This window comes from Lolium rigidum, chromosome 3 (genome assembly GCF_022539505.1).
Source record: "Lolium rigidum isolate FL_2022 chromosome 3, APGP_CSIRO_Lrig_0.1, whole genome shotgun sequence".
NCBI classification, from domain to species: domain Eukaryota; kingdom Viridiplantae; phylum Streptophyta; class Magnoliopsida; order Poales; family Poaceae; genus Lolium; species Lolium rigidum.
Genome location: NC_061510.1, coordinates 211,631,137 through 211,702,740, shown reverse-complemented (window position 1 = coordinate 211,702,740; position 71,604 = coordinate 211,631,137). Strand labels below are relative to the sequence as shown.

Sequence of the window (71,604 nt, the reverse complement as noted above, 5' to 3'; positions counted from 1 at the left end):
TTATATGCCTTAACTCTTGAACCATAACCAAGAAACACACACTTAACAGCCCTGGACTCTAGCTTTCCATTATCAACATGAGCATAAGCAGTGCAACCGAAAACTCTCAACTATGAATAATCAGCAGGTGAACCAGACCATACCTCAATAAGAGTTTTCTTATCAAGTGGAATGCAAGGTGACATGTTTATCAAGTAACAAGCGGTGGATGCTGCTTCAGCCCAAAAACGTCTATGCATACCAGCATTGGACAACATGCCGCGAGCCTTGGAGATGATGGTTCTATTCATCCTCTCCGCCACACCATTCTGCTGAGGAGTATATGGGATGGTGTGGTGCCTGACAATGCTCGTCGCTGCAATAATCATTGAAAACAGTAGAACAAAACTCCATGTCATTGTCAGTACGAAGCAATTTAACTTTCTTTTCTGTTTGCTTCTGTACCATAACTTTCCACTTTCTAAAAGCATCAAACACACTTTTCTGGAGTAATCATCTATGATATTAAGCATGTAATTTGCACCACCAAGAGAAGTGTTGCGGGAAGGTCCCCACACATCAGCATGCACATAATCTAGAATCCCTTTAGTGGTATGAACGGAAGCATTGAATTTAACTCTTTTATGCTTACCAAAAATGCAATGCTCACGTAACTCAAACTTACTCAAATTGCAACCATCTAGCAGGTCTCTCCTCAGTGCAATTCTCGTCATGCCATGTTCACTCATATGTCCAAGACGCATATGCCACGTGATTAGTTTTACCAGGTTCATCAGGAATAACAGCAACAACAATACCAGACAAAGTGCTAGCTCTAAGAACATATAATTTTGCAGAATTCATATCACCAATCATGTGAACGAGAGAACCTTTTGATACCTTCAGAACTCCGCAAGAACCAGAGTGTTTCTACCCATCAACATCAAGGGTACTGAGAGAGATCAGATTTATGGCCATGCCAGGTATGTGTCTCACATCTGTCAGAGTGCGTGTCATGCCATCATGCATCTTGATCTGAACGGAGCCAATGTCCACGATCTCACGTGGGTTGTTATCTCCCATACGCACAACATCTTCACTCTGCACAAACTCATAAGAACTGAACCAGTCTTTGTTACAGCAAATATGAAATGAACATGCAGAATCAAGGATCCACTCATCATTACCAGAAACACAACTAGCAAAACACAACTAGACAATCGCAATCAGAATTATCACTAGAAACAACAGCCCCTCAGATTTGTTTTTCGGTTGGTAAGTACCGTTTCTTTTCTCTTTGTTCTGCAACTTCCATCAATCATCAATATTGTGGCTAGTTTTTTTACAGTACCTGCAGAACTTACCATCTCGTCCTTTGGATTTTGAGCGACCTCTGTCGGTCTTGCTCTTATCTCTGTTGTAGTTGTTGTAGTTGTTGTTTCTGTTCTCGGTCCTGCCTCGGACCTGCAGTGCTTCTGCCTTAGATGACGAACCCTCTGCCTGCACCATAGATTTCATCTTTTCCCTTCTGCTGGAGGGCCTCATAAACTTCGGCAAGGGTTAGTTCATCGCGGCTGTATAACAAGGTGTCGCAAAAATTTGCAAAAGAATTAGGCAACGAGACTAACAGTATAAGAGCGAGATCCTCATCGTCATAATTTACCTTCATGGACAGCAAATCAGAAACGATCTCTCTAAAGATCGATAGGTGATTCATCATTGACGCACCTTCTTGCAGCTTGTGCGAGATCTTTGGACATGCAGATCGATTCCAGTTTCAACCACAGCGCCGCTGCGGATTTCTCAGCCAGCACTTCCTGCAAGATATTGTTGGATAGATGAAGCTGGATTAATGAAAAAGCCTTACGGTCTTTCCTCTTTTATCGTCGGTCCAGGTCTTGGCATCTTTCTTGCCAAATCCATCAAGAGGTTCATCCAGATCAGAAGATTGGGTAAGGATCGCCCTCATCTTCACTTGCCACAGAGAAAATCTCGTGGTATAATCCAGCTGCAGTAGATCGAACTTCAAGGGAGACATGTCGCAAAACCCTAGATTGAAACACGTGCTCTGATACCACTTATTATAAAAGCGACACGCAAATAATGAAGAACGATAAAGGTAAATGCAGCGGAGACACGAGATTTAACGTGGAAAACCCTTCCAACACATAAGGGGAAAAAACCACGGGCGCCAGCCAGCAAAAATTCACTATATCGGGGAGTGTTTACAAACGCCATGGGTTATCTTATAATCTGATAAACCCTAGCCGGCGGCTTACAAGATGTATATATCGGCCCAAGCCTACGGCGACGGGCCTCGCTCCGCTCGTCAGAAGTTAGCCTCCCTTTTGTATATGAATTTGGATCACAATACAACAGAGAAGGTATACAAGCCCTCACAAAATTTTGCTTTCCTAGCCTTCCTATAATAGCAATCCAGAACTGGCAATGGGTATGTGGGATCCAAATGTCAGTGGGTACACTTTCTTTCTTTGTTTTTTCCTCCCTTATCTCTTTCCCTCTTCATCCACTTGCACGCACACGGGCAACACGGCTGGCCACTACCCACGCCCGCCCCCCGCACACCGGCCGCGCGCGCCGCCCACGAGGCTTGCCCATGCCGCCCGCCGCCGCATGCGCCCACCCATGACTGTCACGCCATGCCCGTCGCCTCCCACGCCACATGCCCAATCCCCAACCACATGCGGGGTGGCAAAGGGTCGTCGGCTGGGCACAAGGGTGCACGGCGGAGCTCTCCCGCAACACAAATGGCCTCGTATGGGCCTCCTCCGGTCCGAATCGACGGCACGCATGCGGCCTCCTCCGGTCTAATTTGGCGGTGAGGAACTCGTTCCGGCGAGGAAATAGGGGCGGGTGGCGGAGGAGCTGGAGGAAGGTGGCACAACAACTCCTGGGCGGGGCGAAGGAGGAGCTGGAGGAAGGTGGCATGACAGCTCACGAGCGGGCAAGGCGGCGGGGCAGCGGACGACAGGAATGGCGCACATGGGAAGTTACCGCGCATGTGTGGTTTGCCCTTCGCGTGAGTGGAGAGGAAATTACACGAAATGGACACAGGCTTCACAAATATGCGAAGTGGAGCCTCGCAAATATGCGAAGTGGAGCCTCGCAAATATGCGAAGTGGAGGGGAAATTTTGGCAATCTTTGTATAAATTGTTTTTGGGAGTGGGGGGCGGGCACTTATACAAATGCTGCTGGAGCTGCACTTTGCTATGGATTGCTAAAAAAGCAGTTTTTACGAATTTGAGGGAATTATAGGAAGACTATTGGAGATGCTCTTAGAGATGTATAGTCCCTTTTAACTATACTAGTAAGATTGCACGTGCAACGCACGACTAACAAAAAAATATAGCCATATAAGAAAAAATTGGGAGTATTTCCTCAAGACATCCTAAAAGGAAATGTGGTCTGCATGGCAAGACATATAGAAGAATCACAATAATTTAAACGAAAAATGTTTTATCTAGAGTGTGTCCTATTTGATATAAAAAAAAAATCTACCCATTTATGATGGGATGAAACGAACAAAAAGTAACACACAAATAAAAATAAATCAATCTAGCTACAACAAGCCAACTACTTAATCAAATGCATTGTACATTACAATATTTGCGCAAATAATTGCACGTGGATCCAGATTTTACAGACCTAGCTATTTTCAGCAATGATTTTTGTGCTCTAGTTATTTTCAGCAATCGAGGATTATATTTTCAGCTCTTTTGGATACCTCTCAATTTATTAGGTGTGCAAGGTCTGGTCTGGTCTGATGAACAAGGAAGAAACGATTATCATAGTACGTCTCTAAACTAATACTCCAGGAAGTGACCAAAAATAAATCCCAGTTAATGTGCTTCGCAATAATATCTCCACACTATGTCAGACTAAATTATACTGTGTCGTACATAAAAGAGCTGCATACTTGCAAATCAAACTTTATTATTTAATTTAAAAGTTGCATTGTTCACTTCTTTGTCAAGCATGACTTTGTGACGACATAAGCACCTACTCACGAAAGTACAATATGTGCCTAAATATATGTGAAAGCACCTAAGGAAATGCACTCCCATGCTTCAAGCTTAATCTGATGAAAAATGGCGAAACACTAAGAAGTTATCAGTGGATACCAATATTTGTCGAAGAATTATTAGGAGAAACCGCTCAGCATCCTTTAGAAATCTTTGAATAAATAGATACATCACAAACCACCTTGGCAAACCTGACCACCACCGCACTGATTGCCCAGCCGCAACATCCGCTCTGAAACTATACATGTACATGTCCTCAAGTGCGTATACTCTTTTTAAAATGCAAAGGAACTGCACTAATTTGAGTGTGAAGCTGAACCGCTGGCAGCAAAAGAACTTACGACAAGACATAAAAACTCGTGATTAAATCTAAAGCTAGTCAACAACCACGTCCATGTGCACTGCTACATGATCTTGCACAGTATTTGACAATTACAGATGTAAACTCACTTGTAATGAGGCTTCTCACCAATGATAGCATGGGGCGAAGAGAGGTCATCAATGTAGCTTATGAGACTATTCTTCAGTAGCAAGGCAACCGTTTACAGTATGATTTTCCCAATGCCATCTTCATACAACAATAAGGCCCTGATATTCAGCGAAAGCTTCAGCCTGAAAGCACACTGCAAGTGGCCCAGTTCTACCAGCAGACAACTATGGATAGTTGATATACAATTTTGAATTATGTAATATGTATATACCTGTACCATAATAACAAGAGATCAAACAAGAAAAATAGAACCGAACCAACTGAGCAAATTAGCCGAGTGGGCAGTTTGAACCAAGAATGCTAAATCAGAGCAAATCCATATGTATGGTCAACATAGGTACAACCCAATTTGGTAACATGCATCAACTATGAAAAAAAGATCTATTAGAATAAATGCATTAGGAATTATGGACAGAATTAGGGCCATGCCCCTTCTGTTCTTATGAGAGATACCAGAAGTCATGCGGCATGGGCAGGGTGGCGACGGGCGCGCTGGTGACAGGCGGCGTCGACGGGAGCACTGATGATGGGCCGCGAGCGATGGCTGAGCTGGTGATGGGCGGCGTCAACGGCAACGCTAGGGACGGTCGACGGAGACAACCGAGATGGTGACGGGCGGCCGTGACCGTATCATCGTAGTTATCCTCCATGGGCCTGTGAATCTCCTTAGGTTGGTATTGTCGAGGAGATCAAAGGTGGCGGTGTGGGCTTGGGCAGCGGGAACGTGGCCTTTGTGCAGCATGGCCAAGTTGGGAGGTGGCGCACACCCTTTGGACGGCTCGGCACGCCCCTGGCGCTCGTGAGGGTAGGTTGGTGGCAAAGAGAAAGAGGGGGAATGGAAACCGCCCGCTGGGATCATGGGAGATAAAATTTCCTCGCCTAATTAAAGAGATGACAATGGTCAGGCTGACGGACAATTGTCGGGCCTGTTTTACTGGGTGATACTCGGGACGTTGGATAATGGTTAGAGCGCTCGGATTGGTTGGATCACCCCACTCTGGGTCTTTTAATATTGCTACAGATTATTTTCCAGATAAATACACAATTGGAACACAAGTATTCTATAATTCAAGATAAAACGAAACTAAAGAGAGCACCTCTGCTATCCAGCGTGTTGGTGTTGGTGGGTAGTGCCCCTGGATTTCGGTGTGGCTACGGCATTGCCGTTAGTGGCATTCAGTGGCAAGGTATCAACGGTAGTTCTGATCAAGAGAAAAACAAATGTCTCAGTTGCAGTGATCAAAATAGAATTACCAAATAAGGGGACTTCACACCACAAGCTGATAAACTATAGGTTCAGGCTATTGGTCTGTCAAATAGAGTGACTAATGGCAATGAATCTCCCAGTTGCTATCAGTTTAACCGAGCAAAGATAATCCTCAAGAAACAGAAAGTTAAGCTAACAAACCATGCATTGCAAATTTGGTCCAAATGTCACAAAAATAAATGGAGCTACCAAAGCTCTCCTCTTCAAAAAAATAATACAACAACTCAATTAGACAAATGTTTGTTTGCTAAAACTTGCACATCAACACATTCATAAATACCCAAAACCTCAACATTTATACAATCCCCTGATATTTTGCACATTCATAAACACATCATAAATACCCACTCAATATTACTTATGAATGTGTTAGTTTTGATTACCTGATTGTCACTCACGTACTCACGCTGGATTCTACACGAATTTGATAGAACATCTGCAGGAAAGTCACAAAATTACAGTCAAAACCACCGTTAATTTCTGTAGTTGTTTGCCAAAATGTCGATAAGGCTATCACCATATGCTGTACATGGAGAGCTTCTAAATTTCAAATACAACATCTAATCCTCAATTCAATCAGAATATATGTATCTAATTCACAAAAGAACTGACGTGCTTCAGTTGCACATGAGACAACGCATAAGTGAGATGACTTTTCTTAAGATGCAGAGGGCGTAATGATGGTGAACTGGGGCACATGTCCCGTGAGCCAGAAGCAGAGAGGGGCGGTAGGCAATACCACCGGAGCCGTACGGCGGGACTGTTATTTCCGGAAATCGGTCTCGCAACGCGTGGTGGTGAAGGCCGAGAACGGCTGCTGCGCGTCCTGTGCGGATCTTGGTACTGAGCTGGCGGCGGCATCATCGGTGTGCGGATCGTTGGCGTCGGGCGCGGGGATTGCGGCCGTGGCTAACGGAGATTGTGGCAGCGGCGTCTGATGCCGGTGTAGGAAATGCAGGGCATCCTCGCGTGTGGGCGGCAGGGCGTCCTTGTGTGCTGGTGGCCTCCAGTGGAGGCTCTCGCGTCGCTCTTGTGGACGGCGGTGTGTGGTACTGTGGTTGCAGCCATCGATGGGCATCGCGGGAGGTCTGCGCGTCGGCGGGCGCAGCTGGAGTGCTGGGGAGGGAGGGCTGCGGCGGCGATGGCTACCTGATGTGGATGGGGATTTCGGGGTGCGACGGTTCGATCGATTAATTAGCGAGGAAATTAGCGCGTGGGTGGTTGTTGTCCGCTCCCGTCAAACACCGAGAGGACGTGAGCCGTTGGATATTTGGATTGTACGGCTGAGATGCGTTGGATCAGACCCTCTGGGTCTTTTATTAGTATATATATATATATATACTAGCAAAAGTGCCCGTGCGTTACGACGGGTTTAAAGTATACCCTAATTTTTGTTGTATCCTTATTTTGTAGTATGTGTTAATTTTTCTCCTAATTATCAGTTTTTAGATGCCCGAGTATAATAGTCCCAACAAAAGTAGCAAAAGAAGAACTCACCAAATAGTTAAATTACATGAAAACACACTACATTAATTAAATCTTGTTAAATTTCTAAAGAGTTTGATTACATGAAAAAATCCAATTCAATTTTCAACAAACTAAAACATAAAAAGGAGATCAATATTGCATAATGATTACATGTTTTAGCCTACACTACGAGATGATTAGGCATTGTAGCCTCACCGGCTAAAACAAATTTGCAAAGATTGAAAGAGCACTGAAGCTGAAGCTATAGCGTATAGGCAATCTACACAAAGGTATCTAGACCTCTTTTAGTGCAGCTCCACCGACGTTTGGTCATCACAGAAAGAAACTTGTCAAAAACTTAAGATTCTACTTTATTTGATTATTAAAATGTAATTCGCAAGACCCTATGATCTTGTGGGAAAAAACCTTATCAAAGCTAGGCAACCTTATGAAAGTGGAACACAATAGCACGGAACAGCGACCACACCATCTCTATATTTTTGTCAGGTGCACACAAATTCAATGCAGCAATCCCAAATTGATGTGACAATGGGAGGAGAGTTCCTCGTGGGGTGAGGTTGGTGCTCGTCAACGTTTTCTTGCCCTGATACATGCAAGCTGGTCGGCTCATGCATAATTAGATGTTGATTAGCTCCGGAGTAATTTGATCTGTTCCACTAATTAGCCGCCGTCTGCTCGCCTATTGATGTCCTGCATCGATCTCTCTCCGTTATCGTCGTCCTCTCCGGTGCCGGCCTTCAACTAATACTGGGTTATTGGATTGAACATCTAATCCTCCTACATCTAAACCTCCTACAGCGCGGTGTGGCCTCCGGTTCTCTGGCCGACACGCACACTCTGAGAAAGCTTATGTGGAGATTTAACCAGCTGTATTTTTTTTTTGAAAGCATTTAACCAGCTGTATTACCTGTGTGTACTGCTAGTACCGAACATACGCAGTGTTGGACATACACGCTGGGGCATTTCGACAAACAGCTAGCGGGCATGAAAGCCCAAGAATGGGACAGCGCTGCTGCTCTGCTTGCTCTCCCCGCGCATGCCACGGCGTGATCGCGGGTCGTGCGGACACGGATGGCCTGGATCTTGGCGATCACGGCGTCGTGGAGGGCGCAAGGCAGGACGGCGGAGGTTCCAGATGGACCAGGGGTGTAGCGCTCGGCGTCTAGCGGCAGCGGGACGAGAGCGTGGGTGTGGCGCTCGGCATCCAGCGGCGGCGGGAGGAGCATGACGGCTGTGCCCGGCGGCCTGGAAGCTGCAACGGAAACGGGGAGATCAAAGGGGCTGCCGCCTCCGCCTCTATCTCCTCCTCCTAATGCCGGAGAACGGAGGGTCGTGCCGCAGCCCTTCCTGCTCTACACGCCGCCGGCCCACAACCTCAGCCACCGGCGCCTCGCCCGTTTCCTTCTCTGAAGCGCCGCTCGAGCCTGAGCTCTTTCCTGAGCGCCCCCTCCTCGTCTGGCTCGTGCTCACCGTCGACCTCACCATCCGCCGACTCAAGTTCTGCGACCGCCCTCTTCCCGTCGCCCGACCGCCCTCTTCCCGTCACCCGACCGCCTCGTCTCCTCCCCAAACTCTGCTCATCAACGAGCGCGCCCGTCTCCTGCACCAACTCGTCGCTGCTCGCGTGGTGCTTGGACGCCCTGTCGTCCCGCTGTTCCTCGCGCCCGTAGGCCGAGCGCCGCCAGCACCGCTCCCCGCGGCCGGCCTCTGCTTCGTCCTCACGCGCCCCCGTGAACTTCGCCGCCGCCTTGTCCTGGACGCGGTGGAGAACGGTGGAGGTTGAAAATAAAAGAACCAAACGAACCGGTACCACGGTGGCACTTTGCTGTAATATGGGATTTGGTGGGAGGGTAAAACCGTCCAACGAAAAGTTGGACGAAAATTCTGGCAAAAATCTTAGAGCATCTCCGAATAGTCGTAAGCCAATGGCTACGCATTAAAAAAGCCGTCGATATACTAATAGCTAGCGCGTATTTTGCGCGCTCCGTGACAGACGCTGTAAAGTAGGTCGCGCTGTAAATAATTTAGTGCGCGCGCCAGTTTGCGCTATCCAAAGCGGCATATCTAGTGCGCCAGCTACCGCGCGCTGTAATCTTTCAGCCCGATCTTTTCCACCGCGCGAAGAAAAACGACTCTGAAACGTCTCTCCCCTTCCCCTGCTCCACCCTCGACCCGATCTGCGCTCGCGGCCTCCGGCGGGAAGAAGCGGCTGAAATTGAGGAGAGGGACGGCCGCGCCGAGCGGCGGGGAGTGGACGGCCACGGGCCCGGACCGGCGCCGGCAAGGCGATGCACACACCGTCCTCGCTCCTCCGCTCCCCGACCGTATCGAACTCGCTCCTCCTTCCGGGCCGTCTTGCTCGAGGACCCGGAGCCCGACCACAAGAAGGCGCGAGGCCATCGCGGCACGTGAAGGCCAAGGACCTCCACCACCCGCACGGCCTCCGCCCCGCCGCGACCCACCCGGCCCTCGTCCCGCTCGCCCTCCCGCTCGCGCTTACTCCTCGCTCCTTGTCCTCCGCGACCACCGGCGCCGGCGTCTACAACTTCTTCCGCAAGGGGAAATATGAGGGCGAGTGCTACGCGGGGGAGTGGTCGGGCGGGCAGAGCAACGGCGTCGGCCGTCGGGGCCGGACGTGCTCCGACGGTCCGACGGGAGCTCCTACGTCGGGGAGTTCAAGCGCGGAGTCAAGCACGGACTCGTCGGCTACTACGAGCACCGAAATTTTCTGCACCGATTCATCGCACTCGCTCACTGTTCCATTCCAATGTTCATAATAGACTACTCCGATCCGAAATCTGTTTTAGGAATGTACTAGTTCTGAAATTTATTTGATTTTTTTCAGATTTATTTGTGGTATGTTTGATCTTGTTTGTTGTATGTACGTTGAAAAAACTTGTTTGTGGAGCTCTATTTTACAGCCTCTGGCGAAGTGTTGTTTTTGGCTTCTTAATTGTGCTGTAAAATAGAGCCTCTGCTGAAGCTCGCGCCAACGCCGCGCGCTATATCTGGATCGAGCGCGCTGTAAACGACTTTTACAGCGCCGAATTTTAGAGCCTCTGTTGGAGATGCTCTTAGCTCCTTTATTATTAGGTATAGATATATATATATATATATATATATAGTGGTGATGGTGATATCCCTGACGTCGTTCTACAGGTGTAAAAAGTGTTCTGATGTCGTATAAACCAAAGATGATGGTGTGTAACGTGCGAGGTCTCAATGACCGCGCACGGCGTAGGTGTGTTACGAGTGTGGTGGACACTACGGGTGCGTAGATTGTATGCCTTCAGGAGTCTAAACTATCGGTTGTAACTCCTGGTACCGTAATGAAAACGGTAGGGGCAGATTTTGACGCTTAATTCCGCTTGCCGGCGATTGATACACTGGGTGGGGTGATCGTGGCATGGATTAGCATGATGGTGCAGCTCTATAGTTCTCATGTTGGTACTAAGAGTGTCACGGCGAAGATGAACCCTTGAGAGGGGGGCACCTGGTGGTGGTGGACCTGCGTTTATGGCCCACATGATGACGCTGACAAGGTCGCCTTCCTTGCCGAGCTCCACGATATTCATGTGGCTCACCCCGGACCATGGGACCTCTGCGGGGATTTCAACATGATCTACCACGACAAGGAAAAGAACAACGTTAACCTAAACCGACAGATGATGGGTAGCTTTCGACGCTTCCTAAATGACTGCGAGCATAAGGAGATTTACCTACACGAGAGTTGCTCCACGTGGTCGGACGAGTGGGAGACCCCCACTCTCCTCAAGCCCGAAAGAGTGTTCGTCACGGTTGCATGGGAAGAACTCCACATCAGCTGCTCGTTGACCGTACCACATAGTCGGTGAGTCACAAGCGGTTTCAGTTTGAACGTTTTGGCTGAAACTGGATGGTTTCAACAAGGTGGTGCATTTCACATGGGGTGAGATTGACGGTGACCTAGACCCCTTCCGGCTGCTCAAGTATGATGGTGCAGGTGACCTACTTTGGTGGCCAGGTGGTCTTCGGCAGGAACTGGAAGGAGCGAAGTCGTGGAGTTCAAGCTCTAGGCATTCTTCATCAAGATGATCATCTTTAGGACCGACTCCTCCACCGCCAGGCTCTACACCTGCCCCGATCATGGCTAGGCGGCGACACTCCTTTATTTCCATGCCTGTTAATGATGTTCATAGTTAGTTTTAGTGGTGAACCTTTGATGTTAAGACAATGACCGTGCCTTTTGATCAACGAGTTCTACGGACTTCTATGCCCCTGGAACGTCCTTGCTTTTGATCAAGGAGTTCTACAGGCTTCTGTGCCCCTCGTTCCTTGCTTTTGATCATTGCATTATTTCTTGGCATGACAATTCTTATATGTAGGTAGCTCTTCTTTTTTGTTGATCATGGTTGTCATGTGTGCTTACTCTAATGTGCTATGTGCTATGTGGTTAGTAACGGCTAGATAGGGGTAATAGCACCATTTGAAGAGGGAGGTAACAACATCACTTGTTAGGACACAACCAAACGGCTGATACTTCCCTCATGTGTCAACATATTGGCCATTGTTGCCTACCAATCGATGGACCGAAACTGCACATAAACTTTGTTGGGATGCAAACATAATGCACAACATAGCCCAAGTTCCATTTCTCCTCATACGGCATCCGATGGGCCAAATGGGGAACAGGGAAACTCTATTGCGAGCAACCAATCACGTCCTTGGTGACCGGGCTAGGATGTTTTGCAACTCGGGTGACCACAATACACATTGATGGCAAGTTGATAGATCATGGGTGATTTTTACTATATACAAAAATAAATATAAAGAGATATTTGAATAAACACTGTAAATTTTGTAATAGCATGTATACTTGTGTTTACATGATTATTTGCTTAGTTTTCTCTCTGCAATTTTCAGAACTTTGAGCAGAGCAGGGTTAAGTGGAGTATTGTCGCCCAGCATTGGAAAGTTAACATTTTTACGTCAACTGTACGCTCGAGATCTACTCTTACAAATGTGTTACATTTAAAGATTATTCCTTACTTAGATATAGTTTACTTTCACATTTTGTTGATTGTTACATATTTTGTTTCAGGGTTTTTGATGGTAACCTTATAAATGGTGAAATCCCCCAGGAGATAGGCAACCTACAATGGTTAACGAGTCTGCAACTTGGAAATAATACCTTAAATGGCTCGATACCTGAATCATTTGGCAATCTTTCAGAACTTCAAATTATGTAAGTCAATCTATATCTCTTATTATCACACACATCACGGTTGATCAACAAACAACCCTGAACAATGTGATAACTTTCAACAGGGATCTAAGCCAAAATCGCTTAAGTGGCAACATTCCAATCTCTTTGTCAAATCTGTAGAAAATATTAGAACTCTAGAATTGTATGTTATATTGCCATGCCCATTTAAGGGTATCCATAGAGGTACAAAGAGGAGGAGACTTGGAGTACAAGATGGTACCAAATCCTAACCCTAGAATTGTATGTTGTATTTCCATGACCCTTTGGGGGTATATATAGAGGTGCAAAGACGAGGAAGACTTGGAGTACAAGATGGTAACAAATCCTAGTCTATCTCTATCCTAATATACACGTATAGTCTAACATCCCCCCTCAGCCGTAGCGGGAGTGAAGCGGATGCTTGCAACTGGATTTAAAGTCTTGCGCTTCCTTCCTCTTCTTCTCTGTAGAGAAGTATTGGAGATTGCACAACACCAATAGGGCCGGCTGCTCATATATATATAGGCGGACACATGTACAATTACAGGTACAACCCTGATAAACACGGGGACCTATACCTAGTACAATATGTTACTCAACACCCCCCCGCAGTCGAAGGGTCGGCACCGACACATAGACTGGAGCGAAACTCCGGAAAAGTCGTGGACGGCAATCCCTTTGTCATGATATCGGCAAACTGCTGAGACGTCGGTACGTGAAGAACTCGAACGCGACCGAGGGCAACTTGCTCACGAACAAAGTGGATGTCCAACTCGATGTGCTTGGTGCGCCGATGATGAACGGGGTTGGCGGAGAGGTAGACAGCCGACACGTTGCCGCAGAAGACCACCGTAGCCTTGTCAACGGGACAAGAGAGCTCGGACAGAAGCTGACGAAGCCACGTGCACTCGGCCACGGCGTTAGCCACATCGCGATACTCAGCCTCAGCACTGGAGTGAGACACGGTGGGCTGCCTCTTGGAGGACCAAGAGACGAGCGACGAGCCGAGGTAGACGCAGTAGCCGCTCGTGGAGCGCCGCGTGTCCGGGCATCCCGTCCAGTCCGCGTCCGAGTAGGCAACGAGGTCGGTCGACGTCGAGGGCGAAGCATGCAGCGACAGGTCGTAGCCCATGGTACCACAGACGTAGCGTAGAATCCGCTTCACCGCGGCCCAGTGAGCATCCCGAGGAACATGCATATGCAAGCACACCTGCTGCACAGCGTACTAGAGCTCTGGACGTGTCAACGTCAACTACTGTAGGGCAGCGACGATGGAGCGGTAGTACGGCGCGTCGGACGCCAGCGACCCATCACTGGCGGAGAGCTTGGCCTTCGTGTCGACAGGGGTAGGTGCAGGATTGCAGTTAAGCATTCTTGCACGCTCGAGAAGCTCGTGGGCATACTTCCGCTGATGAAGGAAGAACCCTTCCTCACGCCGGATAACATCGATGCCGAGGAAGTAATGGAGCGGGCCCAGGTCCTTCAATGCGAACTCAGTGCGAAGACTGTCGGTGAGCTGTCGAAGAAGACCAGCGGTGGAGGCCGTCAAGATGATGTCGTCGACGTACAGCAGCAGGTAGGCCATGTCGTTGCCGGTCCGGTAGACGAACAGCGACGCATCGGAACGCGTGGAGCGGAAGCCAAGCGGATGCAGGAAGCCGGCGATGCGCTGGTACCAGGCGCGGGGCGCCTGCTTCAGTCCATACAAGGACCGAGAGAGCAAGCACACATCATCAGGGCGCTCGGTGTCGACGAAGCCGATGGGCTGCGTATACCTGCTCCTGCAGATGACCATGAAGGAAGGCGTTGGGTACGTCCATCTGATGCACCGGCCATGCGCGAGAGGCGGTGAGGTGCAACACCGTGCGGATCGTGCCCGGTTTGACGACCGGGGCAAACGTATCCGTGAAGTCGACGCCAGCGCGTTGCCGAAAACCGCGCACGACCCGACGCGCCATGTAGCGCTCGAGAGTGCCATCGGAGCCGAGCTTGTACTTGAAGACCCATTTGCCGGTGATGACGCTGGCGCGAGAGGGCCGGGGAACCAGCTCCCAGGTCCAGTTGTGCTGCAGCGCATCGTACTCCTCCTGCATGGTGGCGCGCCAATGCGGGTCGCGCAAGGCGGCGCGAGCCGAGGTGGGCACCGGTGAGAGGGCGGAGGAGGACGCATCAGCGGTCGTCGGGCCAGTCGCAGAGCCGGTCGGACCGGCCTGCTGGCCGGATGGGCCGGTCGTGGAGCTGGTCGGACCGGCATGCTGGCCGGACGGGCCGGCCATGGAGCCGGTTTGACCGGACGGCCGACCGGGCGAGGGGGCGGAGGCCCCTGGATACCACGCCGGTTGGCACCGGTCTGGCAGCCGGTTGGGACCGGGCTGGCCGGTCTCCTGGCCGGTTTGACCGGGTTCTGGGCCGGGTCAGCGGCTGGGAGGCACTCCGCCATCGGGCGGCAGGACGCTGTTGCCGGTGGCCCAGAAGGCAGACGCGACGGACGGGGACGCCGTGCAGACGTACTGGTCGGCGGGGTAGCGTGTAGACGGCCGCCGCACGCCCGCACGTGTGCGGGTGAGCATGGGCTCAGGGCCGCAGCGACGGGCGGCGAGGCGGGCGACGAGGCAGCCGATGTAGAGACGGCCGAAGGAGACGCCGCGGGCGATGGGGACGCCGGAGGCGCCTCGGGCGTCGCAGGCGACGGGGGCGACGGGGGCGCCTGGTGCGACGGGGGCGCCGGGGGCGCCGCGGGCGACGAAGACGCCGATGGACCAGGCGGGGCCGGTGCAGAGGGGGCCGCCGCGGTCAGGCGTCGGCGCACGGCCGCAAGAGGGCCAGTGTGCGTGGGGGCGTCGTCGGAGGTGTCGCAAAAAGTCCCTGCTGAAACGGAAAAACCAACTCGTCAAAGTACACGTGCCGGGAGGTGAGGACACGGTGGTAGACTGGGTCGTAACAACGTTAGCCCTTGGTGTTGGCGGGGTAGCCGAGAAACACACAAGGGAGAGAGCACAGCTGATACGCGTACAGCACGCGTCCGTTGGGAACCCCAAGAGGAAGGTGTGATGCGTACAGCGGCAAGTTTTCCCTCAGAAAGAAACCAAGGTTTATCGAACCAGGAGGAGCCAAGAAGCACGTTGAAGGTTGATGGCGGCGAGATGTAGTGCGGCGCAACACAGGGATTCCGGCGCCAACGTGGAACCTGCACAACACAACCAAAGTACTTTGCCCCAACGAAACAGTGAGGTTGTCAATCTCACCGGCTTGCTGTAACAAAGGATTATATGTATAGTGTGGATGATGATTGTTTGCAAAGAACAGTAAAGAACAATAGCAGCAGATTTGTATTTCAGATGTAAAGAATGGACCGGGGTCCACAGTTCACTAGAGGTGTCTCTCCCATAAGATAAATAGCATGTTGGGTGAACAAATTACAGTCGGGCAATTGACAAATAAAGAGAGCATGACATTGTGAGATTTAATTGGGCATTACGACAAAGTACATAGACCGCTATCCAGCATGCATCTATGCCTAAAAAGTCCACCTTCAGGTTATCATCCGAACCCCTTCCAGTATTAAGTTGCAAAACAACAGACAATTGCATTAAGTATGGTGCGTAATGTAATCAATAACTACATCCTCGGACATAGCATCAATGTTTTATCCCTAGTGGCAACAGCACATCCACAACCTTAGAACTTTACGTCATCGTCCTGCGATTTAATGGAGGCATGAACCCACTATCGAGCATAAATACTCCCTCTTGGAGTTAAGAGCAAAAACTTGGCCGGAGCCTCTACTAATAACGGAGAGCATGCAAGATCATAAACAACACATAGGTAATAGATTGATAATCAACATAACATAGTATTCTCTATCCATCGAATCCCGATAAACACAACATATAGAATTACAGATAGATGATCTTGATCATGTTAGGCAACTCACAAGATCCGACAATGAAGCACATGAGGAGAAGACAACCATCTAGCTACTGCTATGGACCCATAGTCCAGGGGTGAACTACTCACTCATCACTCCGGAGGCGACCATGGCGGTGAAGAGTCCTCCGGGAGATGATTCCCCTCTCCGGCGAGGTGCCGGAGGTGATCTCCGAATCCCCCGAGATGGGATTGGCGGCGGCGGTGTCTCGGTAAGGTTTTCCGTATCGTGGCTCTCGGCATCGGGGGTTTCGCGACGAAGGCTTTAAGTAGGCGGAAGGGCAACGCGGGGGCCACACGAGGGCCCCACACGCCGGGGCCGCGCGGCCTAGGGCTCGGGCCGCGCCGCCCTGTTGTGGCGGCGCCTCGTGGCCCCACTTCCTTTCCCCACGGTCTTCCGGAAGCTTCGTGCAAAAATAGGACCCCGGGCGTTGATTTCGTCCAATTCCGAGAATATTTCCTTTGTAGGATTTCGAAACCAAAAACAGCGAGAAAACAACAACTGGCTCTTCGGCATCTCGTTAATAGGTTAGTGCCGGAAAATGCATAAATACGACATATAATGTGTATAAAACATGTAGATATCATCAATAATGTGGCATGGAACATAAGAAATTATCGATACGTCGGAGACGTATCAGCAGCGCAAGCTTGTGCGCGGCGGTGGCAGCAGTGTTAGGATAACACCGGCAGCCGAAGATGCGAAGGTCATCATAGGCGGGCGGCGCACCGTAGAGGAGGTGATGCGGCGTGTAGGACCGACGCACACGACACGGGCGGATGTTGACGAGGAGAGTCGCCGTGGCAAGGGCATCCGGCCAGAATCGTGGGGGCATGGATGCATGGAACAGAAGGGTGCGGACGCAGTCGTTGAGGGTACGAAGCATCCGTTCGGCACGACCGTTCTGTGGAGAAGTGTATGGACACGTGAGGCGGAAGACGGCGCCATGGGCAGCGAGAAGTGTGCGAATGGTGATGTTGTTGAATTCCTTGCCGTTGTCGGTTTGTAAGGCGTGGATGGGGCGACCGAACTGAGTGGAGGAAGGCGAAGAAGGCGGTGAGGGTGGCGGCAACATCGGATTTACGGCGAAGGGGAAAAGTCCATACAAAGTGCGAGTAATCATCAAGAATGACAAGATAATAATTATAACCAGAATTACTCGTAATAGGCGAGGTCCAAACATCACTATGAATAAGTTGAAAAGGAAAAGACGCGACTGTGGAGGAGGAACTAAACGGAAGGCGAACATGTTTGCCTAGACGACATGCTTCACAAGAGTGGGCATCCGTTTTATTACAAGTAAAGGAGAAGCCTTGCATTATTTGACGGAGAGCGGCGGAGCTAGGATGGCCAAGACGGGCGTGCCAAAGGTCGACACCGGCGGAGAGGGCGAGTGGGCGGCCGGTGGTGGTGGAGGCCGAACCAACAGGGTACAGATCGCCGGGGCTGTCACATCGGTGGAGGAGCATCCGAGTACGACCATCCTTGACAGAAAAACCAAAAGCGTCAAATTCCACAGTCACAGGGTTATCACGACAGAAAGACTTAACGGAAACAAGATTTTTAATCAAGTCAGCAGAAACAAGAACGTTATGTAGAGAGAGGGGCGTGGAAGTGGAAGGAAAAGAGACGGAACCGGTGTGAGTAATGGGAAGAGCATGACCGTTGCCAACGATGATGCGAGAGGAAGTGGAAGCAGGTGTAGAAAACGAGAGGTTGCCGGGGTGCGCAGCCATATGGGCTGAGGCGCCAGTGTCCATGAACCAGTCGCCACCGCCGCCATACGCCCCAGCGGAGGGGGCGCTCTAGAGGGCGGTGTGGAGCGCGGGATCCCACGAGGCCGAGCTCGGGGGGAGGCGTAGGCCGGGGCGGGGTGGGGCGCCGCGTAGAACGCCTGGTGGGTGGCTGGACGCGGCCCCATGATGCCCGGGTAGGGAGCGCGCGGCACGGGCATGGAGTAGGCATGAACAACCCCGGTCCACGGATTGTGACCGGCGGTCCATGGCGGGGGGCGGTGTGCTGAGGTGGACGAGGCGCGGGGGCAGTGGCGTTGGCGCCACCATTGCCACCGCCGTTGCCACCACCGCCACGACGACGGCCGCGGCGACCACCGCCAGAAGGAGCCGCTTGCCCGGTCTAGGGGCAGGTCTGGCCGGCCGGAGCACCGGCGGGGCCGGTCCATGGCCCGGTCTGGCCGGCCTGATGACCGGAGTGGCCGGTCCATGGCCCGGTCTGACTGGCCTGGTGGCCGGCTGTGGGGAAACCCGGCGGCGGACCCGTGGGGCGAGGCGCGTGGCGCGGGAGTCTGGGCACCGCGGGAGAAGCCGGCGACGAAGGCGGTGTGGGCCGCCCGAGTCCGGAGATGCTTGAAGCGGCGCTCCTCGAGGCGCAGGTAGGCCACGGCCTGCTCGAAGGTGGGCGTGGTGAGGAGCGTGAGGTTGGAGGCGGCGTTGCTGAGATCCTCGCCGAGACCCGCCGACGGGGTAGAGAGCATGATCTTGTCATCGATCGGAAACTCCAAGTCACGGAGCTCGTCGGAGAGGCTCTTCAGCTTGAGGACGTACTCGTCGAGAGACTGGTCGTTCTGGTGGGTGCCGAAGAACTCCTGCTGGAGGAAGGTGACCCGCTGGATTTTGTTGTCGGTGAAGAGGCCAGTGATCTTAGCCCAGACCGTGTCTGCGGAGTCGCCGTCGCGGACGACGGTACGAAAGATGTCGTTGGAGACGGTCTGGTAGAACCAGCGGATGATGGTGGCGTCGATCGCGAGCCACTCGGGGTCGTGCGGCATGGCGAGGAGGTCGATGGTGCCGTCGACGTGATCGAGGAGATCATACTCGCGGAAGAGCAGCCCGAAGTACGTCTTCCACGGGAAGAAGTTGGCAGCGGTGGTGGAGAGCTTCACCGATACGCGCTCGGCGATGGGGATGTCGCGGATGACGGTGACGGAGGGGCCGGCGAAGGGGTTGCTGCTACCGGAGCGGGAGGAGTTGAAGCCGGAGCCTGAGGAGGAGAAGCCGGCCATGGCGGAAGCGGTGGTGGTGGTGGGAGGCGGAAGCGGCTAGGGCTAGGGTTGGGGTGAAGGCCGGCGGCGCCCGGGGTGGGGAGGGCGGCGACTAGGGCTAGGGGTGGGGTTGAGCCGGCGGCGCCCAAGGAGGGGAGGCGGCTAGGGCTAGGGAGGGGAGGGGTCGGCGGCGCCCAAGGAGAGGGGGGCGGCGGCTAGGTCAGGGCCGAAGGGCCTCTGATACCATGTAGAGAAGTATTGGATATTGCACAGCACCAATAGGGCCGGCTTATATATATATATATAGGCGGACACATGTACAATTACAGGTACAACCCTGACAAACACGGGGACCTATACCTAGTACAATATGTTACTCAACATTCTCCTTGTCATCATCGGTGCCCCTTCTAATATCTTCTCTTCCCTACCGCGTTCACAACGGGAGTGTCATGGACGCAAGTGACAACGCGGATGTTGTTGACTAGAGTTCTTGAATTGCTGTAGATGAGGTTTTCATGATGTCGATGTAAAGGGTAGCCGATCGTGATGTAGCCGTGATCGAGGTGTGCTCGATGCCGTAGTCCTGCAGCGGCGGCGGGGTTTTGTGCGGCGGCAGCAACGGATCTGCGGCGGCGGCGGGTTTCTGTGTCATAGCACGGCGGTGAATCTGCGGCAGCGGCGGGTTGTTCTATCATTGTGCGGCGGCGACAGCAAATCTGTGGCAGCGGCGGGTTTTGAGTTTTAGCTGTACGCGGCGGCTGTGTTGATGAAGATGTCGACGGAGACCATGTTGATGTAGACCTTGGTAATGTAGTTAGCGACGTAGAACACAACGAAAATTTTAATGTAGTCGTACAGCTTGATGTAGTTGTTTGACTCGATGTAGTGTAGATCTTGGTGCTGGTAGTAGCCCGATGAAGGTGTTGATGAAGATGCGTGAGGAAGCCTCGTATATGTTGAACCTTTGCCCTTCCCTCTCTATGCATATGCATGCATCAATCTGCTCCTGGGCTGCTGCTTCGTTTACGAAGGATAAACATGCACGCATGACTCTGCATGCATCAATCTATTGCCGACCTTGGCGTGCGCGGCCGGGCCTGACAGCTTGGAGTGTGTAACCGCATTCGCGGCTCATCGGCTGGGAGTCCAAGGCGAGGCATCGAGGTCGTGGCGGTGGCTCGCTGGTGTGAGCGTGTCTGGCCGATCCGATTGGAGATCGATGTTGTCACAGGCGCAGCACCGATGCCGTTGTTGAACGTGTAGAGTCATGCATGAATCATTTTATGGGCGTGTTTGGTAGGTTGGTTCGAACTCGTGCACCACTGACGCAACGAGACGGACGCCCCTGCGCGTTGTGAACGGGCCACGGGTCACATTTAATCCAGTGTTTGGCAGCCTTTGTTGCATCGGTCCGAAAAGAACAGAAGTGCATGTTGTTAATAAAGTGTTCCATCTATGTTCAGCCTTTGGTTGTCATTTTTTAAGCACCCAGGCAAAACTGTTGACCTTGCCATCAAACAAGAACTCAAACACAGGCATAAGCACATCACATAGTTATACAGAACGAACAAACTACTTAGTACATAATCCTAGTGTCAGAGTGGTAAGACGCCTACTTAAACCTGGGGGCAGACTACCCAGGTTCAAAAGCAACGTTCAACAACATCTACATGCCAACATTACGGTCACATATGCATAAAAGCAAGTGTTTAATAGCCTCCTAGAGGAGAGCACAACTACTAGCGGCGACGATCAGACAGCAGCAGAGACAGGATCAAGCACCTGCACCTTAACGGCGAGGATCAACATAAGGACCCACGATGCCACTAGTAGGGAAAGCCTCATCAGTGGCGCACGAAAACTTGATTCTGTGGGCACGGGTGGTGCGCCACAGAAACGTCGCCACAAAAAATAGGGTTTCTGTGGCGCACGGAACCGTGCGCCACAGAATTAAGGTTTTCTGTGGCGCACACGGGCCAGCTGCGCCACAGAAATAGGTGCGCCACTAAATTCTATTTTGGTGCGCCACAGAACAATGTACAGGTATACTCGATTTTGTGCTCCCTGGTGTATTATACAGGTTTTATACAGGTTTTGTACACAGTATACAGGTATAATATAGACATATAGACAGATATAATATGGACACATATAACATAGCAATATTATACATCATCATCACAGTACTTAGAGCCCGATCGAGATACATATATAGTGGCAAGTGTCAAATGTTTTGCATACAACTCTTAATTCATACAAAATTCACAATTTCGAGATACAAAGTAGTCTTCATCCGGTTCCTCCTTTGCTCCATCCTCTCTACCCACCAGGCTCGCTTGCATCGGGGTCTTCATCCGGTTCCTCCTTTGCTCCCTCCTCTCTACCCACCAGGCTCGCTTGCATCGGGGTCTTCATCCGGTTCCTACTATGATTAAAATGGAAGAAAGTGAGACCAACAAGTCCGATGCACAAGAGAAATGGAATAAATGCCTCATACATTGTTGGTCAACATAAATATTAACATTCAGGGATGGCGTAAGTGAGACCAAGTCCGATGCACAAGAGATTGATATTTGTGCTATCTTACCAGGCTCACTTACGCCACCCCCAAGTGTACGGTGACCAAACATTTTAATCATCGGTATTTTGAAAATACCAAAGCAAATGGAATGACAAAATGGAATAAGTGCCTCATACATTGTTGGTCAACACAAATACTATGGTCAGAAACCATAGTTGCAGTATACGCCGCAGTATACTTTGCAGAAGGGCCCCCTTTCCCCGGCCGTCGTTCCGTGAACAGGTCCTTGACGAGACAACAACGCCGATCTGCCTCTCCGGCGCAGAACCACGGCAGTCCCAGCCGCCTCCCTTGTGGTCGCGTCTCCTGCGCTTTTCTCCATGGCCTGACCACGATTGGACTCACCGGGGGAATAATGATAATCGCTATCACCACTATCGCCAGACTCCACATGAGCATAGCAGTTTGCAGCAGATGCCACTTTTCTTCCCTCGCCGTGCAGTGAACGAGTCCTTGATGCAAAGACCGTGCCGGCCTGCCCAGCATGATGCTAGGAAGGCCGGCACGGTCTTTGCATCAAGGACTCGTTCACTGGACGGCGAGAGAAGAAAAGTGGCATCTGCTGCAAAGTACTCTACACCTGTGGAGTCTGACGATAATGGTGATGGCGATTATCATTATTCCCCCGGTGAGTCCAATCGTGGTCCGACCATGGAGAAAAGCGCGGAGCGCAGGAGACACGGCCACAAGGGAGACGGCTGGGACTGGCGTGGTTCTGCGCCGAAGAGACATGTCGGCGTTGTTGTCTCGTCAAGGACTCGTTCACGGAACGGCGGCCGGGAAAGGGGCCCGTCTACAAAGTATGTTGCGGCGTATAGGTGACCAAACATTCTAATCATTGGCACTAAAATGGAAGAAAGAGCCAAGTGGTATCTCAACTAGATATCATATGCCTCATACTTTGTTGGTCGAAAGAAATATTAACATTCAGGGATGGGGTCAGCGAGGCCAGGTAGGATGCACAAGAGATTGATATTTGTGCCATTGCACCAGGCTCAGTGGCCCCACCCCAGAGCGTACAAGTGACCAAACAATTTAATCATCGACACTAAAATGGAAGAAATGCCAATGCAATTAAGAAGTAGCTAGTATGAACTAAATGGAATGCCTCATACTTTGTTGGTCGAAACAAATATTAACATCCTAAATGTTAATATTTGTAAGCATAAGTAAGCAAGAACACATAGCCTTTCAAAGTTAACCAGATAAAACCAACCTTGACAGCCAACTTAATAACCTAGCATCACCTAGTCTTTAAACCATCATAAACTTCCCATTTTCTTCAAAGGATAACACAGTGGCATTCATTTACATGATCCCCTACTGTGTATATCTCTATTTTCATCAAAGCCAACAAGAAATAGAAATTCATCACTTGGTAGTAACCAAGTGATGCTGGCAAGAGAGAGGCCAAGCCTGAGCTAGTCAATCCAGTAGAGATGGATATGCATAAGTAAGCAAGAACACATAGCCTATCCAACTTAACCAGATAAAACCAACCTTGACAACCAACTTAATAACCTAGCATCACCTAGTCTTTTAAACCATCAGAAACATCCCATTTTCTTCAAAGGATACCACAGTGGCATTCATTTACATGATTCCCTAATGTGGATATCTCTATTTTCACCAATTATCCAACTATGAGATGCAACCAGTGGCAGTAGCAAGAGCTAATGAGGTCACAGCACAGCACATCACAAGCAATCACACCAGTGAACCACTACTGAGGTACAACAACCATAAATTCATCCAAGCCAACAAGAAATAGCAATTTATCATTACTCAGTTGAGTTCAAAACAAAGCTAGGGTACCCAACTCTAGTTGGCTTCCATCCAAGCTTCAATAACACATCAAAGGAATCATTACTGCATAATTAAGGAGTTCATCCAATACATGGTGAGAAGCTACAGAGACATAGCAATAGCTTCGGACATTAAGTAAAAGGCATGAGCAATGAGCCAACAGCAAGCACAACACAGCAACAGCAGCAGCACAGCAACAGCAACAACACATCAACAGCAACGTACAGCGACGACAACAACGAGACACCGACAAGCGAGCATTTCGTCGAGCACCTTGTGCGCGCGCGGGAGAGGAATTAAGAGGGAGGGGAGGGGAGAGAGATCACCAACGACAGGGGTGGAGGAGGAGGTTGACGATGACGGCAGGGGTGGAGGAGGAGGAGGACGCGGCGGCTCCTCCACCTTGACGCGATGGCGGCCCCTCCTCGCGGCGGCCCCTCCTCGCCGTAGCGGCAGCTTGTGCTGCAGGTGGCGGGGATGGGATGAGCGTGGCGGCATGCGGCCCTCGCGGAGGAAGGCGGCGGCGATGGCGACGGCGACGACCATGGCGGCGCGCGGCGGTACGGATCGGAGGAGAGGGGAGAGGGGAGAGGCGCGCGGAGGTGAACAGGCGTGGGGGAGGGTACGGCAATGATATAAGTTCCCTTATTTCTGTGGCGCACCAGAACAAGTGCGCCACAGAATCAACTACTTTTGTGGCGCACCGAAGCCAGTGCGCCACAGAAACAGTTATTTCTGTGGCGCAGCACGCCCTGTGCGCCACAGAAATATCTACACTAATAATTGGTGGTGGCAGGATGTGGGCCCCACATAATTTCTGTGGCGCAAGGTTCAGTAGTGCGCCACAAAAGTAAGCTATTTTTGTGGCGCATTCTTTTTCGTGCGCCACAAAAAATCTTTCTGTGGCGCATTTGTATTGGTGCGCCACAGAACTAAGCTCCACCTATAAGCGTTTTCCTACTAGTGTGCCTCTTACAGCTGAAGGTGCTGGAGCACGAAGTCTCCTTCCTGAAGACGTCGACCTTGAAGCCTTCGTCCTTAGGGGTGAAGACGATCGTGTCGTCAACGCAGAGGCCAAGCCTGGCGGAAAACTCGCTCCAGGACTTGATGAAGCCGACGCGCTGGGCCGTCCACTAGAGCTGCACCTTCCACTCGCAGCGCTCGCCCATGTACAAGCACACCTTCACCGGGGGGACATTGTTCTTCAGCTTGTACTTGCTGATCAGGAGCTGGTCCATGTAGGGCGGCACGGCAAGGGGAAGGAGGTCCGGGCTCCCACCTGCACGGAGAACGTCGGCACTCGCTGCCTGGGAGTGTATCCCAGGTCAGCAGGACGACCGACATGAACCCTTTGCGCGGTGATCTGCCGGTGCGCTTCCATGAACCCTTCATTGGGGTCACGAAGCTGCACCCGGACGGCCATGTCCCTTGCGTCCAGTATGGCCCTTCTGGAAAGGTTTCCAGAAAGAGCTTGTTCTGCAAATGCAATGACAATACAAAATATTAGCCATACTTGGGTTGTCAGCACCAGAGACAGGGATCAACTCCATGATGGCCATGACAATCACAACAAGATCGGCATGGCAATGCCAATGACAAGCACTGTCATGGACATGCCATTGACAAGTCTATCATGGAGCTACATCATAGGGTGTGCCAATGCCAATGGCAATGTGAAGCTCCATCATAGGGCATGCCAATGAAAAGTCCATGATGTAGTGCATGCCAATGTGAAGCACTGTCATGGACTTGACAATGTGAAGCACTGTCATGGACTTGACATTGTCAAGTCCATCATGGAGCTTGGCAATGTCAAGCAATGTCATGGACTTGACATTGTCATGACCACGACATGCAGCGCACATTGACATGAAGCATATCTACATTCACATCAATCGGAGCAGCTGGACAACAATCTGATCTACAATGTCATCGAATCGATCTACACTAGCATCTATCAGATGAGGGAGCGAGTTTGAGAGTACTTACGATGGGGTGGAGTGAAAGCGGCCCCGTCGGAGGAGGAGGAGGACGTGCACAGGCGCTGGCATGTCCTCGAGAAGGTCGCACTCCAAATCCGGGTGGAGGAGGAGGTGGAGCCGGAGCAGCGGTCGTCTGGTAGGGTGCCGGTGCCACGGTCGGGAAGCGGGGCGCCGATGGAGCTGTCGGCTGCCGACGAGAACGTGGTCGGCCGAACGGCAGCGGCGCGAAGCGCGGCGGGGCATTCAGAGCAGCCGGCCGCGGCATGCCCCATGGCATCGGCGCGTGCATGGGGTCGACGCGAACATCGGAGGGGGCTCAATCTCCTTGTTGGAGCCCGGTGCACCTGCCGCCACTGCCCCCGCCCTCGTCGACGAAAACGCTAGGGGGGCAGGGGTAAAAAAACCCCAAAATCGAGGGATCTGCCGGTGGAATCCCGACGGCTTGAAGAGCGGTGACGACCGTGCTGCGAGTTTCCATTCCGGCCTCGTACTCTCGAACGACGACGTCCGATTCAACACCAGTACGCGACCAGCATCGATCTGCGCTGCCGAATCACGGTCGTCGGCCTCGTACTCACGGACGATGTGCAGGAGCGCCTCGTTGGACCTCGTGACCGTCGGCGAACGGATGGATCCATCGGCGCTGGAGCGGAAGGAGGTGGAGGAGTCTAGGAGGACATAGGCGGCGGTTGATGCGGCAGGGCTGTGAGTGTCAGTGAGAGAGTGAATGGGGGGAGAGAAGGAGGGAACCGGTGACTGGAAGTGTGGGGCGAGGTCCAACACAACGCGGTGTCTCCCGTGCTTCTCCACGCGTGCAACCGTTGCACAAGGGCGTGCAAAATGGCACGGCAAAGGGACATGCCCGCTGGAAACTACTGATTCGGGCGTTCCTCCAGGCCTGTCCCAGGGGTGCTTTGAGAACCGGTTGGGCCACAACACGGAAGACTTCCAGACAACCAAACGGTCCGATTTTTACTGGGCCGATGTGAGCCAGGGGCGCCTAACCTACCAAACGCGCCCTATGTGTTCCCGTGTGTGCGTGGGTCGAGTAGTTGACAAATCGAAGGAACCCACCATGAGAGAGTAGCCAGGAGGCGCCGCACGCAAACAAAAATATGCGGCGCCGCTGCCTAGTGTTGTCCATCATTCAATGACGGAAAATTTTATTAGACTATAGTGTATATTATGATAGAGATAGACTAGGATTTGATACTATCTTGTACTTCAAGTTTATCTCTTCCGCTCTTGGGAGTGGTGTTTTGGAACATGGGAGCATATGCTCCCTCTATTTTCAAATTCATCTTACACACATTTTAAATTTCAAAAAAATTGAAACGAAAAATTCGCACGTACATCTTCACGTGCTACGCGCTCACAAAGTTGTTTCATACAAAATGGACTTGTCATGTGACGTGTGTAAAAAAGACAAAACTCAGTGCTAAAAATAATGCTTTTTAAAAGATAAATTTTCTCTTTTTTACATAGACCACAAAAAAAATTGATTTTTCGTGAAACTTGGAGAATGAACATATATTATGGAGATGTACATGTAGAATTTTTTATTAAAATTTTTCGACAACTCGAAATATAATTTTTTGGTATAGGGAGCATACGCACCCGGAAGCCGAATTGAATTTCCGCTCTTTATACCTCTATATATACCCTAAAGGGTCCTGGAAATAGAACATAGAATTCTAGGGTTCTAATATTTTCTACATGGTATCAGAGCGCTTAGCCTCGCGGCGCTGATCCTAGGTCCTCCCACCACTTCCGAATCGCGTCGCCTTCGGGGAGATCTCTCCTCGGGGGTGCGGCACCCGGTCTCGATCAAAAATCAAATCGGTTCTTAGATTAGATTAGATTAGATACAAATTTCGACTTTCCCCAATTCTCCAAATTAGATCCAATTAGTCAAATAAATTACTAGATCGGGACCTACAATTCCAGTGAGACACACAAAAGCCAAAGCCACAATTTCCTTTGCATGTACACAATCCAGAGGTCAAAAAGCTAATTATTTCAAAGCTATCTTTCCTTTACATATGGTTGCTCCCACTCTCCCGGGTCGCCCCGCGTGGCGGCCAGGAGAAACCCTAAAAACCGCGCCGCCGCCACCTGATGTGGGCATTATCCTTCAGGTAACCGAAATTAGTCTACCTTCTTTGGTCCAACAAGGGGCCCATGAGGATTGCCCTGATCCAAGGTGGCCCTATATGTCGGTTACAACAGAGAAGACTTACAAGAAGACGGATTCCGGATTCTTGACGAACAAGGCGAGAAGATGTCAATAAAGGAAAGAATAGATTAGATCTTGATGTAACATAGTCGAGTTCTGACGGGAATCTCGGGACCTGGACTCCTATATAAAGGACATGAGAGGGCCTGCCAAACAACAACACATGAAACCCGCACAATCAAGCAGACACAAACCCTAGAAACCTTGCCTCTCGGCGAGTTCATCATAGCAGTCTATCGGCTGCCCCATTGTAACTTATTTTACTCGATAAATCAAGATCAGACAAGCATGAAGTAAGGGTTTTACCTCATCGAGGGCCCCGAACCTGGGTAAATCTCGCTCCCTGTCGGTGGGCATTGCCGAGGAGCTCCGATGTCTCGTGTTAACCTTCAGGATTCCGTCAACCCTAAGCCCCTCATGGTGGGCATTGCCGAGGAGCTCCCTCATCACCCCCCCCCCCTCTCCCTCTCCCCTCCCTCGCTGCCGCTAGGGGGCGCGGCCAGGCAAAGCCTGGTTGGCGGCGGGGGGACTTCTCGTCCTCTCATGCGCGGGGGTTGGATGCGGGTCTAACTCCTCGGGCCAGGGCGCAGACCTCTCGTCGGGGGCCTCGGTGCAGCGCTCGGGCTCGGCTCGGCTCGGCGGTGGCACGACGGACGACGAGGTAGTGGTTCACGCCCCGTTCGGGCGGCGAGGGCCGCGGGTGGCAATCATCAGCAAGCAATTAGATGAGCTGATGGAAGAGAGAGAGAGAGAAGCACAAGATTGCCTATACGGATGGATGCGGGAGTCGCCAGAACGGATAGAAATGGGCTTGCCAAGAATCAACTAGCGAGAGATAATTTGGGGGAGTCCCCACGATGGCGGCACCGTAGGCTGCCGAGAGAATAACACGGAGAGATATGGAGCACAGGAACTGAACGCTGCTCGGGGGAGGGGATTAACCTAAGGAAAGGATCTCGTTCGGTAAATTTGCGAAAGGAGGAAACTAAAGAAAAGCGGATTAAAGGAGGAAATTGCAAGCAGATGGAATGAGGATGAATTTGGGAAAAGGAGTTTCTACCCAGAGATCCCGGAGAAGAATGAGAGAGAATAGAACCCATCATCGGGGGAGGCGGCTTGTGCGCCGGCTTCTGTCGGAGTACTTGGTGGGCGGGGGATCAAAGTCTGGTCGCGTGCGTGCTGGTGCTAGCAGCGTATTTAGGGAAAGCTGAAAGATAGAGAGGTCAGAGGAAATGAGATGATTCGGAGATGGGGGAGCTCGGCTGGGCCTTGGGCTGGCTTGCCGTTTGGATTTGTAGTCCTACTACTACTTTAGGGTTTTCTTAATTTTTAAATTATTCTTCCTAAAATCAGAAACTAAATTTTACCCTCATTAATATCAGATTAGGAACGAAACTAACTTGCCCATGGAAGAAAATAACCGAAAGGAATTAAGAGCAGCTAGCTCGTACAACGAAGTGCACATCAGCTTCCATCAGATGGACAAGTTTACCGACCAAGCAGAGGCGCAACCCGCAACTATGGGGAGGTTCACAGCAGGAGAACCAAGTTTGCGATACAAGGGGCGCGTTTGGTAGCCTGCAGCTAATTCATGCACCACTGGCAGTGGGAAGGAGCCCCTGCGTGTCCAAGATGGGCCATGGGCCATAAAAGCCACTTTGTTTGGTGGCCTGCACAGAGATTTTTCGGCCCCGTGGAGATTTAGGCTCTGGCCGTTTGGTAGGTCGGTTTTCAGGCCTTGTACCAGCCCAGAACGGTGCCAGTACTGTTTGGTTGCAAACCATAATCCGGTTCTGCTTACCTCTTCCCTTCAGTGGTGAGGTCACCAGCGATCAACAGCACAAGCAAGAACACAATCATAGACGACAGAGAACTTAGCAGTGATCATAGATGACACAAGTTCACGACACAATATTTTGCAGACACGATCATAGTTCTAGACACGGCAGACGGGATCATAGTTTAACACACTAGACACGAACATGAACTAGACACGACATGGTACCAGGTTAGCTTCAGACATGATGCTCGGAGATGACACACCTGGTGTCATCGCCATGTGTGCGGGCACTTGCTCACCACCTCAGTGCAGGTGTGGTCGAATATGATCACACTGTACTCGAAGGAGGACACCTTCCCGAAGGTGAGGAACTGGCCTACCTTGAGCTGATGGGCGACGGCGAAGGCCGTCCATCCCTGGTCGATGAATGCGTCATTGCCTTCTCTCCTCGTAGTCATCCTCCAGTTGCATCCGGTGTTGGTGGTGACGATGATGTTGGAAGGAATTCCTCCGAACCACTTGACGAAAGCTTTAGGGATCATGAGCCGGCCGAAGGTGGGCTTGAAGATGATGCGGAGGAAGTGGTCCGGACCTACCTCCTCGTGGAAGTGGCCAACCTTAGCCGGCCTACGCTTCTTCACCGGTCCCTCACCGGGAACCTCAACAGGTAACCCAAGCATGATCTTCTTAGTCTGCAAGAAGAACACAAGCCATTAGAGGTGTGCCTGCTCACAAGTAGTTTAGATGAAAACGGACATTGATAACATTAGTAAGGCCTCATACATTTGCTCACACTGCAGGCATAGGGAGTGGCCACAAACTAAGTGTACTGTGCAACGACTGTGGCACACATGACTAAGTTTGAGGCCAACACCTAGCCTTCCATTGTGCCTTTGTTGAATCATTGGCCAACGCAAATGAGGCCTCATACATTTGGTCACATGGCAGGCAGAGGGACTGTCCCCAAACTAAGTCTAGTGTGCAACGAATATGGCACACACGACTAAGTTTGAAGGCAACACCTTGCCTTCCATTGTGTCTTTCTCGAATCATTGGCCAATGCACTAGACAAACCAAAACGAGGCCTCATATGTAGGATCACACGGCAGGCAAAGAGAGTATCCGCAAACTAAGTCTAGTGTGCATATGGCACACATGACTAAGTTTAAGGGCAGCACCCTGCCTTCCATTGTGCCATAGTTGAATCATTGGCCAATGCAGAACTGAAGAAGCAAAAACATGCAAAGCAGGGTATCAGAGACCTCATACAATGAGAACATATGGAAGAGATGTTTGACCAAAACCAATGGTATGGTCATGTTAAATCATGCCATAGGTTTTGATCAATCATCTCCTCATACTATGATCCCAGGTTATAATCATTGGCCTAGTTCAATCAAGAAACAACACAAGTAGCAGTTTAAATTGAGTACATTACGAGTGTTGCTTAGGGTACATTACAAATTCTCCTACAGTACATCTACAACACATTCATCACTTGTCACAAGTAGTCCTGATCCACTTGAGCTTGTCCTTGATTTCAAAGTTCACTTGAAGCCTTGTTTCTGCCTTCCATTTCTGTTTCTTAGCCTTCATCACTTGTGCTTGTGTTCTCTGCAGATTCTTCAGCATAGCAACTTCGTTCTTCAAGTCCTGCCACTCCTCTTACGTCTGAACAAACTAGCGCGACTCAGCTTAATCTTTCGCACAACAACCACAACATGCTAAATCCGAACAAAAATAACCCTTCCCCTCTATGCATGCACAGTAAAATCTGGCAGTTTCACCAATCCAAAAGCCCGATCTATGAAGAATCTACCGCGATTGGAGATTAGAGTAACAGATCTAAGCAACAGCAAGCAATGATGAGGAACAAGTTGCAAACATCAATCCGAAAACTATCCTAATGAAAACCCTAGCAGATCTAATGTGCATGTCGTTGCAAATGATCGAGAATGGCATGTTCTGGCAGAACGAGTACGAAGGTGAGAAGAAGAGGTCGTTACCGCCATTGTTTCGGTCGAGGACGAGCTCGAGGTCGCGGGCGAACTCGAGATGCCGATGAAAACTACGGAGCAGGTTCCGGCCGATGCCGAGGTGCTGCTCGCCGATGTCTCCTCCTCTGGTACCGGTGCTCCTTCGTGCGGCGGTCCGGCGGATTGGTCGGCAGGAGGGAAATCGCCGGGTGATGTGATAGTTTGGGGGAGGTGAGAGTGCGGTCACGAGTGAGAGGAAGAAGAGGGGAGCGGTGAGGCTAATTATGGCACGTGTTTCCGAAGGGACGCGGCGTTTTCGCCTCCCTTTCCCACGCGTGCAGCCTTCAGGCCGCAACGGGCCTGGCCCCCTGAGAAACTGCCATTCCGGACGTTCCTCCAGGAATATTTTGAGAACCGTGCGATGCAACAACGGCAATGCAAGCCAAGGAGCATGCAGGCTGCGAAACGCGCCCAGGATGAGCTACCACCCGCACAACGCCGTGTTGTGGCTGAAGCGGCGAGCAGAGCAAACAACCTGCTCCACCACGGCGCACGCGCAGCAGGGCCAGCTCAAGATCGACGCACCTGGCAAGTACCACTGTGCCCTAACTTCTTCCGCTATCGCGCCCCTGCTGCCGGAGCAATTACCTTTCTTGCAAGTGCGTTCTGGCTTTGGAAAATGGACGTGACTTCCTTGTGTCAGTTTTTGTGGGAGCATGCTCATTCGTTTGGTTTGTTGAATTATCAGCTAGGAGGGAGGTCCTGGCTATGGTGGAGAGAAAAATCTGGAAGCGAGGAGGTCCTATCTATGGTGTGTGGAGATGGTGCGGAGAGGAACAAGAAAAAATAAGGCTAAGAGAGAGAGATCGGTAGGTTATACTTAAATGAAAATATATTAAAATTTATAGCAAACTATAAAGATAGTAGATTAAATAGCAATAAGTCTAAGTTAATAATAAATGATTAGACCAATTAAAGATATAATAATATTACATCAAAATTCAAATTGTTTAAATTATTTTTAAAAAGTAGCATCTCTGCAGCCCTGGTTCAATAAGCTTGAAGGGCAGCCTCCTGTTCTGGAGTTTAAGGTCGTTGGCTACCTACCCTTCAGGTTGCAACTATGCTCCTTTTCCTTCTTTCGGCCAGCCGTGGAGGTGAGGGGGAAGAGAAAGGCAGCACTGCCGTGTGTCGATCTGGAGGTGGCTGTGAAGTAGATCCTGCTCTAGAGCGTGAGCACGGTACCAAGCGGTGGTTAACGAGAAGTTTGTTCCTGCTTCCATGGAGGAAGGAGATGGAGTTGGCTTTGTTAGCCAATCCCCTTAAAAAGCGTGGCCGTCGGCCTTTTGGTCGCCTACATGTTGTCTTTTTCTCTTAGTTGGCCGTGGTGGCGAGGGTGAGGACATTGTTGGTCTGGGGCGTCTGGATCTTACAAATGGTGTCGGGGACCCTGGAGTCCACGAAAAGTGTGACTTCGTCAGCGAATCCTAACCGTCGACGAGATGCCGCCGCTATCTTAGGCCACGGGCTTGGCCCAGCTGCCCTCAAGTATGGTCATCTCGAGTTGGTTCGTCCGCCATGCAAGGTTCTTCTTCAGCACCGGCACGTTGGAGTCCGCTGTCTCCAATGCCCAAAGTGGTTTCGTCCCTCGCGGTGTTTTGAACGACTGCACCTAGTGGCAGAGCATAAGGACTCGATCGTGTTTCGCGGCCGACACGATTTCTTGTGGGGTGCAATTCGTAAAAACCAAGGACATGTGCCTACATATTCGTGATTTGCTTAGGGTCTTTCTATAAAATTGTACCATCCGCCTTTTTAATACAGTTTCCTGTCCTTCGACACCTTTTATCATTTTAAAAAAGTCATTACAGGTTCGCGGCATTACAAGTCGGTGCAGCGAGAGCCTCGAAAGTTAACTTTCTTAGAATTAACATGTTTCACCATTGATTCACTGGAGTGTTCAATTTTTTTTCTCCCGGTGCAACGCACGGGCACTTTTGCTAGTATATATTAATATCAAAAAATACCAATTACATCTAACCTTTGCAACAACGCAATACCCTAACGGTAGTACGGATACACATAGCCGAAAAAGAGAAAAAGAAAACTAAGAAATAAAAATCCCGCTATGGTATCCATCCCTAGCAGCAGCAATACATCCACCACCAAGACAACACCTGAACTCTAGGCTCTTCAAAAGCGACGCCTCCAAGAAGGTAACAGTGCACAAGAGTTGTCATCGTCCGATCAAAAGATCTTAGGTTTTCACCCTGAACTGAAGATAGTTCCCGCTCTCAAAACAATACCTTCAACAAGGTCATTGCTAGGCATAACCAATTAAGGCCAGGTTTTGGATTTTCACCCTAAAAGGTAAGACTCTGAACTTCACATGTGATGTCGCCCCCACTTGCATATTGCTGATGCGAGAACCAGAACACCAAGCAAATCCCTCAACATCATAGAGACTCGAACCTCCATTGCTAGTCCTTCAATCCGGCCTTCATGATATTCCCCGCCTCTGATTTCACCATGAATAAGAATGTTATCTGATGGCAACACAGAACAGAGCTTCGCGCCGCTCCCTCCAGAACCAAACGGTCGGAATAAAAACATGGGTGCATGCGACCGAATACCACCCGATCCAGCAAACTCCAGGCAAAAGATGCACTGTTACATTCGCCGGCGGAGCCTTCTGAAACTCATCACTCCAGCTAGATGAAGAAGGACCGACATCAGGAAGGTCTTCATGTTCCGAAAAGAAGAACCCTAGGACAACCACCTTTATTAGGCAGATCGGCCGCCTCCCACGCCGCCGCCCGCCGGTCGACCTCATCGGCGGAAGAGGAGGCCGCCACCGACCACAGGCATGTCAATGAGACGTCCGCCCCACCCCCAACCCCGAAGTAGGACACCAACGTGAGCCACCGGGAGGGAGACACGCAAAGGACCGATCGACCACCACCAGGCACGTCCACGCCGCCGTAGACGCCGGATCCGCAGCCATCAGGGTCACCCCCGCCGCCAGCCGCATCGTCAAAGATCACCCGGCCGCCGCAACCCTCGTCAGGGCAGCCAAGCAGTACGTGCCGCAGCACCACCGGCCGAGGCCGCCGCCCCGGATCCTGCCCAGGACCACACCCCGCCGATCCCTGACCAGCCCCGTTACCGTCCGGCGACCGCCATCATCGATCCCGCGCCTCCTCTGCGCGCGCGACGTGAGAGGGAGCCAGCCGCCGCCCAGAGCACCACGAGCTTTGCCCGCGTACGTGTGCCGGTTGCGCAGGGAGGAGGAGGGCCGGAGAGGGGTGAAGCGGCGGTGGCGGCTTAGGGTTTCCGCCCGAGCCGCCCTACGTGGGGGGCGACGTGGGGGCCCTCATACAATAGTCTTAGTGGTGGAATACCCTAGGAGTATATGCGGGATGATGGTTAAGTCCAGCTGTGTGCGGTTATTAGAGGCAGTGATGCATTTTTTTCCGAACTGTAACACGTCGCATGGGAGAGCGCCTATGCGGCGCTTCAGTGTAGAATTTCCCTTGAATGATATGCAAGTTTACCTTCTTTTGCTGATATCATCATCATTATCACGTATTACTGCTATTTGATTTGTTCAAACGATCGCACAGCTATTCCATCATTTCTTGATGCCTCGTAACCCTGGTTTGCAGTAATTTAGGAGGAAATAGGTTAAGTGGAAAAATACCTAACGTTCTTGGCCGTCTTCGAGGACTCCAAAATTTGTAAGTCACCACATAATTGATGTCATCTTGTACTTTACAGACCTAAAACTGATAAGTTGGACAGGGATCTTGGCCGGAACGAATTGAGCGGAGAAATTCCGAAGTCTTTGTCAAGTCTTACATTCTTAAAAGATATGTAAGTGAGTTCACTTATATTGATCACAAATCCTTGGTACTGTTGTTTTTGTTTGCTCATTATGTACATACGTATCACCTCACCTCTCACTGTGTTTTGCAGTGATCTTTCATACAATAGTCTTAGTGGTGGAATACCACTGCAGCTGTTTCAACTGGCCAAATACAAGTACGGTGGCATTTTGTACTATAGCATATTATAAAAAACTTTGATGTGTGCATTTACATAATTTATTAATTTAGTGTAAGCATGTGTTTCCAGCTTCGTTGGCAACCATCTGAATTGTAGCCAAAACTCAACTCCATGCGAAGGAAGCAATGCTAAGTCAGGTAATTTGCAAAGCGCATGGAAATCCACTTGTACCATCTTAATTGTAGCCAAAACTGTTGTGTGGTACGTATTTGTCAATATTATTTCTCTTGTTACCATGTAAGGGCATAAGAGCAGGCGATGGATAATTTTCATTGCCACAGCTGTTCCTCTAGTGGTAGCATTTCTCTGCTTCATGTTTTGCTTCAGGTGGATCAGAAGGCACAGAAAAGGTGAGCTATGAACACTCTGTTAGTCAAGTTTTTGGTTGATAAGTTTTGTACTAATGAGATAACATAAGCTTTAAATGCAGTTAAACTGAGTTTATGGGATATATCAAAGGTGAATGAGCGCCAGGATGAAGAGCTGGTTTGGGGAATAGAAGGGGAAAAATCAGGGTTCACCCTTTTCAGCTTATCACAAGTATTGGAGGCTACAAGTAACTTCTCAGACGAAAACAAACTTGGACAAGGTGGATTTGGTCCTGTATACAAGGTAAAAAAATCATGCATGGGTCTATAACTCTACATACAGAATGACATAAAATTCTGTGTGATATGAGTATGAGCACCGGAGACAACTTAAGTATCATACATCAATTTTGACTACGACAAGGTCATAAATTGATAATGCACCTACACCGTTTTTGCAGGGACAGTTTCCTGATGGGTTGGAGGTAGCAGTTAAGAGACTTGCTTCCCATTCTGGGCAAGGTTTCACAGAGTTCAAAAATGAAATCCAACTCATAGCCAACCTGCAGCACAGAAATCTGGTTAGGCTGTTGGGATGTTGCTCTCAGGGAGAGGACAAAATGCTAGTCTATGAATATTTGCCAAATAAAAGCTTGGATTTCTTCATCTTCGGTATTACTATTACTTCCAATTATTACCACCGACATATTTTGCATTACACCTTAAAACGAACATGCTTTCTCTACTAGTATATTTATGTCTGACTTATGTACAGATGAAGCAAGAAAAGCTTTACTAAACTGGAATAAACGGCTGACAATAATCGAAGGAATAGCACAAGGACTGCTGTATTTGCATAAACACTCTCGTTTACGTGTTATACATAGAGATGTTAAAGCCGGCAACATTCTCTTGGACTCTGGAATGAATCCTAAAATTTCAGATTTTGGGCTTGCAAAATTGTCTAGCTCTGACGATACTGAAGGGAACACAAAAAGGGTGGTTGGGACATAGTAAGCTTTTCTTACAAACAAATTCAGTTGAATCGTATTACAGATCAATCAAGTAGTCACTAGTACGAAAAATGCTATTAGTCACATGTGAAGTTTGAATATTGATCGCTACATGTTACTACAAGTTACAAGTTAGACTGGTCATGTGCTGCCTCCACCTGGTCGCATATGGCTTTATCGCGGTGCCTACTACCAGTGGGCCTACCCCTATAGCGCTTTTCCTACTAATGAATATTGCAATAGGACGTAAAAGCTTGATTTTGATGGTATGTTATATAATATATCCTTTCAGTGGTTATATGGCTCCTGAGTATGCTTCTGAAGGCCTCTTTTCAATAAAATCTGACGTGTTCAGCTTCGGCGTCCTAGTTCTCGAGATCATTGCTGGGAAGAAAAATTCTGGTTTCCATCTGCATGGGGACTTTTTTAACCTTCTTGGATATGTGAGTCTTCTTCCGTACTTACATTTGCCGCCTTGTTTTTCTTAATGATGCAAACATATTCTACAATGAAACTTCTAACAGGCATGGCAGTTATGGAAGGAAAAAAGATGGCTCCAACTCGCTGATGCATCAGTAGTCACAGATTGTTGTACATTAGCGATAATGAGATGCGTTAACATTGCTCTGCTGTGTGTTCAAGAGAACGCGGCTGATAGACCCACCACGTCAGATGTCGTTGCTATGCTAAGCAGTGAGAGTATGAGCCTGCCCGAGCCTAAGCACCCTGCGTATTTCCACGTGAGGGTGACAAAGGAAGAGGCGTCTACAGGTGCTGAGCCATGTAGCATAAACAACGTGACTATGACTACCCCTAGAGGTAGATAGTATTTTGGTTTTCTCCAGATGAGGAACCTTGGTCGAAATTTTATATGTATGTAAAAACTCTGAGATTTAGAGTTAACAAAACCTGTATCCTGAACGGCGTTCGCTTCTGCTAAAGTTGAGAGAGAGTGCTCTAAATTGCAATTAGCTCTATATGCCAAATCACTTAGTCAATGAAATCTGAGTCCATGTATTGTTATTCATCCTGTATCTGTTTCCATATCAGTTGCAGAAACATAAGCAGAAAGGTAGCAAAATGGCAATGCTACTGAATATGTGACCCTTTAGCAAAGCTCCTTGTGTATTATCATCTGCTGGTGATTGTTTCTTCCACTTCTGGTCCTGGCCTGCTGTGATCTTTCTTCAGAGTTTTGATTTTTTTTTTTTTGCGGGGATCAGAGTTTTGATTCTATTTAGTAATGTTTTGGCTGGCTTTGATTGTTGAACACACATCTTTGATGTTTCAATCTTTGTTTTCCAATGCTTCTAGAGGATCTTTTGTACCCATTGACTAGATCAACTCGGCCTATCTTTTATCATTAGAACTGTTGTGAATGAGAGCCAAGAGCCACTACATGTACATGTGTTACAATGTTCAGGAAAGTCCCTCATACACTAGGGATATACAAGAAAGGGGTCCATACATCTCTAACACCCCCCTCAAACTCATGGTGGATCAACAACACTGAGTTTGGAGAGAAAGAACCCATGTTGCGCTTTAGTCTGGGCCTTCGTGAAGAAGTCAGCGAGCTGTAACTCGGAAGGCACATACACGCACAAAGAAAGCATCAACACCTATCTGCTTGGTGAGCTCGTGCTTCACCGGGTCACGCGCAATGCTGATGGCACCAGTACTGTCCGACAATAGAGGAGTCGGTGCGTCAGCAGAAACACCAAAATCCTCCAATAACCAGCGTAACCAAGTCACCTCTGTTGTCAAGAGAGCCATCGCTCGCAACTCAGCCTCTACACTTGAACGAGAGACTGCAATCTGCTTCTTGGTCTTCCAAGCAATAAGAGAACCACCAAGAAAGACATAGTAGGCGGAATGGGACTTGCGATCCGATGGATCACTAGCCCAGGTAGCATCTGAGTAGGTCTGGAGCTGTAAGGAGCTGGAACTAGAAAAGAAGAAACGTCGGGAGATGGTGCCACGAAGATAGTGTAGGACATGAAGGAGATGACTATAGTGGACACTAGTGGGAGCACACATGAACTGACTCAGAATGTGGACCGGATAGGAGATGTTAGGACGGGTGACAGCAAGGTAAACAAGGCTCCCGACCAAGTGACGATAGCGAGTCGGGTCTGGTAGAGGATCACCATCAGTGGCATGGAGATGGACATTGAGCTCCATAGGAGTCTCGACAGAGCGCTCATCACCAAGAGCGGCACGAGTGAGAAGATCCTGAATATACTTCTCCTGGGAGATACAGAAGTCATCGGAGGTAGAAGAAACCTCAATCCCAAGAAAGTAGCGAAGAGGACCAAGATCAGTCATGAGAAACTGCTCACGAAGACGGGCCTTGACAAAGGCAATGTATTCAGGGTCGTCACCTGTGATGATCATGTCATCGACATAAAGAAGAAGGGGAGTCCGACCACGAGAAGATGTGTGGACAAAGAGCATAGGGTCATGTGCGCTAGGGATAAAACCAGCAGAGGTCACCACAGAGGTGAGACGCTCAAACCAGGCGCGAGGGGCTTGCTTAAGGCCATAGAGAGAGCACCGGAGACGGCAGAGCATGTCATCGGGAATAGAGTACCTAGGAGGTGGTTGCATGTACACCTCCTCACGTAACTCGCGTTAAGAAAAACATTCTGCACATCAAGCTGAGAGACAGACTAGTGACGAACAGAAGCAACAACAAGAAGAGTACGAACAGTGGTCATGTGAGCCACTGGAGCAAAGGTCTCATCATAGTCACGGCCATGCTCCTGCTGAAAGCCGCGAGCCACAAGTCGAGCCTTGTAGCGCTCAAGAGAACCATCGGAGCGAGTCTTGATCTTGTAGACCCACTTGCAGGTGATGGGACGGACAGAGGGAGGGGTGACAACATCCCAGGTACCACTACGCTCCAGTGCAGCAATCTTCGTGCTCTTCTTCGTCCTCCTCCTGATCGCTATTCTCCCACTCACTACGGTCTCTCTGCTGTCCTTGAGCCGACCTATTATCGGGATGTTGTTTTATGAGTCGGCTCAGGAGGAGTGGGCATCACACCAGAAGTGGAGGGCATGTTAGGAGTGAAAGAACATCTCTCCATAATTATGTTTTGTGTGTTTGATGACAACATATGTGATGATCTAATGTGGCTTAGTGTGCATATATGATCTTCATTATAGTTTGAAGTGAGAAGTATTAAAAGGGGAAAAGCCGTGGATGAAAAAGGAGAAGAAAGGAAGAAGGCTGGAATTTCCAGGGCCGGAAATTCTGAGAATTTCCGGCCCCCAAATTTTCACTAGGGACTTAAAGGTCCAGAGCCCCTGGATGACCCCCGGAAATTTTCCCGGACATTTCTGTCGAAGGGGTGGAAATTATGGGGGGGGGGGGCGGAAATTCGGCCCGGTTTTGAGAATTTCCGGCCCCAAAATTTTGCTAAGGACCTGAAGGTCCAGGCTCGCAGTATACCCCCCGGAAATTTGGCCGGACATTTGTATCGAGGGGGCAGAAATTCCGGCCCCAACTTACACCGGAAATTCCAGCCCTAAAACGCTGCAACGGCTAAATTTGATGGGGGGTATATGTCATGGGCATACCCTTCGGGTACCCTATATTAGCATACCTAGCTCGGCCCAATATTGAGAAGGCCCAAGAAGGCAACCCGAAGAAGTAATCGACTAGGACTCTTGTAAAACCCTAGGCTGGTTGCATATATAAAGCCAGCCAGGGCACCCGATAGAGAGAGGGAGAACAGATAGACAACATAGCTCCGCTACAGCGGCACCCTGTAAACATACTTATGATCATATACTGGATTGCTAGAAGCACGTAGGGATCCTCCACCGAGGGGACCCGAAGCTGGATATATCGTGTGTTCAATCTCGCTCCCGAAATCTCCATCGTCGCTTTCTCCCAAAACCCAAGTCTACAATCCGTAGGCATTGGCAAGGTGATCCCTCGTCGGTACAAATACCACCCTCCTTCCTCCAGCTCAAGTTGCTTATTGCTTCTCAAGTTCATCCACCATTAGAGCCACTTCAAGAAACACAAGAATCACAAGATCTCCTCCTCCAACCATCCAAAGCTCTTGATATTTGGAGAATCGAAGGAGAAGACCCTGATCTACATCTTCACCGAAGCGATTTGCATTTCCCCCTCATATGCTTGAGGACCCCTTTGCTAGTGTTCCACTTTGGAAATCCTAGTTGTTTGTGGTTAATTTGTTCTTGTTGTTGTTGTGTTGTTACAGATTTTTGGAGCCTCCAATTCGGTTGTGGATGTGTGCCCCAAGAACCTTGTAAAGTCCCGATTTCTGCCTCGAGGAAATCCCTTAGTGGAAGTGGGCTAGGCCTTTGTGGCGTTGCTCACAGGAGACCTGAGTGAAGCCTTTGTGGCGTTGGTCTGGCCTTCGTGGCGACCACACTCCTCCAAACGTAGACGTACTTCCCCTCAAAAGGAAGGAACTACATGAATCATCTATGTGTCTCCGCGTGCTCCAGTCTCGGTTACCTCTAGCCTTATTAGCTCCCCTATATATTGTCTAGCTATATATTGCTTAGTAGTTGATCTTGTCATATAGATAAATTCACATAGTTGCATATCTAGAGAATTTACCTTTGTGTCAAGCTTAAATTGAAAAAGAACTAAAGATTGGTTAGCACCTATTCACCCCCCCCCCCTCTAGAAGCTGAATTGATTCCAAAGGAATGTCCTCTGCATGAACATCGAGATACACAAGGAGAACTTCCAGGCTAGCATCGGCCTGCCGATATCCAGCATACTCAGGCGGTCATTCTACATAAGCTCAGTGGTGAGCAAGGCCCTCCTCCTGAGCCTCCTGTCCACCCCTCCTACAGCAGCTAGCACTCTTCTCAGGTTCACTGGTTAGAGATCGAGCAGAGTGTTCTGAGGAGTAGCATCCCACGCACTACACCGGCCACCGAGGACAGCGAGGACGAGTATGAGACAGGCTCAGGCTCGGGCTCGGAGTGATTCTCTTGGGGCGCTTAGCATCGCTCTTCTCCCTTTTTGGCGTTTCGATGTCAAAGGGGGAGAAGTTGTTCTATGTAGGATATCTCCGGGATTTGCATGGGAGGACACAAGCATATGCCTTTTACCACTATTTGAGAGCTTGTGTCCCTTTTATTTGTTGAACATTTGGCTTTCATTTGTGTACTATGTTATGTGTGCTTGGAGTACGGTTCATTGTGTGAGACATGGATTTCAGTATTTTATATATTGAGACTATGCATTATTATATGGTGTGTAATTTATGGTATTCGGTATTCTATATCACCATATGGGTATGATCTCTATCTCAAGTCTCAACTATATGTGATTATGTCTCTTGCTCTTATTATTGTGTCATGTTGCCTAGTCTATTTATCGAGGTCACTCGAACCTATGTGTGGTTTATTCGTATTCAAATGCAAACTACTTATATGCACACATCTAGGGGGAGTGCCTCTATCTTAGTCTCAACATGTTTTCTAGTACTAGTAAGTTTATTGCAAACCCTTTTGTTGTCATCAAACACCAAAAAGGGGGAGATTGAAAGAACATCTCTCCATAATTATGGTTTGTATGTTTGATGACAACATATGTGATGATCTAATGTGGCTTAGTATGTAGATATGATCTACATTATAGTTTGAAGTGAGAAGTATTAAAAAGGGAAAAGCCGTGGATGAAAAAGGAGAAGAAAAGAAGAAGGCTGGAATTTCCATGCTGGAAATTCCGGGCCGGAAACCAAATTTTCGCTAAGGACTAAAAGGTCCAGAGCCCCTGGATAACCCCCGGAAATTTGCCCAGAAATTTCTATCGAAGGGGCGGAAATTCCGAGGGGGGGGGGCGGAAATTCCGGCTCAGATTTTTTGAGAATTTCCGGCCGCCAAAATTTCGCTATGGACCTGAGGGTCCAGGATTTCAGTATACCCCCCGGAAATTTTCCCGGACTTTTGTATCGAGGGGGTAGAAATTCTGGGGGGGGGGGGGGCGGAAATTCCGGCCCCAACTTACACCGGAAATTCCGGCCCTAAAAGTCTGCAACGGCTAAATTTTGTGGGGGTATAAATACCCCCTCCTTCTTCCAGCTCAAGTTGCTCATTGCTTCCCAAGTTCATCCACCATTAGAGCCACTTCAAGAAACACAAGAATCACAAGATCTCCCCCTCAAACCATCCAAAGCTCTTGATCTTTGGCGAATAGAAGGAGAAGACTCCGATCTACATCTTCACCAAAGAGATTTGCATTTCCCCTTCATATTCTTGAGGACCCCTTTGCTAGTGTTCCTCTTTGGAAACTCTAGTTGTTTGTGGTTGATTTGTTCTTGTTGCTGTTGTGTTGTTACAGATTTTGGGAGCCTCCAATTCGGTTGTGGATGTGTGCCCCAAGAACCTTGTAAAGGCCCGATTTCCGCATCGAGGAAATCCCTTAGTGGAAGTAGGCTAGGCCTTTGTGGCGTTGCTCACAGGAGACCTGAGTGAAGCCTTTGTGGCATTGGTCTGGCCTTCGTGGCGACCACACTCCTCCAAACGTAGACGTACTTCCCCTCAAAAGGAAGGAACTACATGAATCATCTCTGTGTCTAGCTATATCCACACTCCTCCAAACGTAGATGTACTTCCACTCTCGGTTACCTCTATCCTTATTAGCTCCCCTATATATTGTCTAGATATATATTGCTTAGTAGTTGATCTTGTCATATAGGTAAATTCACATAGTTGCATATCTAGAGAATTTTCCTTTGTGTCAAGCCTAAATTGAAAAAGAACTAAAGATTGGTTAGCACCTATTCACCCCCCCCCCCCTCTAGGTGGGGCATACGATCCTTTCAAGGAGGAGGAGCATCGTCATCACGTGGACGATGGGAGTAGTGAAATGGGTAGGGAGGGATCACCGTAGGCGAGGAAGGGGACATGGGGGAAGAAGATGGGGAGGGTGGGGAAGGCGGTGAGGGACGAGAGGGGGTCTGGTGGGTGAAGAAGGAGTAGAAGGTGGTGAGGGACTCGGCGGAGCAGGGACCTGAGGCACGGGAGGAGGTGAATCAGGGAACATGAGAAAAGAGATATCATCCACCGAGAAGGAAGAGGAGGAGGGACGCAGGTAAAAAGGACGGGGCTCATCAAAAGTAACGTCTCGAGAGATGCGCATCCGACGATCAACAGGATCTCAACACTTATATCCCTTGTGCTCAGGACTGTAGCCAAGAAAGACACACTCAACAGACTAAGCAGACAGCTTGGTGCGTTCGCGTGGAGCAAGAAGAACATAGCAAACGCAACCAAAAAGACGAAGGTTCGAATAATCAGGAGTGCGGCCAGTAAGACGCTCAAGAGGAATACCATCCTGCAGGGCCGTGGAGGGCTGAAGGTTGATGAGATAGGTGGAAATAGACACAGCCTCAGCCTAGAAGTGAGGAGGAAGAGAGGCGGTGATCATCATCGCACTAGCCATCTCAAGCAGGTGGCGATGCTTGCGCTCAGCCACACCATTTTGAGCATGGGCGCCAGGGCAAGAGAATTGGGCAAGAGTGCCCTGCTCAGCAAGAAAACCACGCAAGAGATGGGAGATATACTCACCAGCGGAGTCAACCCGAAACACACGAATAGGCGTGGAAAACTGAGTATGGACCATGGCAGCAAAACGCTTATATATCGAGAGAACCTCGCTGGGAGAAATCATAAAATAGATCCAGGTATGGCGAGAGAAGTCATCGATAAAAATAACATAATAGCGTTGGCCCCACTTCGAAGCAAAGGGAGTCGGACCCCATACATCAGAATGAACGAAATCAAAAGGACGCTGAGATACAGACTCACTAGTAGGATAAGGTAGCTGATTCTGTTTACCAAGCCTACAACCCTGACAACCCTGAAGCGAGACATCTCCTGAGACAGGCCCTAGAAGACCTCGACAAAGTAAAGACGACAAGCGAGAACCACAAAGATGACCAAGACGGTGATGCCACTACTGAAAGGAGGCGAGAGTGGAAGCAGCAAGCACACGTGGTGCAATCGGTGAAGTGGTAGAAGAAGGAACATGAAGCCAGTCAAGCTCCCAAAGTCCCTGGGAGTCACGGCAACGAGGGCCAGCCCCAACCAGTGCCCGAGTGTGAGTGTCCTGAACAGAACAAGAATCAACATCAAGAACGACCCGACAACCAGAATCAGTGAGTTGAGCAGCGGAAAACAACTTCATGGTAAGACGGGGAACATGAGAAACATCAGGAACGAAAAAGGAGGAAGTAGAAAGAGTGCCACGACTAGCAACAGGAAGAGAAGTGCCATCGGGAGTAAGAACATTAACAGGAAGAGAAAGAGGTCGAAGAGAACAAAGAGAGGAAGAATCAGGAGACATGTGAAGAGAAACTCCAGACTCCAGAACCCACGAGGATGTACCTGACTGTGTAGAAGGAGCCGCCACTGAGGCAGCGGTGCCAGTCGAAGAAGAGCCAGAGGAGGCAAGAAGGCGTCAAAGTCTCGCAATGTCCTGCTCGGTGAAGTCGGTGGTGGAGGACACTGAAGAGGGAGCACGAGGACCAGTAGAGGTGGGGAGCGTGCCAGTGCGCAATTGGCGCTTCTTCTTGAAACAGTCAGTTTCTGGATGTCCGGGCTTGTGGCAATATCCACACAGCAGACCTGAACGAGGGTGTCCCAGGGCACGGGAAGAATGACCTCCACGACCAGGTGGCATGGGCAAGAGCGGCGGTGTAGGTACAGTAGGAACCCGAGCAGCAATAACAGAAGGTGTCCCAAGCAGACCGGCACCACGCAGACGGGTCTCCTCAACTCGGAGCTCAGTCAACACCTCTGAGATAGGGACACGGCCCCGAGCAAACAACTGGGCACGACGGGGCTCAAACTTTGGACGGATTCTAGACAGGAACTCATGGATCCTCTGGAATTTCACATCTGAGCGTACTGTCCGGCAACACTGGCAAGTACCACAGACATCACTGCGAAGGGAGTCAAGCTGGCGCCAGATCACCGCACTCTAGGTGTAGAACTTGTCAACGGTAGAGTCACCATGCTGAAGATCATGCTTCTGACGCAACACAGATAAATACAGAGAATCCCCAGAAGGCTGATAGCGCTGACGAAAGGTGAGACCACATCTCAGCGATAGTAACAAGGCCCATGAAGTCAGAAGCAAACTGTGGCTGAATACTTTGAGAAAGAACGGCAGCAGCCCTGGCATCCTCATCACACCACTGAGTAAAGGCGGCCATACTATCACGCTAGGAACCAAAAGCCTCGGAATAAGCAAGTACCTGCTACTCATATGCCTCATCAGCAGCATCCTCGGCAGACTTGGCTGCATCCTGAGCAGCCTCAGTAGAATCATCAACAAGGGCATGTGGCACTGGCGGGGGGGGGGGGTAGGAGGCACATGAGCAGTGGGATGCGACGGACAAGAGACCTCGCCGGTAAGAACACCCCACAGGCGAAGACCACGCATGTGAATGCGCATAAAGGCGGCGAACTCTCCATAGTTGGTACCATCAAAGATCACTGGGCACCGAGGAATACTGACATAGCCAGATGAGGAGGGCGCCATTTTTTGTCAACTCCCAGATCTAGATCTGGATCTGACACTCGAGCAGAACATGCTCACGCTCGCGATGTGCAGGCCGGCCAGTGGCAGGACCGACCGGAGGCAGGCCAGCGGGAAGCGGGCCGGCCGGGGGCGCGCGGGCCAGAGGCACGCCGGCCTGGTGCGGGGCCGGTGACAGGTCAGGCCGGGGCGGGGCTGGCAGGGGGCGAGCCGGGGCGGAGCCGGCAGGGGGCGCGCCGGCCAGGGACAGGGCCGGTCAGAGCTGGCTGGAGCAGGGCCGCAGCGGAGGTGGCCGGAGCAGGCTGGCCGTGGTAGGACGCGGAAGGAGGTGGTCATGGTAGTAGTAGGCCGGAGGAACAATCACCGGAGAGATTGACGGCAGCGACGACAGCAACACGGAGTTGCCACGTAGCATCTCACTCGCTCTTGTCATATTTTATGCGTTGAGAATCCATACTTATATTTTTCTCTATTCACGGCTCTGGGGCTTGCCTGCTTTTGCAACTATTGCCATCAGTTATGGATTGAGCCGTCTCTTCTTCCGTAGCCTTTCGTATCTAACATGCCAGTGCGTGTTTTCATTTCTCTTGTCCAGTTGTCCCGGGAAGCTAGCAAGAAACCCACAGAGAAGGAACCATGTGATGGATTCAGTTTCTGTGCATCAGAACGTAGGAGCAATTCACTGGAGGACAGGATCACAGGAGAAAACTTTCGGTTGGATGAGACCAGAGGAGGAAGGGTCGCAATATTCTCTCTAGTCCGGGCCGAACCTGTCAAAACTTCCCCTTCAAAAAAAACCTGTCAAAACTTTTGGTTCGATGGAGAAGTGGGTTTGGATGAGGATGCATTTGGAACAATGTGAGGCATCAGAGTAATGGCAACAGAATAGATACGCCCAGCACTAGCTCACTAGACTAGAACTATTATTAACTTTCTTGCATTTCAGCTAAAGATTGTGCTGGGCATTGTTTGGCCTAGTGACCAGGTTGCTTAACCTTCAAACTTTAGTTCTGTGGTCTTGTAGATGACACATACTTGAGCCTATCTGCAAAGTACTCTTTCCTTTTCTTAATTTAATAAATATGCCTTTTCTGTTTCTGCCCAGTAGTTTTTTGTTTATTCTGGATGCATCTAAACTTTATGGAAAATTAATGTTGGGAGACCGAACTATGATGTGTAGGTGTTTATTCTCTACCTATCTTTTTTGCTAATGCTATCTCATATTCAACTTCTGGAAACATTGCTTAGAGGCTACGTATTGGATTCCTGGGATTTTTCAAGCTATACACTGAGCTAGAGAGAGAGAGAGAACATATGGTGTGATCCACTCGACTGACATTTATGCACCCTACTACATGTTGACATCCATAATTGTAGATTAGCTGAAGAACAAATAGGTTGAGTTGCAGACCCCAATGGCTAAAATGAATTGCTGCGAATATTGCTTCTTATCCTGCATTTCCTAAAGTAGAAGAGTGTCCTTTTCTTGATCATTTTGGAAAATTGGCGAAGGAATAAATACAGAGCGAAGAAAATTGGCAAAGGGATTAACTTAACATTTTTTAGAACATGCCTAAGGCACCTTTCCTGTAATTCAAAGAACATGCTGAGTATTTTTTTTTTGTTTTCTTGGACTGGCAGATGTGCAACTTTACTGTATAACCAAAAGTATTTAGATATCCAGATTCAGCTTATAGGTAGAATGATACACGTAGTACTGCACTTTTGATATACAGATATACTTCTATGCACGAAATGGATTTATGAAGTGAAGAGTGGCACATATATACAGACTTTAGCATGCTGGGCAAGAGTCAACCTTCAACAGAATCTCTTTGCTTACACTGCACAATATAGAACCTTCCAACCATATATACATGTCAAGAAAGACAGAGAAAAGGCAAAACTACAAACCAACAATGGCACCTGCAACTTTTTTTTCGAAATGGGGAGCACCCCGGCCTCTGCATCGGTAGATGCACACAGCTTTTTATTATAAAAAAAACATTCATAGTCACCTGCAACTGACCAAAGCAAAACAGGGGGAGTGGGGCAAAATAAAGCAGAACTATGTGCTAACTAATTAAGGATGCGTCACCACCGAAAATGGTGAATGGAACCTGGGTGCGCGCGCACCCATTTACGAAAAGTTCAAAAAATGCTATTTAATAGTTTCTAAAAAATGTGAAGTAAATTTTTGCATGTAGATATTATGTTGATACTTACTCATGTGTGTTTTCACGGAAAAATACCATTGTGTGTGACCTACACAAAAATGACAAAATGCAAATTCCTATTCCTGTGAATAGTACAAATTCCTGTTCACTATTCTCATTTAGACATTTTGTCATTTTTATACAGGCCACACACAATGGTATTTTTTCGTGAAAACTCATACGAGTAAGTATCAACATAATATGTACATGCAAAATTTTACTTCACATTTTTTAAAAACTTTTAAATAGCATTTTTTTTGAACTTTTCGTAAATGGGTGCGCGCGTACCCAGGTTCCATTCCTCCGGGTCGGCGTCACCACTCACTACTACCAGCTAAAACCTAAACTATGGGTTAACACAAATTTTAGTGGGAGAATATAGCATGTTAGTGCTGGAATGGAAATGCAATTAACGAAACCAGTGATTCCCGAATAAGCTATACTCTGGTAACTAATAGGATAGCAACCCGCAAATAGTACTACAAATAATTGAAGGGGAGTAATAGACAAACTGATCATATCCACACTTCTCGTGGTGCCATGGTCATCATGAAAGGCACATCTTGGGAAGATATAACACACTGAGCAGAGGACCATAACCTGTAATTCGTCTATCGCCATTGTCGTTTTAAGATCAGGGAATATATATTGTTCAAGTACGTCAACATCAGCATGAAGGCTCCAACAAATCCACTTGGTTTCTGCAAGAAATTAGTATAGACAGATTAGCTGGTATACTTACTCCAATAACTTATAGAAAACTTTTGCAAAGTAGCATCAACCTAGATATGCTTTAAAGTGTGATAGTGGAGCCTGGCTGAGGGTGTTGCACAGAAAGATGAAGGAACACATGGTGTTTTGGGTAATTATCCCTTGCTTATACTAGTCAGCGGGGAAGGGGAGCACAGTCTCCTTAAGCAGATTTGAGGCTCTAACTCCATAATTTTAGTTTCAACACTCTACGCTGATACCTAAATGCTCAGCTGGCTCTTCCTACAAAACCATATGCCGAAAGATAGCATGGCTGGCCCCTCTAAATGTTATGGAATTTCGAAGATCTACTAGTCAGCTATTTAACTAGGGTAAAGCTCTAACGGAAAACTTTCGGTGCCCAAACAGTGACCACTGACCAGAGTGCATTTCAGCCATTGGATCGCCAGTAGATGGCCCAGATCAACTGTGCACCGGCGAGTCCATGAGGCATTCGATCTGAGATGTCCGTTGCGAGATACGATGAGATGAACGGACTTCATCGCTTATTCCTTCACGAAGCACTCTGTTAAGTTTCACCCACTCAAGTCAAATGCATGTGTGGGAGTCCAGTACTACACTTCCCTCTGAGCTCAGAGCTCAGACTCAGTGTCTTCTTCTAAGATACACCTGAAATAAGAAAGGTCAAAGGATTTCAGGAGCACCACATGCTTCTGTCTGTCTCTCTTCTCCTGTAAGTTCTCCTTCCATGTACACATGGTTAACTTCTGAATCTGCCTCTTCTTTGCTTCACTTGATTGCTTTCCTTCCTTTAGACTGACCGTTGTGTGTTCTTCTCTGAGGTTGTCTGGTCTCTTGCTTCCCTTGTGTGCAGGGAAGGGATGAATTGGGGAGGTTTTTTTTTGCTCAAGCACTCAGGTGCAGTAGATTATGTTCAGAAGCCTCCACCTGAAGAACCAGAATTAGTAGGAAACTGAAAACAGAGTCCATTTTAGATATCATGAATCTTTATGCTCAAATTCTTAATAAGTATACTAAGAACAGGCTGTGAAGTTGGGGAAATTGCAATGTTATTGCCAAAACTTAAACTCATTTTATTTTTTTCTCAACTTCTCTCCCCATATATCAAGATGCTTATAACAATGGGTCATAACAAAAATAAATTAAAAAATAAAATTATGTGTGTCGTGTACTGCGGCATGTAAATAAGATACAACATATCTGTTGTGGCGTTCACTAAAAACTGCATAGGGCCCAAGTGGGTACCTTTATTCCAGCAGTAGCATCATTTATTTCAAAACAATAGTTACTGGGTCATGGTGTCTCATCTTTATATTCGATAGTCTCACTGGATCCAATCTATGGACTTGAGATGGAAATGATAATTTGTAACTGAAACCAATTTTCATCATTGCAATTAGGATTTCATTAACCTGAATCTTCCTTCCTGTTTTTCAGTTGTAGGTTCTTGTCAGACTTCTCTCTGAACATTGTTGTCTTGCTGCTTTGTGTGTTCCATTCTTCTCAGTTCGCTCTGCTGGTCTTCTCACACACTTTATTTTGCTATTCAGTAATGCGGCTACCTGGCACTAATTCAGATTAAACTGATCCTTCTGTGTTCCATCAAGCACAAATTCAGAATAAATCGAGCAGTGTTTGTGCTCCCGAAAAACAAAACAAACGGAAAATAGTTTCAGAAAGCATGAAGTTAGTAGCTTTCGGATTAGTTTTATTGGGGTGCCTCCAATCTTTGGCAGCTCCTGACCGCCAAGGTAAATCCCTTATATTTTGATATATATTTAAATATCTTTGCCACATCAGATATTACTTTACATGGTCAGCATTAGGTTATTTCATATTTAATTGGAATATTTTACTGCGAACTATTGATTATTTCTATTTGACTAGACTATCAGTTGGAGATTTGCTTCCCTGTCTTATAAATTATAATTAGCCAAGTATGTTTCATATAAACAGTATAATTACCATAGTAATCCTATGGAATGTGTTGTAAATGTGGCCTAAAATTGAGCTACTAATACACCAGTGCTGGCTAGTGGATATCAACCACTCCTTCAATTGCTTAGTAGATTTTCAGTTCTATTCCTAGGGAGCATAAAACTGTAAAAGCACTTCTCATCAAATATTAAATATTTAATTGTTTTAATGAATTGGATTACTTTTGGTTTGCATCAGTTAGGATCCAGATTGCAAGTGAAACACTGAACATATACATTCTCTTGTATTTAGTGCCTACCTCATAATCTTGCAAACAAAATGACTTTTTTTCTCAGTCATAGCACTGCATGAAATAAGGATGATGCTCACCGACAGCCGCGGTGTTTTGAAAGACTGGAATGATAATCAAGTTAGCCCCTGCTACCTTGCTAATGTTAGATGTGATCAACACGGCGACGTTATTGGAATGTAAGTGAAAGAATTCATCTCAAGTACTTTAAAAAAAAATACACTCTGGCCTATGAGCATAGTGAAATCTTCACTACTTCTACTAAATAATTTTTGAAATGCTTGATACCAACCTCTAATTAGAACCCTTGAAAGCCTCTCATCAGAAAACAAGGGTTTCACTTCGGCAGCACATTCTTCATGATCAACTCATTCATCCTTTTACTATTATAATACAGTTCTCTGTAGCAATTTACTCATGTTCAGGTGACTACATGCTAGTTTCTCATTTCCAAATTTGCAGAACTTTGAGCTCGTCAGGATTAAGTGGAGTCTTGTCGCCCAGCATTGCAACGATAACAACTTTACAGCAGCTGTAAGTTCAGTTATCTATGTTGTGAATAGGCAACTAGTATTCACTGGGGGCCAAAGGCTACTACATGTACATGTGTTACAATATGCAGGAAGCCCCTCATACACTGGGAATATACACTAAAGGGATCTATACATCACTAACACCCCCCTCAAACTCACGGTGGATCAACAACACTGAGTTTGGAGAGAAAGAACCCATGCTGTGCTCTAGTCTGGGCCTTCGTGAAGAAGTCGGCAAGCTGTAGCTCGGAAGGCACAAACTGAAGAGCCATAACCTCATCCTGCACAACATTACGCACAAAGAAGGCATCAACGCCAATGTGTTTGGTGAGCTCGTGCTTCACCGGATCACGCGCAATGCTGATGGCACCATTACTGTCAGATAAGAGAGGAGTCGGGGCGTCAGCAGAAACACCAAAGTCCTCCAGTAACTAGCGTAACCAAGTCATCTCTGCCGTCAGGAGAGCCATCGCTCGCAACTCAGCCTCGACACTCGTACGAGAGACGAAGACACAGTAGGCAGAAAGAGACTTGCGATCCGATGGATCACTAGCCCATGTAGCATCTGAGTAGGTCTGGAGCTGTAAGGAGCTAGAGCGAGGAAAGAAAAGACGACGGGAGATAGTGCCACGAAGATAACGGAGGACACGAAGGAGATGACTATAGTGGACACTAGTGGGAGCAGATGTGGACCGGGTATGAGATGTTAGGACGGGTGACAGCAAGGTAGACAAGGCTCCCAACCAAGTGACGATAGCGAGTCGGATCCAGAAGAGGATCACCATCAGTAACACGGAGATGGACATTGAGCTCCATAGGAGTCTCTACAGTGCGCTCATCACCAAGGGCGGCACGAGTGAGAAGATCCTGAATATACTTCTCCTGGGAGATATAGAAGCCATCGGAGGTAGAAGAAATCTCAATCCCAAGAAAGTAGTGAAGAGGACCAAGATCAGTCATGAGGAACTGATCACGAAGACGGACCTTGACAAAGGCAATGTACTCAGGGTCGTCACCTGTGATGATCATGTCATCGACATAAAGAAGGAGAGTCCAACCACGAGAAGATGTGTGGACAAAGAGCGCAGGATCATGGGCGCTGGGGACAAAACTTGCAGAGGTCACCACAGAGGCGAAACGCTGAAACCAGGCGCGAGGGGCTTGCTTAAGGCCATAGAGAGAGCACCTGAGACGACAGACCATGCCATCGGGAATAGAGTACCCAGGAGGTGGCTGCATGTATACCTCCCCACGTAACTCACCGTTAAGAAAAGCAGTCTGCACATCAAGCTGAGAGACAGACCAGTGACGAACAAGAACAACGGCAAGAAGAGTACGAACAGTGGTCATGTGAGCCACTGGAGCAAAGGTCTCGTCGTAGTCACGGCCATGCTCCTGCTGAAAGCCACGAGCCACAAGACGAGCCTTGTAGCGCTCAAGAGAACCATCGGAGCGAGTCTTGATCTTGTAGACCCACTTGCAGGTGATGGGACGAACAGAGGGAGGAGTGACAACATCCCAGGTGCCAGTACGCTCGAGGGCAGCAATCTCCTCAGCCATCGCTAGCTGCCATTCGGGATGAGCAACAACATCCCGAGAAGAGGTCGGCTCAAGAACAACAGCTGTAGTGAGTGGGAGAATAGCGATCAGGAGGAGGACGAGGACGAGCACGAAGATGATGAGGCGGCTCGGGTGGAGAGGGCATGTCACCAGAGGTGGAGGGCATGTCAGGAGGAGCATCATCAGCCTCACGTGGTCGACGGGAGTAGTGAAAAGGGTAAGGAGGGACCACCGTAGGCGAGGAAGGTGACATGGGAGAGGAAGGTGTGGAGGGTGGGGAAGATGGTGAGGGAGGAGAGGTGGGTCTGGTGGGTGAAGGAGTAGAAGGTGGTGAGAGACTCGGCGGAGCAGGGACCTGAGGCACAGGAGGAGGTGAGTCAGGGAACATGAGAAAAGAGATATCATCCACCAAGAAGGAAGAGGAGGAGGGACGCAGGTAGAAGGGACGGGACTCCAATAGGATCCCAACACTTATATCCCTTGTGCTCAGGACTGTAGCCAAGAAAGACACTCAACAGATTGAGCAGTCAGCTTGGTGCGTTCGCGTGGAGCAAGAACATAGCAAACGCAACCAAAAATACGAAGGGTCGAATAGTCAGGAGCGTGGCCAGTAAGACGCTCAAGAGGCACCCTGCAGGGCCGTGGAGGGCTGAAGGTTGATGAGATAGGTGGAAATAGACACAGCCTCAGCCCAGAAGTGAGGAGGAAGAGAGGCAGAGATCATCATCGCATGAGCCGTCTCAAGCAGGTGGCGATGCTTGCGCTCAGCCACACCATTTTGGGCATGAGCACCAGGGCAGGAGAACTGGGCAAGAGTGCCCTGCTCAGTAAGGAAACCACGCAACAGCTGGGAGATATACTCACCAGCAGAATCAACCCGAAATACACGAATAGGCGTGGAAAACTGAGTATGGACCATGGCAGCAAAACGCTTATATATCGAGAGAACCTCGCGACCAGAAGTCATAAAGTAGATCCAAGTGTGGCGAGAGAAGTCATCGATAAAAATAACATAGTAGCGTTGGCCCCCCTTGGAAGCAAAGGGAGCCGGACCCCATACATCAGAATGAACCAAATCAAAAGGACGCTGAGATACAGACTCACTAGTAGGATAAGGTAACTAATTCTGTTACCAAGCCTACAGCCCTAACAACCATGAAGCGAGACATCTCCTGAGACAGACCCCAGAAGACCTCGACGAAGTAAAGACGAGAAGCGAGAACCACAAAGATGACCAAGACGATGATGCCACTGCTGAAAGGAGGCGGTAGTGGAAGCAGCAAGCACACGTGGTGCAGTCGGTGAAGTGGTAGAAGAAGGAACATGAAGCCAGTCAAGCTCCCAAAGTCCCTGAGAATCACGGCACCGAGGGCCAGCCCCAACCAGTGCCCGGATGTGAGTGTCCTGAACAGAACAAGAATCAACATCAAGAATGACCCGACAACCAGAATCAGTGAGTTGAGCAACGGAAAACAAGTTCATGGTAAGGCGGGGAACATGAGAAACATCAGGAACGGAAAAGGAGGGAGTAGAAAGAGTACCACGACTAGCAACAGGAAGAGAAGTACCATCAGCAGTAAGAACATGAACAGGAAGAGGGAGAGATCGAAGAGAAGAAAGAGAGGAAGAATCAAGGGACATGTGGAAAGAAGCTCCAGAATCCAGAACCCACGAGGATGTACCTGACTGTGTAGAGGAACCAGCCACAGAGGCAGCAGTACCCATCAAAGCAGAGCCAGAGGAGGCAAGGAGGCGCTGAAGCCTCGCAATATCCTGCTCAGTGAAGCCGGTGGTGATAGGCGCTGAAGGTGGAGCACATGGAGGCACTCCTCACTGCTTCTGATAGCAGTCGGACTCAAGGTGACCAGGCCTCCAACACTGAGTGCAGAACCGAGGAGGACGAGGGCGACCCCCACCGCGAGAGGGCCGAGCTCCTCCAGTAGCAGCAGGCACTGGTGTAGGTAGAAGCGGCGGTGCTGGTGTAACCGGTACTCGAGCAGCAAGAACAGAAGGTGTCCCAAGTAGACCAGCACCACACAGACGAGTCTCCTCAACACGGAGCTCAGTCAACACCTCTGAGAGAGGAACACGGCCCCGAGCAAACAACTGGGCACGACGGGGCTCAAACTCTGGATGAAGTCTAGACAGGAACTCATGGATCCTCTAAAAATCCATATCTGAACGTACTATCCGGCAACACTGACAAGTACCACAGATAGCACTGCGAAGGGAGTCAAGCTGGCTCTAGATAGCCGCACTCTGGGTGTAGTACTCATCAACAGTAAAGTCACCCTGCTGAAGATCATGCTCCTGACGCAACACAGAGAATCCCCAGAAGGTTGATAGCGCTGACAAAGGTAAGACCACATCTCAGCAACAGTACCCAGGCCCATAAACTCAGAAGCAAACTGTGGTTGAACACTCTGAGAAAGAACGGCAGCAGCTCTAGCATCCTCATCACACCACTGAGTAAAAGCAGCCAAACTATCACGGTAGGAGCCAAGAGCCTCTGAATAAACAAGTACCTGCTCCTCATATGCCTCATCAGCAGCAGCCTCGGCAGACTTGGCTGCATCCCGATCAGCCTGAGTAGCATCATCAGCAAGGCCTGTGGCACTGACGGCGGGGTAGGAGGCACAGGAGCAGTGGGATGTGGCGGACAAGAGACCTTGCAGGTAAGAAGACCCCACAGCCGAAGACCACGCATGTGAATGCGCATAAAGGCAGCAAACTCTCCATAGTTGGTACCATCAAAGATGACTAGGCATCGTGGGATACTACATAGCCAGACGAAGAGGATGCCATCTTGCTCTTTCTCCGTTTTTTTAGATCTGGATCTGGCAACCAGAGGCAGAGCTGGCCGGGTCGAGCTTTACCACGGGCGGCCGGAGGAGAGCCGGCCGGGGCAAGGCCAGCCGGAGGAAAGCCGGCCGGGGTAAGGCCAGCCGGAGGGGGGGCGGCCGGAGGCAGGGGCTGCCGGCCGGAGACTTGGTTGGCCGGGGCGGTGCCGGCCAGAAGCGGACGGGGCAGGGCCTGCCGGCGGCTGGGGCGGCCGGGACGGGGCCTGCAAGGCCGGCCGGAGGCGGAGAGCAGCGGTGGCCGACAGGATCCGGCAGGTTGAGCCCAATTTGAAGCTCTGGAACCGACAGAAATGGCCAAAAAAATTGGAAATCAACTCGATCCCGACGAGAACGGGAGAGGAAGAAGGAAGTGGAGCAGCGGCGGCTGGAAAGATCATCGGCGGCGGCGCGGATCAAGCACGGAGTTGCAGCGTGCAAAGAGATAAACCTAGAGCTCTGATACCATGTTGTGAATAGGCAACTAGTATTCACTAGGGGCCAAAGGCCAGTACATGTACATGTGTTGCAATATGCAGGGGAGCCCCTCATACACTAGGGGAATATACAGTAAAGGGATCTATACGTCACTAACAATCTACTCTGCAACTATGTTGTATTTCAAGATCACACTTTACAAGAAAGAGTCTAATCAAACATGCATCTCACTTTTCCTTCCAAAAGGGATGACTTTCTGATTATTACATACTTGTTTTCAGGTTATTGGACGGTAACAGCATAACAGGAGGAATTCCACAAGAGCTAGGGAACCTATCAAATTTAATGACTCTAAAACTTGGAAGAAATAAATTAAATGGCTCGATACCTGAATCTGTTGGACTTCTTTCAGAGCTCCAAAATCTGTAAGTGAGCCCATAACTCGTGTTATCATGGCTGAAGAACAGCTCTAACACTGATATCTTGGACAGGGATCTAAGCCAAAATTTGTTGATTGGCAACATTCCAAGCTCTTTGTCAAATCTTTCATCATTGAACAATATGTAAGTTGGATATTGGTGCTGATTTATCCATAAAACTTGTGCAACAGTGAATGTCACCAACAATATTCATTATTACTACTTTTTCACATAAATAAAAGACAGCTCTATTATCTTATGATATATGATAACTCGTGTTTTGCAGCAATCTTGCATATAACAATCTTAGCGGTGAAATACCAGAACAGCTACTTCAGGTGTCCCAATATAAGTACGTATATCTTTAGTATTTAAATTATGTTATACAAACAATTTCATGTGTACCACTTTACAGTTTACATAATAATTGAAATTAAGTTTTTCCAGCTATACAGGCAATCATTTTAATTGTGACCAGCACTTAACTTCATGTGCGGGAGGCACTAATAAGACAGGTGATTTAGATAGCCACATAGCAATATATATTGAACCCTACATCTGTAAAAAAAAAACATATATTGTCAAACTAAATGATCGGTAATAGCAACAGGTGGATCAAGGAACTCCAGACTCAAGGTGATTATTGGAAGCATTGGTGGAGCAGTCACACTGATTGTGTTTGTAGTTCTATTTCTGCTATGGTGGCAAAGAATGCGCCACCATCCTGAAATATACATTGATGTTGCAGGTTCATTCAGCAAGATCACTACAAATTTTTTTCGAATTTATATCATAATTAAAATTTCAATGATGACGAACATTTTCCATGATTTGAACCATTTGCTTCAATTTTTAGGTCAGCATGACCACAGCCTAGAGTTTGGGCAGATAAAGCGTTTCTCGTGGCGAGAACTCCAGATTGCAACCAATAATTTCAGTGAGCTAAATGTTCTTGGCAAGGGCGGTTTTGGTAAAGTGTACATAGGAGTGCTTCCAGGTCCAGACGGTAAGAACGTTGCAGTCAAACGACTGTTTGAAGTGGGAAGCCCTGAAGGTGAAATGGCTTTCCTCAGAGAAGTGGAATTGATAAGCATTGCTGTGCATAAGAACATATTAAGATTAATAGGGTTCTGCACAACGCCGACAGAGCGGCTCTTGGTATACCCTTTCATGGAGAACCTGAGTGTTGCTTCCCGTTTAAGAGGTACTAAGATAACCTCTTCATCATTATAAAAGTCTATTAATATTTCTATTTAATTGGTCTTTGTTTAGGTGTGTCAGGTGGGTTGACGTATGCAATTGTGTTGTATCAGTTAGTGTAGACCAGAAACTAGAGTGCAGGTTGTAAATGTTCAGTAAGTGAGAAAATAGATATTATGAAGTACTACATCAGTTCCTAAATATAAAAAGTTTTGGTAGGTAGGTAGGGGTGTGCAAAATCCCACACCGTACAAACCGGGGAATTCATTCTTCTTCACAAAATCAACCTCAACTTCGAGTTTAGTGCAAAAAAACTGAACTAGCAAAAATCGGTCAAACCGTGAGACCGTATTTGTCCACCCCTATTGGTAGGCTATGTTAGAACAGAGGTATATTAAATTATCTCTAAGTTCTATACCGGACATTTGTTTCATTATATGTTTTTTAGGATAATACTATATCATATAATTCATTTGTGCAACACTACTGCTAATGGAACTTAAACAATTCCAGATATAGAACTTAATGAACAAACATTAGATTGGCCAACAAGAATGAGAATCGCACTTGGTGCTGCCCGTGGTTTGGAATATCTTCATGAGCACTGCAACCCCAAAATCATCCACCGTGATGTCAAGGCCGCCAATGTCCTACTTGACGGGAAGTTTGAAGCAGTCATAGGAGACTTTGGGCTGGCGAAGATGATGGACATGGGGAGAAACACAGTGACAACGGGGGTCCGCGGGACAATGGGCCACATAGCTCCTGAGTACTTTAAGACGGGAAGGCCATCAGTGAAGACAGACATATTTGGATATGGTGTCATGTTATTAGAGATTGTGACAGGTGAGCGTGCAATTTTCCCCGACTTCATGGAAGGAGCTGGTGAGGTCATGCTCATTGATCAAGTAAGATAGTACTACTTTACTGAACTGTTGTTTATAAGTAACCAAGTAAAGATTATATTGCATGATGTTTCTGAAATCTTATGAAACTAGAGTAACCAAAAGCATTCTGATGTAGCCATTCTTTCTCACCTTAATAACTAATATGGGCAGCAGTTTGGTGCTTAAATATGAGCACTATGCAATATGTTTAGGCTTGTGGTATGAACAATGAAATTTCCTTGCATTTTCTACTAATATCTTGGCTTGCATACTCACATGGTTGACTCATATGAGATTGACTAATTAATCTGAAGGTGAAATTGATGATGCAAGAAGGGCGATTGGAAGAAATCATAGACCGCAATATAAACTGTGGATATGACTCTCAAGAGCTAGTAAAAATTATCCAAGTAGCACTCCTCTGCACCCACATTAACCCTGGTCAACGCCCTGCTATGTCGGAAGTTGTGCATATGCTGGAAGGAAATATTGTGCTGAAAGATCGGTGGGAGGAGTGGCAGCAAGCTGAGCTTACCCGCCGGAAGCAGTATGAGAATAACCAGCACCGCAAATTATTCAGCTTCAGTGAAGAATCACTCAACATCCATGAAGCCGTTGAGCTATCTGGTGGCAGATGAGCTGCAAGAATATCTAAACATAACATGGTTTCACTTGCCTCTTCGTTAGAAAGAGGAAATATCAGAACTCAGAAATGTTTTTGCAGATATTATCTATCAGGAATACTCAAAAGAATTGGGAAGAAAATGCAAGCGGGTTTATAGAATCATTGATACTTTGATAGCACTATTTATAAGTAACTGCACATAGTATGTGGTGCTGTTAACACAGTGTTGTACTGTTGTGCTTCTACATCTAGCTCACACATTACTAACCTATGTATAGTTGATTTTATCTGTGTGCACATGTCTTGCACATGAAATTTTCTGATATGTGTATGACTATAGTTGCTTGTTAGATAAGCCCAGTATATAATTTCTTGAAAAGTTTAGTCAAAATTCCATCATGCATCTTTCAAAATCCTTTGATTTCGAAATGGGAACTTGTCCCAGCCTCTGCATCAATTGATGCATACGGCTTTTTATTAACCTTATTACTTTTTATTAATCTTTCAAAATCCTAACTAGAGATAAATAAACTGACAAACAATAGCCTAAGAGAACTGCACAGCAATGTTTTCCACAAAGGAAAATCTGGAATTTTAAGGGTGATTGGAGCAATGAAGGTGACCATCAATGAAGATAAAACCAACAAACAAGAATCAAGATATTATTTATTAGTTATTAATTATTATACAAGGGAACATGTGTAAATACAAGCAATGGTCATATGGAGCTCAACACCAAACATGTACAGTGAGAACACATAAAAGGAGGTCAGTACATGAGAAAGAATCAAAGAAATCTCCACTTCAGTCACCAACTGTGGCGCAGATGACACTGTATAATCAACATGATTGCTTAGGCACTACTAGTTTCCTTAAATACCAGCAAGCATCAAGATTTTCCTGACAAAGGCATGAATTCCCGGAGTTATGAGCACCATCATCTGCTTTGGCCAGTTTTCAGGTCGTACTTTCATTCAAAGAGACTTCTCAGGATATTATTTGCAACTGTTAGATATTTTAACTAGCCCGCTCCCAATTTTTGCAGCAGATTTTCTGATGTCCAACTAGCTTGACATTGAGAATTAGGATAAGAGCCCTAGCAGGAAACAAGCATCCAAACCCCAGGTACACGCGGCTCAACTGTTGTCATATCTGGGATAATTAAGAACGATGAAAGAAACCAACATCAGCAATGAGCATGGTTCAGATAAGAAGCATCAGGTCTGCAGAAAGTACAAAAAAATCAGGAAAACTATGATGTTCAACGTTCAAATCCGCAGTGCAACTATGTTGAACAAATCATATTTGCATTTACAAACACAACTACCCTAAAAAAAACCTTTGTCTAATCAGGTCTGCGGAAAGTAGAACAAAAAACAGAAAACTACGACATGTATTGTTCGAATCTGCAGTTCAATTATGTTCATGAATGATATTTGCATTTACAAGCAAAACTATCCTAAAACAACTTTGCCTTAAGTAATATAGGATGAACAAGGAAGCCATGAAGAAAACATGGTCATGAAATAAAAGCTACTCCCTCTGTTCCTAAATATAAGACGTTCTGTCAGTTTATAAAGTTTGCGAACCCATCTGCGTATCAGAGCCTTCATATTGTTTGCGAACTATGTGGTGCCAAAAAAACATGCAATTCAGACAACAACACAGAGAAACAATATACACTAGTAGGAATATCATAGGATAAAGTTTGCGAACCCATCTGCGTATCAGAGCCTTCATATTGTAGAAAATGTGTGACCTGTCAGTGAAGAAACTCACTACTGTGAATAAGGATAACATGAAATTAGATCTTGAGAAGCATAGAGGCTATAGAAGAGCAGAGATAACCTTCATATAGCAGGCATATGGATTTTTTTGAATATCTCCAACATAGACTTGTTCTCCTGTACAGACAGAAATTCTTAAATCTAGTGTCAAATTAAAATACAGTTGATGGTGGTGGACTATCAGTTGCCCCAGAATAAGCAACAACCTTCTTTCTTTTCACATGTTTATGCACACGCCATTTATGTCATCAAGCAGTTCTCAGTTTCTCACCCAGTACACTGACAAAAATCAGGTCACATAGACCTTGGCCTGGAAATCATATAAGACCAGTGAGTATGCAAAAGCCGAACTTTGAGCAGCTAATATTGAGAAATAACTTTCGAAGGAGTCATGGCACATATAAGAAAATCATACAATTTTACAATCATTTGATTAGCATTGCAACCGCTGAAGAACAATGAGCACCTCCTGTAGAATATTTCTTACATATCAGTGCAAGCTATTGGATTGCTCTTCCAATATTCGTAATTAAGCTAGACTACAGCATTGTTTTCTTGAAAGCTGGTGATTCTTTTCGAGATCTTATCAGATACTTCAGAAGCTAGGGCGTATCTATTGTTGGTGTAGCATGAATTAATGAAGCCAGTATAAGTCACATGGTCAACAGCCCAATCCTTGTCCAAAGCACGTTTCAGGAAAAGACTTGCATCATCCACATTTCCTGCAGCACTGAGCTTTCTAACTAGCACGCTTATTGTGTGAGTCTGTCGCCGTTTATCCAATCTATCCAATATCGATACAGCAACACTTGTCTTCTCTCTCCTGCAATATTCAAAAGCTAAAGTGACAGGAGTTACTTCACATGGAACCAAACATTTATCAAGCATGCCCTCGTATAATGACCGAGCTTCCTCTAGCCTCGATTCCTTGCAGAACCCACTTATTAGAGCACCATAAGTTATAGAATCAGCGAGGCATCCATTTTGAACCATTCTCTCAAAGACCCTCAAAGCTGATGTTGATTTGCCAACTTTACAATAGCCTGCAATCATTGAGGTATAAGTTTGTGTGGTTGGCACTAATTGTATCGCAAGACACTTGTCAAACAGCTTTTGGCTTTCTTCCATTTGTCTCTGCTGACAATATGTAGCTATAAGGGTGGTGTATGTTTCTATATCAGGATGGCAACCATTTTCCACCATCCGGTTGAACAAATCTAGAGCATATGTTATGTGACCTTGTTTGCAGTGTTGAGTTATCAGTATAGTATATGTCACCTTATCAAGCTCAAGCCCTTGACTAGTGGCCCTCCGGAGCACCTTGTAGGCCTCTTGAATTTTACCTTTCTTGCAGAGGCCATCAATGACAGCATTGTATGTGTAAATGTTGGGCAGGAAGCCTTCACTAGTCATCTTACTCATCAGCTCAAAGGCACGATCAAAGCTGCCTCCTTTGCAGTGCCCACTAATAAGCGTAGTGTATGTGTTTGTGTTTGGCGCCAACTCCTGCTCAACCATCCTTCCCAGCAGCATCTCAGCTCGAGCAAGCTTGCCCTCTTTACAGTACCCTCCAATCATCACAGTGTATGTATGCACGTTCGGCTTGTATGAACTACTCTTGATGAGCTTCAAGAAAAGCCGGAACGCCCTCTCCGTCCACCCAATCTTACAGAGCCCGTCAATCAACGACGTGTGTGTGTACACATTCGGCTTCAACCCTTTTCTGACCATCTCCTCCAGTACATGGAACGCCTGCTTGACGTGTCCTTTTTTACACAGACCATCAATCCACGCGGTGTAATTGACCACATTGGGTGGTGTTCCCATCTCCAGCATCCTCCTGAAGAACTCGGACACATCCCTGAATCGCCCCTTCTTGCAGAAGGTCCGCACGAGCACCGTGCATGTCGCATTGTCCAGGCAGAACCCCTGCTCCCACATTGCTGTCAGCAAGGCGTCCACCTCCTCCACCTGGCCTCCCCTGCAGCACCCCAAGACCAGCGCCCGGAAGCTGCGAGCGTCGGGGCACACCCCGCCGCGCGTCACCATTCCATTGAACACCTTGCGCGCATAGACAAAGTTCCCGGTGTCTAGCCCAGCTGTGAGGATCCAGTTGGCTGTTTCGACGCAGAATGGCAGACCGTGGCTGCGCATCTCGAAGACCATGTCCGCGGCCTCCGGGAGCCGACCTGCCTCGCCGAAGGCGGCGACCATCCGGCGCATGGCCTCGTGCGCCATGGGGAGGCTGCTCCTCGCGACGAAGGTGGTCGCGGCGGTGACGTAGAGGCGCATGAGCTGGCGCACGTCTGAGCGGGACGCCAGGCGGCGGAAGAGCGCGAGTGCCGCCGCGGAGCCATCGGAATCGGCGACGGAGGAGAGCGCCACGATGGCATCGTCGGGCGCGAGCGCGCCCGGGTCGTGGTCGCCGAGCGAGGAGATGCGGGAGGTGGCATCGGAGGTAGGAACGGGAGGTGGAGGCGGGGCATTGGATGTGGTAGCGGTGGAGAAGGACGAGAACTTGGGGATGAGGCGGCCATGGCGATGGCGAGAGAGCGTCTGCATGGACTCCTGCTGCAGATGCTCACTTCCTCTTTCGAAAATGGTTTCAAAGACTCTCCAAAGAATTCTTGGCGATATGAGGTGTCCTCCAGAGTCTAAGGGCATCTCCAACGGGGCGACCCATCCCGCGCCCGCGCGTTCGGATGGGTCGAGCCGGACAAAAATGCGGCCTAACGTGGGGACGCACGGACGCACCGCAAAAGCGGATGGCCGCGGCGTCCGGAACGACGCAAATCCGGCCCAAATCTGGGCCGGGTTTGCGTGGCTGCGGATGGCACGCGGCGTCCTCGCGTGTCCGCCTGGTCCGCCTGGCTCGCCCACATATCGGTGCCCCAGTCCTATTAAATGTGGACTGGGGAGGGGGACTGTCCCTATCCAGTCCCCACTATCCACTCCGGCCGCACGCGCGAGCTCGAAGCTTCCGCGCCGCCATGGCCCCGAAGCGTGAGTTCGCGCCGTCCGCCAACGACCACGAGACCGGCGCCGGCCGGCCGGCCGCGCCGCCGGCGTTCGCCATGGGGCCGCCGGCGACGCCCAGACGCGACCGGATCTACGTCACCGTAGCGGTGGCGCGGATGTTCCGGGACGCCGGCGTCCCAATGCCGTGGGGGACGTGCACCCCCCCACGGCTGGCACCTGAGCCCAGATCGGGTTCCGATGCCTCCCATCCCGGCGTCAGGCCGCGCCCGCGTCGCGGAGATCCGGAGGCGCCGCGCGCAGCTGCTGGCGGACCTCCAGGAGGAGCCCGCGTACGGCGACGCAAGTCCCAACTGGGACTTGTGGTTCGAGGTGGAGCACGATGCGCGCCGGCACACGTGCTTCACGTCGGCGACGGTGCGGCCTCGCGCGCGCCGCGCGCACACCGCAAGGCGGGCAGGCCGCGCGCCCGGCGGCCCGTACATCGACGAGCCCGAGCCGCAGCCCCGCGCAGCGAGGAGGATGAAGACGACCCGGAGGCGCGGGCGGCGCTCGCGGCGTCCCGCGAGCAAGTGCGACCTCGACGAGCTGGCCAAATGGCCGCACCTCGCCGAGACGCTGCGCGCCTCCGCCCTGGCGGAGAAGGCCAGGAAGGCCCAGGAGAACGCCCAGGCGGAGGCGTGGGCCTTCCTCTAGATGGCGCGCCGGCAGGAGGAGGACACGCGCCAGGCGGCGCTCCGGGAGGAGGAGGAGCGCCGTGCCGCGCTCCTGGCGGAGGAGGAGCGCCGGGCCGCGCTCCGGGCGGAGGAGGAGGAGCAGCTCCGCAAGGAGTCCGCGCGGAGGAGGAGGAGCAGCTCCGCAAGGAGCCCGCCGAACCCGCACTCCGCCTGGGAAAGGGCGCAGTGGTCGCCCTGGCCGGAGTCCCCGCCGCCCTCCGGCGTTTCTAGCCGGAACAGCGCTTCGCCACCGGGGGGCGTCGTCGTCATCGACGCCGACGACGACGAGTACTACTGGGGGTAGTACTGCCGGCGGCCACCGCGTGCTCGCAAACCCTGGCTAGGGTTTGTTTTTTTTTTTAGTTTAAAGCCCATATAGGGCTTTCTTTTGTGTAAAAATTGCCCAAAATAGGGCTAAGTTTAATTACCAACTAGTTTAAATTTATGTTTTGTTGTTTTCCTTTTTTTATTTTGATTTTTGTTTTATTTATTTCATATGCGCTGCGTCCGCGCGTTGGGCGCAGCGCGCGACCCAAACGGACACGCGGACGCGGGCCGCTGTCCGCGTGTCCGCTCGGCCACCCAAACGGCCCAAAACGGACGGCCCAGCGCGTCCGTTTGGGTCGCGCGGTTGGAGATGCCCTAACTTACTCAAATTGGTATCTATCATTTGGGTCTGGAATTGAATTCATTTTAAAATTTTATAGGTGGTATGTTTGGTTGCCACAGAATTAGGCTGCCATTTCATTTAGGAAATCCAGCAAAATGATGCCATGGGTAAACACAATTCCAAGTTGAGAACTGTCATTTGTTTTCTCTATGGAAGCCATTTACAAATTTAATATTGAATTCTACTGTCATTTGACCAAACAAGTGTCCATTTCTGAAATTACAATGTAAATGAAATGAATACATGTATTCATTTCAAAATGCTACAAATGAAAGGAAAGCCTGACTTCCAAACGACTTTACAAGTTATTTGGTATCCATCATTTGGACCTGAAATCTTGGAATTCATTTTGGAATTTCATAGGTGGGCTATTTGGTTGCCATAGAATTAGAGCATCATTTCATTTAGGAAATCCAGCAAAATAACACCATGGGTAAACACGATTCCAAGCTGAGAGTTGTCATTTGCATTTCTCCATGGAAGCCATTTACAAATGTGGTCCACACATGCCCAAACAAACTATTGCAATCCGTTTTAAATTTGTTGATGTAGATTTGGTCTAATACACACCACGTTTTAATTACAGGTTCGCTCATTTTGAAAAAATTGCGTCAAATATAATCAATAAATCCAAACCACGATATTTTGAACGTTTATGTTGAACAAATACATGTCAACTACTTTCAAATTCTAAAATTCCAATTCGACCAAAGTTTAAGCATTATAATGGACCAAGTGCGCATCACCTCATCCGAAATGGTCATCATCATAGCAAATATATCATCCCAAATAGATGATTCAAATACAAATGTAATGAGAAATTAAAACCATCCAAATACAAAGATTATGAAAAAAGAAAGTTCAGCCACATTGATCCACTCTGAACGTCACATACCGACCATTGACAATGTCAGTCTCACTGTGACTCCCTCCAACAATGTGTCGACAAGCCGTGCCTACACACACAGTGCCCCACCGGCAGTCATAATTGGTGTGTACTTGTGTGGCTTCTACGCCGCACATTATGGTTTTGCTAAAACACTGAAAATGAATACACGCGAGGTATCTACGTACTATATATTCTCTAATGAAAGTGACTTATTTCTACTGCTAGGTTTCTATATTAATCATTATAGGTTAAAACATCGTGGACTGAGGCTGTGATGATCCGGAGCTACATTGGAGAGTTCCACCACGACGGATCCTAATTGATGAGGTTTTCGAAGCCAAGTAATGTACGAACTTCTAACACTTGCCCCAAAATCGCCGGCAGTACAAGCGAAAGCGAGAAATGCAACCCCATCTAAGTTGGCCCCCGATGCTACTTGTACTATCGATTTGTTGGAGATTCGTGCAAACCACTTCGCAAATTTTAACATTGTTTTAGAGATTTATTCCCATGATAAATCTAAAACATCTTTGAAACGGTCTTGTAAACTATAGTCAGCTGTGTTGGAAATTTGATGTTCCAACAAAAATGATACTCCCTCTGATTCATATTAGTTGCCACTAAAATGAATGTATCTACGATTAAAATATATCTAGATACATCAATACTAGTGCCAAGTAATATGAATCGGAGGGAGTACTTGTATCAACCTTTCTTGCGGTATGAACAGAGATTGAACCATATTAGATATTCGTAGGAGATTCACGCTGCAACAATGTGTTTTCTAGGGTATTCGCACATGTATGTGAGGTGCGAATCAAGCCGTAGACGATCGATCGAGTAGGCTTGCGCGGAAGGCAAGGGCTCTCCACTCTACCGATGAGGCACTATAACCAACTTGAACTCATACGCGCAACAACTACCCCAGCTTTACATCCACATAAACCACCATAACCACCTCCATTCTTTGACTGCCTTCCCGTGCACTCCACACTTCTCCCTATACATAACACGACCAGCCACCAAACTGAGGCACTCGCCGCACTCCCGCCCTTGAATAATCCTGAGACCACTCCTCGATCAACAGCAAGTCGAGCATGGCGTTGATCAGCACGCACGACGACGCTGCTGCTGCGACGAGCCATGTCGAGAACGCTCCGGCTCCTGCAGGTATTCTCGTTTTCTCCTGCGCGCGCGCAGCGGATCAACGTGATTGTCTTCTGACGCGCGCGCTCTCTCGATCGTGCATGCAGTTGCGACGGGAGATCGCGAGGAGGTGGCATACGTCGGGAAGGGAACGGCAGCGGTGAAGGAGACGTCTGCGGAAGAGGAGCAGGCGGCGGCGGCGAGGCGCGACGTGTTCCTGCTGGCCGGGATCAGGAAGCTCATCAAGAGCTTCAGGAGCCTATCCCACATCTTCGAGATATACAAGGACGAGGAGGAGGAAGAAGAGGACAGCATGGACATTCAGATCGGGTTCCCGACGGATGTGCAGCACGTTGCCCACATCGGCCTGGACGGCTCCAGCAACGTCGCCAGCCTCAGGGGGATGGAGGGCGCCGCCAGGGACCTGCTCTCCCTCTCCACCAACCTCTCCCTCCAGCAGTTCGACTTTGCCATGGCATCGCTCGCTGCTCACGACGACCGCAACGCTGCTCTAGCCCGTAATTAAATTAATTAATTCCATGCTGCATGTTCCTTCCATAACCTAATACTCTCCCTCTCTATCCTTCTTGTTCTGTCCAGTCGATCTTGTGTTATGTTGTTACATGCCTTGCGCTGCTTCCAGTGACGATCGTTCAAGACAATTTCGCTTTACTTGTACGCTGTACAGCCTAGATTAGCAATCTATAAATTCTAAACAGGCCAGCGGCTCGTCGAAACGGCCGATAGACCGTCGGTAAAACTCCAAATGTCTGACAGATTGTCCGTCGATTGCTGACTTCAATTCCACGGATGACTTCTGAACGAGTGTGCCTTCAGGTATGAGGTATCACTGTATCAGCGATCTCCTATCCTGAACCGGTCGGACGCAGCCATCCTATACACACAAAAAAATGGTACTCGCACACGGTACATCTCAACAAGCCCAGCGTCAAGAGAACAGTCGAGGCGGCAAAGAAAGGAGTCACGTACATATGCTGATATGCCAATTAAATACCTAGGCATAGAGCTTTGCTCATGGCGCACCCGTCAAAGGATGCAGAAGGAAGGTGTTGCTGAAATCATTAAGGACTTATGTTTTATTTCTTTTGCTTGTAAGGGTGTTCTTGTAAAGTGCTGGTTTTGGATAATATATTGTGTCTTTTCGTAAAAAAATTACCTAGACATGCCATGCTAGGAGAAATAAGTTAACGTTCATGAAATGAGATCAGGCACGGAGACAAGGGGGGACGAGGGGGGGCACAATCACCCCCCGTGATTGGGATTTTGTGAAGAATACTAGTCATTACACCCTAATTTCTCACTGATTTAGTCAAATTCGTCCCCCTCATCAAGTTTACAGCACAAATTCAATCCATTTTGCCCCCCTCAACATGAGAAGTTGGCTCCGTCCCTGAATGAGATATTCCTACGGAAAATAAGCAAAAAAAAATGATTGAGGGATGTGGGTGGGAGGAGCTTTAGCCATAGGTGGCAAGGTAACAAAAGTTAATGCCGCTTGTCCACACTATTCCAGTGTATCATAGTATGTCTATGTTCTTGTAGCATAAAACAAATATTGAATAGATGGATAAACCAAAGAGATCGTTCGTATGGCAAAATAGATTTGATAAAAGAAGATGCCACTGGGTTACATGAAACCTGATTGGCAGACCAAAAAAGAAAGGTGGTTTAGGAGTGAAAAATCTGACGAAGTTCAACATCACTTTGATGTGTAAGTGGTGAAGGAAATTGGAAGCAGAAAATAGTGGTGATTGGCATGGACCTATGGATTCAGCATGCTGGTCGGATATGTTGCATCTTAGGCAATTGTACTTGCAAGGGAGAGTAGTGGTGATTGCCATTGGCAGTAGAAAAAGGACAGATTTCTTGCAGGATTCCTAGTGTGGGTTGACTGCATTCATCCTCAGATTCGCTGGTCTGTTTGAGATTTGTACTGAGCAAGGTATTTCTGTTGCTGACTTGGCAAATAGAATGTGGAGGGTAACTTTTAGGAGGTGGCTCGATAGTAACTTGCAGAAACAACTGAGAAAATTGCAAGATATGCTACTAGGGGTGGCTTTGAATAACTTTGATGATAAACCAAGGTGGAAATGGTCAATAAATGGCAAGTTTTCAGTGAAATGGATGTACACTTTCTTGTCTAGCAATGGGGTGGACAGATCTTTCAGTCGTCTGTGAAAAGCTAAAGTTGACCTTGCAGATAAAGATTTGGCTTTGGCTTATTTGGCATAATTCCGCACTCTCTTTTCTTTTACTTTTTCTTTTTTATATCTCTCAAATTATATAATATTTATATTTTATTTTTCTGCAAGTCACTCAATAACAACAAATAGAATGGGAGAAAAATAGTTCAGAATTTTGTTACAACTTAAAATTTAAAATTATTTAAAAATTCAAAATAAGTTCTTTAAATATATATATATACTTAATGACATAAAAATCCAAAATATTTTTCCCACATTCTAGTTGTTATGTTTAAGTGATCTGCAAAATTTGAAGTTCAAAGATTGTGTGAGGTGAGCATGTCTGGCCATGGGCAGCCCGGCCCGAAGCCCGGCCTGAAAAACTCGGGTCAGGGCCTAAAAATGTTGGCCCGACACTCGGGCCGGGCCGGACCTGGGTAGCCTAAAAATTCCATTTAACACTATGGCCCAGGCCGGGCCGGACCTGGGTAGCCTAAAAATTCCATTTAACACTATGGCCCGGCCCGTGGCCCGACGACCCGAGGGGTATCATGGGTATTTGGCCGAGCTTGGGCCTGATTTTTGAGCATCGGACTTTCCTCGACCCGGCCCGAGGCCCGGCCCAACATATGGCCAGGTATAGAGGTGAGAGATACAAAAATGAGAAGTTTGATTCAGAGGGAAAAAGGAGCTAGCATGGATCTTGGTGTAGCTTAGACGGTCCGATACGGGTGCGCACTGAGCACCTGCTCTGAAAGCCCTCTCTCGGAATACAAAATATATGTTATGTGATGTAGAGGAGACTATTTTACACTTGTTCTTGGAGTGTGA

General features: G+C 48.6%; 3 protein-coding genes across 7 annotated transcripts; 2 read left to right on the top strand and 1 right to left on the bottom strand.

Annotated features, from left to right (window-relative positions):
* Nucleotides 1-36,003: 36,003 nt before the first annotated feature.
* On the top strand, nt 36,004-38,287 carry LOC124696022 (G-type lectin S-receptor-like serine/threonine-protein kinase At4g03230). The gene is made up of 7 exons (XM_047228812.1): nt 36,004-36,017; nt 36,178-36,200; nt 36,281-36,462; nt 36,620-36,830; nt 36,934-37,171; nt 37,464-37,614; nt 37,696-38,287. The coding sequence occupies exons 1-7, from the start codon at nt 36,004-36,006 to the stop codon at nt 37,996-37,998; spliced, it is 1,122 nt and encodes a 373-aa protein (XP_047084768.1). The 3' UTR covers nt 37,999-38,287.
* An 11,598-nt stretch (nt 38,288-49,885) lies between these two features.
* On the top strand, nt 49,886-60,547 carry LOC124702966 (LRR receptor kinase SERK2-like). Of its 5 annotated transcripts, none has more exons than XM_047235149.1 (13): nt 49,887-50,371; nt 50,513-50,603; nt 51,210-51,410; nt 51,933-52,065; nt 52,349-52,420; nt 57,536-57,679; nt 57,746-57,817; nt 57,960-58,025; nt 58,121-58,188; nt 58,278-58,421; nt 58,530-58,877; nt 59,387-59,781; nt 60,075-60,547. In XM_047235149.1, the coding sequence occupies exons 3-13, from the start codon at nt 51,341-51,343 to the stop codon at nt 60,396-60,398; spliced, it is 1,836 nt and encodes a 611-aa protein (XP_047091105.1). In that variant the 5' UTR covers nt 49,887-50,371; nt 50,513-50,603; nt 51,210-51,340; the 3' UTR covers nt 60,399-60,547. The 5 variants fall into 5 exon arrangements, with proteins under 5 accessions (XP_047091109.1, XP_047091105.1, XP_047091107.1 ...); XM_047235151.1 differs by having other exon boundaries at nt 50,481-50,603; XM_047235152.1 differs by having other exon boundaries at nt 49,889-50,371; nt 58,284-58,421.
* A 2,509-nt stretch (nt 60,548-63,056) lies between these two features.
* Nucleotides 63,057-64,734, bottom strand: LOC124696021 (pentatricopeptide repeat-containing protein At4g19890-like). Its single transcript, XM_047228811.1, has 2 exons — nt 63,451-64,734; nt 63,057-63,215 (listed from the first exon to the last, which is right to left on the bottom strand). Exons 1-2 carry the CDS (start codon nt 64,732-64,734, stop codon nt 63,180-63,182), a joined length of 1,320 nt encoding a protein of 439 aa, XP_047084767.1. The 3' UTR covers nt 63,057-63,179.
* Between the last annotated feature and the right edge of the window lie 6,870 nt (nt 64,735-71,604).

Coding starts and splice junctions, on each gene's coding strand:
- LOC124696021 (XM_047228811.1), bottom strand. CDS start 64,734: ATGCAGACGCTCTCTCGCCATCGCCATGGCCGCCTCATCCCCAAGTTC. Junction 63,216..63,450: donor AAGGGCTTGAGCTTGATAAG/GTGACATATACT, acceptor CAATGATTGCAG/GCTATTGTAAAGTTGGCAAA.
- LOC124696022 (XM_047228812.1), top strand. Junction 36,463..36,619: donor GATTTGGTCCTGTATACAAG/GTAAAAAAATCA, acceptor CCGTTTTTGCAG/GGACAGTTTCCTGATGGGTT. Junction 37,172..37,463: donor AAAAGGGTGGTTGGGACATA/GTAAGCTTTTCT, acceptor ATATCCTTTCAG/TGGTTATATGGCTCCTGAGT.
- LOC124702966 (XM_047235150.1), top strand. CDS start 51,341: ATGAAGTTAGTAGCTTTCGGATTAGTTTTATTGGGGTGCCTCCAATCT. Junction 57,680..57,745: donor CTTTCAGAGCTCCAAAATCT/GTAAGTGAGCCC, acceptor TATCTTGGACAG/GGATCTAAGCCAAAATTTGT. Junction 59,782..60,074: donor AGGTCATGCTCATTGATCAA/GTAAGATAGTAC, acceptor ATTAATCTGAAG/GTGAAATTGATGATGCAAGA.